We start from the raw sequence: 72089 nt of genomic DNA, 5'->3' as shown, positions 1-72089 counted from the left end.
GCTTCCAGGCCTTTGGTCTTGGACTGGGGATGCCTCCTTGGTTACTCTTGTTCTGAGGCTCCAGCTTCTTGGAGATGACCATTGTGATCAGACAGCTTCTGATCATGTAATCACCATAATAAATCCCCTTCTATAATCGTCTCCTGTTGGTTTTTTCCTCTGGAGAGCACTGACTAACCCTATGCTGCTGTTGTAGCTCTTCTTTTTACTTGGAATAGCCTTGGGCCCCATTCTCTCAAATATTACTAATCTTCCAAAATCCACTTCAGTGACATTTTTGTAGGCTCCCTTAGACTCCCCAGCTGGTTGTTTCCTGTCCTTTTTTCAGACTCATATAAGTACGTCTGCCAACCCTAGTCTCCCTCATTTCACTTTACTTTATAATAGTATGTTAAGCAGCTTTTTGTCACTGTGCCCAAAGACCTGACAAGAACAACTTTGAGGAGGAAGAGTCTACTTTGGCCTGTGGTCTCAGAGGTTCAGTCTGTGGTAGGCTGACTCTTTGCTCTGGGCCTGAGGTGAGGCAGAACATCTCGGCAGAAGGGTGTGGTGGAGGAGAGCTGCTCAATTCATGACAGCCAGGAAATAGAAAGGGCTTGAATGTAAGAAGCCAGAAATAACATAATCCCCAAGGGCATACTCCCAGTGACCTTCCTCCAGCCATGCTCTATCTGCCTAAAATTACCACCATTAATCCATTCAAATTCTTAATCCACTAAATGGATTAATTTGCTGATTAGATCACGACTCTCATAATCTGATCATTTCGCCTCTAAACTTTCCTATGTTGTCTCACACATGAGCTTTGGGGGGACACATCATATCCAAACCTTAATACACGGTGTTGTGTGCCGTTTCCTCTCATCTCTTTCTTGGCTGTGACTGCCTGGGCACAAGGGTCTTGTGTCTTCCTCAAGTCATGAAGAAGGTCCTGCCTCAAACAGGTACAATGGTCTTCAGTATCCACCAAGACCTCCTGCTAGTGTGTTTTTCTCATTTGCAGAAGCTGTACAGACAAAGCTACCTTTTCCAGACTCCCTGCTGTATTAATCAGGTCTTTTGTTTTCTGAAATTTGATGCTTTGACATTTAGAGCCTTGTTGACCCTGGAGAGATTGATGCTCCCAGGGCTAGCCAATTCCACAAGAGAGTAAACAACTCGCCCATAAGTATGCTTTTCAAATATAAATGGAACAATTCAGAGCTGATATCACAAGTCCCTCATTTAATAGGATCTTATACTTTGAGCTCCTAATCACTTGCCCTAATCACCCTGGGGAACTATCTCCTGAGAGCCTGCTGGAATTATTCAAACAAGTCAACCTTAAAATTTCCTACCACATCTTGCCCATTCCTTATAGTGGAAACCACAGTGAAGGCTCTTGTTCCCAGTCCCTACCTCTGACCATCTTTGGTGATTTCCAGAACCACCCCTACTTCATAGAATGACATACCCCATTTTCTTGGGAACCGTGATTGATAATCTATCTTTTCAATAACAATCATTTTCTTATCTGTTGGCCTTTGTATACCTCAAAATTCCTATTAACATACCATTATTTTAAAGCAACTGAGGCTGCTGTTCTGAATGAGAATGAGGATTTGCTATTAAGTGAAATCTGGAAGGTGTAGACAAGGCAAGCTCCCTCTTCCCCATGTCCTAGTTCCACATAATCCACAGCAGGAAATGGCCAATTGCATATCAGGAACATGCTGGGCTGGGGCATAGCTCAGTGGTAGAGCACACTTGCCTAGCATGTGCAAGGTTCTGGGTTTTATCCACAGCACCAAACACAGAAAAAGAAATATATATGAAGGCAACAAAGATACTTATATTTTGAACAAAAACATACAACTGAGTCCTAAAAATCAAGACCTCAAGGTATAGTCCTGGTAAATGTCTGGATCGTTCTGTGCACAGCACCTGTCTGGATGGGTCAAAAAAGAGAAAAATTAACAGAATGCATGAAGAGGGATGCTTAACACCATCCAGGGAAGAGTGGCTGCCTCTGCTGACCAGGTGCCTGGCCATCTCTCTAGTCTGTTCTACAGGGACACGCTCGTTCCAGACAGTGCTCTCTAACAGGGGCATACTCAGGTCCCATGAGTCCCAGGCCAGAAGACATTCTGATAAACACGATGGATGACTGTAAACTGCAGAAGAGTTTGCTGAGTGGACCATATGGATGTCCACATCCTGACAGCCACTCACTATCTGAACCGATGAGGTAGCTTTGTGTTCACATGATACCATCTATGGAGCTGAGCCTCTGAAAGGCTGACTGGTTTTCAGTGTTTTGACAAAATTATGGTCCCAGGACTGAGAAGTTGAGGATCAGGCCTTGGAACATGGTGTCCGACAGAAGAGGCATCTAGGCGAGGCCAGTGTACCACGACAAACATTGCTTCAAGCTGAGCTACGTGTGACAAACCCTCTCACCATCCCCGGAACCACTGTTTGCCAAGTGTATTCAAATTTGGTTGACATCCAGTTGAAAACTAACTCAAGCACTGAGCATGAAAAGATGTGTCATGTATATCCAGCTTCAAAAAGATGTTTAATAAGCATATGATTAACATCTGGTTCAGATTTACTCAAATTGTTTTATTTTTGAGGTGAAAACCTGATGCTGAGATGGAAATGAATCAAATGATTAAGAACAGAGTTTCTGTTTCACCACCATGGAATGCAACAATGCATCAGTGGGGTAGAATGTTTATCTTAAAAATTGCTTGTAAGCTCTTTGGATGTAGAATACATTAATTCAATTCAAATGAATGTTGGTGAAACAAGTTGCATGCAGGAACTAATTTAAACACTTTGCCTAGGGTGTATGGGAGTGTGTTGCGCATGTGTGTTGTCTATGCATGCATAAGTATGTGGCATGTGTAGTATGTGGTGTGTGTGTGTGTGTGTGTGTGTGGTTTGTGCTGTATGTATATATAGTGAGAGCAGTGCATTTTGTGATTTGTGAGGTGTATAGTGTTTATGTGTGTGTGGTATCCATGTAGTGTGTGTTGTACTTGTGTGTGGTGTAAGAAGTGTATGTGTGGTGTGTTCTGTGTATGTGTAGTATGTGTGTGGTGTGCGTGTATGCATGTTTGGTGTTCATAATGTGTGTGTACAGAGTGTGTGTATGTGTTGTGTGTGTGATGGGTACATTTCTGTCCTCACAGAGTTTATAAGATAGGAACAGAGTTAAATCATGTCTCCACTAAAAGGCAGAATGTGATGAATATCTTAAGAAAAATTTAAGAAGATTCTTGTGCCAGGACTACTGGTTGTTTTGACTTGGAGGAACTGGGAAACATTTTCCAAGGGAGTGACCAGATGGAGATTCTTGGGCTTTTTCCAAGGGGCTTTTTCTGCATCCTCGGCTCCCAGTCAGCTAATTCTGGCTGCGTTCCCCTCATCTAATGCTCCCAAATACTGTAACTGTGATGCCCTTTTTGCTCAATTCAGCAGGTGCTTGCCAGTCCTTATTCAACCAGACTCCTCAGCTGTGGTCAGTTTCCACTGTCCCTGTTTTCCTTGGGGGATAATCCATTTTAAGTTTTGGCTTCAATCCCATCTGGATGAGACTTTTCCTAGCCATGCAGGAGAGGAGTTCCCATGCTCAGTCAGAAGACCTGCCAATGGAGCTGGGCACTGACGTCCTTGGGATCCCTTGGCAAAGATGAGGCCAATAAAGATGGCACCTTGAAAGTACATCAATTAGATATGGCCATTCCTCAGAAGCTCCAAACAGTCCACCTGGGTTGAGGCTCATGGAGTCCACAGGGGCATTTAGACTGAACTAGCGCCATAGTAGATGAAAGGGCCCCCAGCCTTTGCTGAGGAGGAAACAGAAAGTGATCTCAGCACCCAGCTGTGTCCCCTGTGACAGCATCCTCCAGGTGGCCATGCTTTGGAAATCAAACTTGTCTTTCTTTCTTCTCCTTTTAATGATGACCTATTTTCCCACTTTGCAAAACAAAGGAGCATTCTGAGATACCGGAATTGACCAAACCCTTTCTTACCCATGGTGCATAAACCGAGGGATGACTCTGAACTAGACTGGATGAAAAGTCTCAGACCAATGGAACCTAAGATTCAGGGAAGAGCAGGGGAGCTGACCACGCTGGTATGGCAGAGGACTGAAATAGTGACTGTGAAGGACACAGCCGCATCCAATCAGGACCCAAGATGTTATCAGGCCCTTCTGCTCCCATAAGCCCTTAAAAACCCTCTCCCCTGGCTGATGGGGAGACAGATTTGAGACTGCCTTCAATCTCCTTGTCTGACCTTTAATAAAATTCTTTCTTAAAAAATAAAAATTCTTTCTTTTACAAAAACTGATACCATGGTATTGGCTTCCATGCACATCAGTGAATTGCCCAGGGCTTGTCTATGTTTGCTTGTCTATCTCATCTTTTTAAGGGAGATAGACACAACCCAAAATATTGAAATCCAGTATGAATCTGTATGTTTTAGCTTCTAGTCAGTGCGAAAAAACTTAAAATATTGAGTATTCAATTCTATAAGTTTTGTTTTCACCCAGTTTTAGCCTGAATTAAGTGTTTTCTAGGTTAAGAGAATAAGTATAATGAATGGTTATTTTATAAGTCTGAGTAAAGCTTTTTTTTTTCCTTACAAATTCTTTCTCCATGTTGAGAAAGAGAGTGACTTTGTACTAACTCATTTTAAAAATCAAGTGATATCTCCAGTTGAATTAGGACCTAAGTGAGTAGTTGATTGATAGATCCTTTAAAATAATCTTTTAATGCTCAGTAAGTATATGCTGCTTTAAGAGGCATAGAAATCTGAAGCAGTATCAAGAATTCTAGTGACAGTATATAAGACTTCCTCCTTTTCCATAAGCTTATTTATGTGGACAATAATCCATAGCACCTAGAGCTACATCAATAAAAAAAAGTAAGCATATAATTAATGCTTACCCCTGTCTCCACCCCTCAGTCTTCATACATAGACACATGAAAAAACTCAAGACAGCCTCTTCCAGCTGATGAAATGTTTTATCTTTCATTTATTTTTTTCATGGTGCTGAAGATCGAACGCAGCACCTTACACATGCTAGCCGAGGACTCACTACTGAACTATATACACCTCTAGTCCTAATGAAAAGTTTACTTGTTTATGTTTAATAAATATTAAAATTTATGAAATGTCAATATTGAAAATAACTAAATACAGAAGTAGCTAGGAAATTTTAAAAATTAATTGTGCCATCTGTCATCTGTCTTATAGAAAGATGAAAAGATTGTAATCACAAGAATATGGTCAAATAGGCCAAACTTTGTGGAGGAATAGACGGTAGATATGAATTTGAGAGGAAGAAAGAATGATACAATTTCTCTGTTAAATAATAGGGTTCATTTTTTCAAGATTCCCTTAGGGGGTGCTATGGTTGGTTGCCTCTCCAAAATTCAGTTATTGAAATTTGGTAGTATTAAGTGGTGGGGCTTCAAGAAATGATTATTTCATAAGGTCTCCTTCCTTCTGAATGAAATCAGGTGCCCTTATAAAAGGGATTGACAGGAGCTCTTTGTCACTTTTGCTCTTCTGCCTTCGGCCATGTGAGAAGGCAGTGTTTCTTTCAGGAGATGAAGCTGCAAGGTACCATCTTGAATGCTGACAGCAGCCTTCATCAGACAATGTAACCTGTTGGAACTTTCATCTTGGACTTTCTCAACTCCAGAATTGTGAGAAATGAGTTTTTTGTTCTTGATAAATTACCCAGTGTTAGGTGTTTTGTTATAGCAGCACAAATAGATGAAGACAGGGAATATGTGAGCAAAAATGTTGCAAACCACTGCTCTGTACTTCCTTCAATATGAGCATATAAATCCTTGAGTGTGGATTCTGGCTCCTCAGAATATTCTTATGTTCCTTTATTAAGACCTATGCCAAGAAAGTCATTTAGGGATTGATTTACATTCATATGCAGACTGTGTGGAAGCATAGATGTTTCCTGAATTTTAAAGCAAAGATTCTGGTTCCTAACCTTCCAAATAAAGAACATAGTTCATGAGAATTCTCTCTGCATAAGCTGTAGTTTTGTCCAGCTGTCCTGTTATACTTCTTATGAGTTCTCTCATTCCATATGTGTCCAGTATATAATATTCATTGTGATCTTGTGGGTCTTATTTCTATTTCTATTTCTTATTTCTATTTCTCTTAAGAGTGGAAGTAATAAGGTTAGATATGAGAATATTCTTAATTATGAAAAATTTTCACCCTATTCTGAACTCTCTAACTTATATAGTCTACACAGAGTTAACTCCTAACTCCATAACAATCTCAAGGAGAGATGGTACAAATTCCAGATAAATACAGTTCCAGAAAATTACCTTTCAAATAAATTATAATGAATAGAATATACAAATAATAATGTTCAATTATGCAAATAAATACAAATACTAGATAAAGTTTCAGATAAATAATTTCAGATAGCTTCACTTTAACAGAAAAAGTCGCTTGAATTTGAGGTTAATGTTGTCTTATGAAAGCAGAAGTGAATAGAAGACATGCAGAGGCTATCATTATCTTCCCAACCCCCAGCCTGAACTTGAAGGAGGTGCTGTATGGAAAGCAGCACTAATTGTTTTCCTATCTCTGGGGACCAGATGGCTGTATGCTGTGCTCAGCCTGATGTGGGACAATGGTGGTCCCCATCTCCTGCTTTTCCTCAGCATTGCAAACCACTTCCAGCACTTCTCACTGCAAGGAGGAATAGGTGTGCTCAAGGTAATAGGTGCTTAAGCAGCTCATCTCATTTTATAAATAAAATCCAAACTGAATTCTTAAAATGATTGAGATGATAAAATTTGAATATTATATCACAATTTTTAAAAACCTGTGTTAGATTTCCATTGTTCTAAAAAACTATCTGAAATAATCAATTTATAGAAGAAAAGAAATAATCAATTTATTTTGGTTCAAAGTTTTGGAGGTTTCAGTACATGATCCATTGGTCCATCACTTTTCAGTACATGATCCATTGGTCCATCCTATGGCAAGGAAGCACATAATGGATGGGAGCAAGTGGCAGTGTAAAACGGTCACCTCAAGGCTAGGGAACAAAGAAGATAAGGAAGTGTTGGGGCCCCTAATTCCCTTAACTGGCATGTCCCCAATGACCTAAAGACCTTCCACTAGGACCTACCTCTTACAGGTTGCACACCTCCCAATACCTTGAAGACAACTATTAAAACAAGGGTCTTTGGGATACATTCTAAATCTACACTAAAGCAATTTTGTTGCTAATGCTTCTTATATGATACAGTTGATTACAGATTCTCCATTTCAAGCATGCAGAACCTCAACATAGATTAGTGAAAGCTGATAACATCCAACAGGACTGGGTTCTTGGTCTATTCATGAGGTTATAATTCCTCCCTACTAAGAATAGGGCCATGGCTCTGGGTCTGAAGGCTAGTGACCGCAAGGAACCTTGCAAGTGTAGCCTGTATAGTCCATGGAGCAACAGAATTAACTGTGAAGTCAGACTGGGCTTGATCATAATGTAATTTCAGATAAGACTGGGTACATTCAGGGTCGTTTGGCCATAGAGCCATAATATAATTTTAAAAGCTCCAACTGGGCTGGCAGCCAGCATGGGCCTTTGGACATAGACTGGTTCAAGGCCAAGTTTCAGCTTGGCAACTCACAGGTTGTGTGATCCTGGGCAGGCTGTCTCACTCTACAGGATGTTGATTTTCTCTCCTGTACTTGCAGTGGGGATAGGGATAATACTTCCCTTAGAGTGTGACCCCGAGGCTTCACTGAACAACAGCTATGGTGAGAGGGCTGTTACTGTGATCTCAACAGTGGTGCCCTTGAGATTGTCAGCTGTGTTCTTTCAGCTATGTATTTGGAAATCAACCACTTTTCGGTGTGGTTTGACACCCAGATGTTAATTCTATATATGGAATAAAGATCTGAGAATAGGAAAATGATCGTAAAGAAAATATTAGATGAAATTCATTTATTTATGCATTTAAACATTTGCTGGATGTCTGCTAACTTCCAGACACTTTGATAGACAATGGAATCACAATCCAGAGATTGGACTGGATTATTAGTATTTTGGTTGTGTTGATTTCACTCTGAGTAGAGACAGGAAGGTCTGCAGCCTCCTCGAAGCACACACCAGTACAGACAGAAATAGAGGATTAAGGGCTGTTGCCAACACCTACCCATGGTATAGGGTAGGTCTCTGAATTAGTAACTAGGGTGTTATTCATGTGTCACAGTGAGGGTATGCATTGCCTCACAGTGAGGGTATGCATTGCCTCACAGTTGGCATGCATTAGACAGTTATTTTTTTTTTGAATGAAAGGTTTTTGCTGTGTTTTAATTTGACATTCCCAGCACTCATTTTTCTTTTGTACAATAAGAATCTTGGGTTGGGGTATGGACTGTTAATTGATTCATCCTTAGGAATGGGAAGAGGAAATCTGTACCAAGCTGGTCAGCCACAGGCCACAAACACAATGTGCAAAACCTTCCTTTTAATTTTTTTTTGTATTGCCTTTATTTATTTATTTGTAATTTTTTAAATGGCAAATTTTATGCTGTAGATAATTTATTTATTTATTTACTTATTTATTTATGTCTTGCAGTGTTGGGGATGGAATCCTGGTCTTCCTACATGGTAGGCAAGTGCTCTAGCACTGAGCTATACTCCTGGCCCCAAATTCTGTAATTTTATTTATTTATTTATTTTTTATTTTTTTTTACAGGAGGATTTTATTTTATTTTATTTTTTAAATTAGTTACACATGACAGTACAATGATCTTGACATATCATACATTTGAATCAAATGGGGTATAATTTCTCATTTTTCTGATTGTACAGGTTGCAGAATCACATTGGTCATACAGTCACGTATATACATACAGCAAAATAACATCTATTTTATTCTGCTCAGTTCTGTTTCGAGACCTCTGTCTATTGCTGGCAAAACTTAAATTGAGGTCAAATCAGTTCATTTAAACCTTTCTGGGTCATTCTCCTTGGGGTTACTTCTCTGGCAGTGCCATGATGTTGGCAAAAGACCTTAGTCTTCTATTTCTGTCTGTACTGGTGTCTGCCTCGAGGAGCCTGCAGACCTTCCTGTCTCTACTCAGCATCTCAGAGCCACTCTGTGTCCTCATGATAAGGCCACCTCAGCCTTGGGAGAGTCCTATTTTTGGTGTGGATTTTTTTTCCTTCATCGCTTGACACTGATTTCCCTCCCTCTACACCCTTCCAAATTATTTGTTGAATAAATAAACTGTCCCGCTTGAGGTCACAGAGGGGTAAGTAGGGAGCCTAGGTGTTTTTCTGCCATTTTTGGACTCTGAGGAACTTAGGGCACCATGGGAACGGCCCTGCAGCTCTTTCCTGCTGTTGCTGAGCAATGGAGCCTCCAGGAGTCTGGCTGCCTCCTCAGCCTCAGTTGCAATGAATGGCTCAGCTCTCCCTGCTCTCTGACTCGTTAAACCCACAGAGGGGTCTGCTTGTTTCTTCTGAGTCTCAGCTTCCTGTTTTATTCATGTGTAAGAACTGGAGTCCTTCTCCCTTAGATGGGTGTGAGGTAGGGACCCCTCTCTGGCTGTGACAGCCTCTTAGCTCTTTTCTGAATTCTTCTTTCCCAATGTGTGGAATTATTAAATCTATTATTAAATCTGTCTCTTCATCTCCACTGCCCAAATCTGTTGTTTATCTGCCACATCTATTTCAGGTAAATCGTCCCATTTAGTAAAGACATAGAATTTGTGGGATCTAAATCAGGTCTTCTCAACATTTTGTGGAGTCATAGACCCCTTTAAAGCTAGCATAAATTTCATGGATACTTTTCCCAGAAAAAAATCAAAGAGAACACACACTCATGAGTTCATTTACTATTTCTGGGGATTTGTGGCTTTTTTTTTGAAGATGAAGATTTTGTGTCCCTGATGCTAATCGCTGGTCTTGGTAATACATCACACAGAGATTATGCTACCAGAATTTCCAGAATGAAGAAGACTCTTTAGAATAGAATATCCTAAAAATATATGTATAGCATATTAGAATTGTAGATATTAGGACAAAGTAATAGGAGGGATTTCTAGATGTCTTTATTTCAAAGATAAAGAAAGCAAGGCCCAAAGAGGAGCCCAGGTCACTCAGTCAAGCTGCTGGTGAAGGACACTGTGATTGAGTACCTGTCTTATGTCAGACACACTATCTGGTCTGCATGGTACTCTTCAGGCAGGAAGAGAACTTGGTGTCACAAACTAGGCCTGACTGTCACAAACTAGATCACCTGGGCTGGTTATTTGCTTTGGGAATTTGTAATCTCCTTCTATGACAGAATTAAGGCACTTGCTTCCCCATGTGTATTTTCTCCCCTCCCCTCCCCTCCCCTCCCCTCCCCTCCCTTCCTCCCTCCCTCCCTTCCTCCCTTCCTTCCTTCCTTCCTTTCTTTCCTTCCTTCCCTACCTTTCTCTTACCACCTCTATTCTTTTCTCCTTTCAGTTGCCCATAGTCTGAGCATAATCCAGCATCATCTGGGGTATCGAAGATGATGGCTGCAAGTACATTGTTTGCAAGTAGCCACAGAAGCAGGATTTGGGGTACAAGGTACTTATTATGGATCAACAGTGGAAAAGGAAGAAGAAGGAGGTGCCACAGAGCCTGCCTGGTCCCCAGGGAGTTGGAGCAAACACTGTAAACATGGGTGGGCCTTTGCCCTTCTGCTTGGGTCAGCCTGTCCTGAGCCAGGGATGAGATAGCTCAGCCTTCTCTGCAACTGAGCCAGGACTGGAGGAAAGGAGTGCTAGAGGTTATCTGCTAACCATATCCTTGTAGCTGGGCTGCATGCAGTCCCCAAGGAGAACATGGGGCTCACCCTGAGTCTGCCACGGGCTGCCCTGTGCCAGTGAGATTTACTCTCACAAATGTGTGGGGGGAGCAGTATTCTCATGGGTCTTTCTTGCTGAGGGGGAACTAGGAAGAGGGAAGTTAGTGGGACATGTGACAGCTCTGCTACTGTAGTTGGTCTTGGAGCCTCACTTGCTACTCATCACTTCCCTCGGCCACTTCCCATCCCAGGAGCCCCTTTGTCCCAGCAACCCCCTACTGGCCCCAGTGTGTGCCTGATTATGATTCTGAGCAAGGACTTATTGCTCAGTGTGCACAGAGGCCAATACTATGGTGCTGGGGTTTTGCAAAAAGAAGAAACTTTGTTGAAGGTTGACCATCAAGGAGATGGGAAGCATACTCAACTCCGTCTTCTGTGTTGGCCAGCAGTGAATTTAAGTGTGAAATAGATGCTTGATTGGTTGTAACTGGTGGTATGGGCAAATAGTCTGCACTGGGTATTCTGGTCCAGGTGAAACTTGTGGATAATCACATCCATCCTATACTGATTGATGGCACCCTTTTTCTCTTTTAAGTCCTTCAGGCTTTGTTCTTATTCTTCAGGTTTCACTATGGGAGACTTTAAGTTCTGCCAGGCTTTCCATGTCATTTTAGGTCAGGTCCTAGTGTTTGACACCTTCATCCTGAAAAACAGCTTGAATAGTTTTTAGGAGAAGGGGAGCTGCTGTGTTATGGCTCAGTTTCAGTTATATGACCTGACCCTTCATCCCAGGGGAGCCAGGCCCTTCTCAGGTCCTGGTGCTCAACTTGCCCACTTGCAGTCAATTGTCCATCTCACAGAGACAGTTTGGGTCCTTCCAGGATGCAAGATCAGTTACAGCTCCCAGTGAACAAGAATGTATTTGCAAAATATCTGCCCTGAGGAATTATGTGAGACAATGGCTTGAAGGGTTTGGTGTGGGAATATCTGGGGCACTTGAGAACAAGATAAGCTCTGGGGAGCAGTCAGCTTCATAACCTCTCGTGTATAGTTCTGTTCTGAAGATTACAACAGTTAATGACAGTGGGTGGCTACTGGGCAGGGCCTGGCTTCTCCCAGAGTCAGAATTGTTGGGGACTTGGCCCAATTCTCATGGTGTGACCATATCATGAACTCAAAAAATCTCCCACAATTACATCAAGTAGCCTTTCTCAATTTACATTCCTCCAGTTCCCCCAAAGTACTATAGCCTTGGAATGATGCATTTGGGTTACCTCGGGAGTGCATGTAGAGCGCTTGGAAATCACTTTTTATTCCTGCCTCAGGACATGTAATAATTTGTTTCAGGCAGGTAGGAGTATTTGATATCACCTCAAGAAGGAAGCTGGAGTAGATCTTAAAAAGAGAAACCAGACTAAACTGTTTCAGTACAACTATTAGTGGGGGACCCCAAAAGGAGTGATCAAGGGTGGATGCAGGTGCTGTCGGTGTGAATAACCCACAATCCTGGAGAGGATTTAGAATTTAGAATTTGGCTTGATTAGAAACATGGCAAAAGACACAGGATGCAGAACATGCCTTAACCTTCTTGGGATGGAAGGTCAATGCCAGCCAATACAGGAAGAAGGAGAAGGCAAGAACAACACTGGGAGATGTAGATGGCTGGGTCGAAGGGTGCAGAAGGGCTAATCAGTGCCCCTGTGTCATGAGGCAATAAAACAGTAAGCTTCAAGATCTGTAGGCATCTTGACACACTCTGATTCGGTCACTGCATTTGCAGGAGACTATTTTAAGGAAATCAGAAGTGATTCTCATAGAGATTCATCATAGCTGTTGCAATCTATTGGAAAATATCTAAATGATTAATAGAGAAATTAATCTATCCGTCAGAAGACATCTATATGGTGGGGTACTCTGCCACAACTGGAAAGCCATTTTTTGAAGAATTCTTAATGATACAAAGCAAATTTACTATATTTGAAATATAAATAGAATAAAATTGGGTTATAATTTTGATTCATGGGAATTGATATATGACAGTATGTGTACATTTGTAGAAAAACGATTTCTAATTATATTTAAAGTTTGGATCTGCTATGATCACAATTCACTTAAAATTTTTAAATACAGTACTACATTGTATTTAAAGTTCGAATCTGCTATGATCACAATGTGTTTTTATTTATATAACCTGTGTTGGGAGGAATGAAACCTTACAAACGCTTTTTCATAACTCTAAGAAATGTTTAAACTGTGCTTTAGGTCAATTAGAGCAAGGTTAGTAAAATCAAAGTTGAATCAACTGCTGCATGTTTGATAAGTAACTTTAAATTTTGATAGCCCCTACCTAATAAAGAAGTAAAATTTCTCACAAATTAGAACAGGCATTGTAGTCTCAAAACCTTTTTTTTTTTTTTATAAAAAGGTTTCATGAAAGTTAACCATTATGATTAGATGATATGCTCACAGGGGTATTATATTATAAATAAGTTACTCCATTTCATGTTGAAAAATATAGATAGATTTGAAACATCATCACAACTTGGCTCAGCTAACAGTTGTTAGGGTTGTCTGAGGTTCTGGCTTCTCATGTTCTCTGAGGTTCCTTTTCCTTTTTGAAAACAGACCATGGTGGATAGATGAGCACTTTCATCTTCAACATTACAAAGCTCCAGCTTAATTGCTGGAGACCTTGTGTCCTTTGGTTTTAATGATGATTTCCACTGAGACTGAATAAGAGTACTGAAGCTCATACTTCCTCCCTCTTTCGATGCTTCTGCATTCCTCCTGATTTTACCTACACAGTGTATCTTGGATCAACAGCCTCTCCTGATGGCCATCTTCTGTTAAGGTCTGTAAACAAGTCTGGATGGCGCCTGGCATTTTGCCAGAGGGAGTGGTTAATGTTAAAGTCTGTAAACAAGTCAAGATGGCGCCTGGCAAAATGCCAGAGGGAGTGGTTTGTGAAGTAAAGCCATTGAGCCATTAAGTGTGGAGATTCCTTATTGGCTGACTGCTGTATCTAGTTTATGTTAATTAGGATAAGCTGTGTGGAATGTATAAATACCTCTGTTGTCCTACAAAAAAAACGGCTTCCACTCCTGCTGTATCAATCTACACAAGTTGCTCCTCACCCCCCGGTTATTTTGCCCAGCCAGCTGGGCTGCGGCAATCTCCCATTCCTTCCTCATGCCTGGCTCCTTCTCTGATTTCCTTGCCCACTGTGGCCCTGGTGACCTTGTGAGTCACTCCTTGATTAGCTTCTCCCACTGAATGCTCCACCAGGGTCTGTTACCAAACACAGGCCTGTTTGACCTGTCACGCAGTATGCTCATCACTGAAACCAGGAGCTTTGTGAAAAAGTAAGGGTTTATTTTCAAGGATTCTGAGGGTGACTGTGTAAGATCCAAATATCATATCTTCCTCTCCAAGGAGAGGGTATTTATAGGACAAAGAAGCAGGGCAATTTAAAATGCATAGAGAGGATATGGGGAGGGAATCAGTAATCTGTCCCTGTGTAATCATACTTCATGGCTCCTCATGGGATGCATGAGAATGACAGTGTCAATGATCTGAGGATGGTGTCTTTGGTCTTTTGATGTCAAAAGGCCACCCATCAGGCACTTCATCAGGTCCAAATGAAGAGTTGGTGGTTTCTATAAAAGTCGTCTTCCAGTCCCTGAGAAGTCACCTAGGCAACTGTCATTACCCACATATTAGAAGTGTCGTCTACAGTAAGCTAGCGAGAAACTAATAATATATTGCTCAGCTGTCTGACCTCCAAAATTAGTGATTTTTCAAAGTCAATTAAAATCAAGTAACTAAAAGCAAATGAAGCTAGAGCTGTATTCAGCTCTTATTTTTATTTTTTAAATTTTCAGGTCCAGTCCCCAAGCTGAGGGGGGACATGGCTGATCCTTGGCTTCCTTTCACCAGTGTTTCATTTGGGATCTGCAGTACTTCCTATCAAGTGTTCTCTTGGAGATAACTGCTCATCACCCTGCACTCAAGATCAGACACTCTCAAAGTCTACTTCCTCCTGGAGCTCTGTCCCCAACCCCAGACTAACTATAGCAATCTCTACTTTACCTTCAGTAACTAGATGAAAATTTAATATTTTTAAATTCTGGGCTCTCAGCTTCCCGATTTACCTTCTCAAGGCAGTGAGCTCCTTAAAATAGAAGGTGTCTAGCCTACGACCCTATATCCTACCTCTACCATAGGAGGTGGTAAACAGTAGATGCTCAATGCATGTGTGTAAAACAACACACACAAGGAATGCAATAAAGTATAGAAAAGAAACCCAAGTGAGGAATAGATAATAGTGTTCAACAACATTTATCTCTGGTAGATCAGGAATGATTTTAGTTTTTCTCTTTATATATTTATGTATCACTCAGTTTTTCTGTAATGAGAATGAATTTTGCAATCAACAGAAAACCCATCAAGGAAAGAATGTCTACCCCCTGAGGTTTCTGTGGCAAGCAGAGGGATTTCAGGCCCCACTCCTTGCAGAACATGAGAAAGCTTTGTGAGGAAGTGGGTCTTGGAAGGGGCGTGAGCTCTGACATGAGAGGAGAGAAGGGGACAGGCCATGCTGAGCTGCTTCTGCAGCCTGAAGATCATTGGGCTCTCGAGAAGAATAGACAGTGTTAAGCTGTAGCATAGCAGGGAGGCTGAGCAGCAGAAAATGAAGGGCACTTTGGGACTAAATCATCCTCATTTTTAAGAAATCAAGAGGCAGGGGATGAATTGCTTGACTCCTTCAACAATAGACATGGCAGGAGGGTCTGGGAGTCTGGGAGACAGATTGATAGGATGTCTCTTGAGAAAGGGTGGCTATGGTTCATAGGGCAGAACACTTTTTGGAAGCGCAATTTTTTTCCATCAATAGTGTTAATATTGCCGACTTGATAGCTTTGTTATGAAGATGGAATGAGATTGTGCATTTTATTATCATGTATGATGTTAGAGGGGCTTTTATAGGCCCGGATTCATTGTTGCTACTGAATTACTCCAATAACCAGGAGCAAGCCTAGTGGGATCATCTCCTTGTAAAAGAGGGGTTTCCCAAGATTGGATGGTACTACGCAAGTATGCTATCCAATTCAGGTTAGAATCAAATTTGGGAGTCATTATCACAAAGCACTCACTGGTTGATAATTGTCTATACTTTCTCATGGCCTAAATTTCCAAACTGAGTGTGGTTGTTTTCCTAGTTACCTGCCAACATCTGCTTTTTGAATGCCACTAAGCAATTATCATTGCTGTGCTAATTTAGGTGAAGAAAACACAGATGGATTCCTGTAAAATTTCCCATCAATGCAAATGGGTTTCTGGAGTTGAATATCATGGCCTTGGTCACTGATTTGTGGGTGGACATCGTGAAATGTCATTTCCAATAGCAGGTTTGTTTTTTTCTAGGACCTTGACCCACAAGCAAAGTCTCTACTCTTCCTTTCTGCAAAGGAGACAATGAAAATGATACTTTGTGCTCCTGCTTGCTTGCTTTTATGTGCACATCTGGACAAATTGAAAGCCAAATGAAAGGCAGCACTTTCTTACAATTTTCAAAGGTGCATTGAAGATAAACATCATTTGAATTGTCAAGTCTATCTTCACAGTAGAGGAAGAAAAATTGTGAGCTGCAGAGGGAGAAAACTGGGGCAAAGAGGAAAGAACACAGCTTGGCTGAGTCCTGTCCTTGCTTCCTTCAGATTCTCATGTGAAAGTGTGAAGAATGGGAGGAGTGAAGACAGAAGGTTCCAGGCTGAATCACTTGTGGCTTTAGATTCTTGGTTCATGCTCTTATAACTCCTGGGCATTAGTTTCATTAATAAGCAAGTAAACCATAAAGGCAAAGTATGCATAAGCATACATTATATTTTGGTAACAATTTCTAATGTTAGAATAAAATGGAGCCCATCACCCTTATTCCTGGAGCTTTGTGGCACAGTCATCTCACGCAACCACCTCCCTGTTGGGATCCCATGAGAGCCTCTGCGGTCAAACGCTCCACCCCAGGTGTTCTGCCTTTCCTTCCTGATGCTGAATTTTCTGTTCATGTTTCATGGGCTCTTTGAAAACCCATTTTGAAGCCTTTCTCAGGCATTTGTGATTTCTCTTGTCATTCCTCCTGCCTGACCCCCCCATTGCACACACACCACAACTTTACCTCTTCCCTTCATTATACCTTGTCCTCAACTCTGCCCCTCCCCTGGTCGGCCTGGGGTCAACTACCCAGTTGCAGAGGAAACAACCAGAAACCACCCTCACCCATCATCCCTCACACACCATTACATTTTGTGTCTTTTACTGTGGTGACCTGATAAAAGCCTGGGCTATGGAACCTGACTAATACCTTAGCACAAGTCCTGGTCCTGCCACTTGGTCACGGGTTCTGTGACATTGGGCAGGAGACAGCCTCTATGTGTCAGTGTTTGGGCTTTGGAGAACAGGAGTACCTCACTCATTGTGTTGTTATTAGGAATGCATGAGATAACAATTATATGACGTTAGAATACAGCTTGGCATGTAATACACTGTAGATGTGTTAAACAAACCCCATCATGACTGCCTGACGGCCCTACCAGTGTTTGGATTGTCTTAAGTATAACCACACACCCCACATTGTCACTAGCAGGAGACATTTCCTGCACTGAGGACAGAGGCTGGGCTGAGAGTCTGAGTTGCACTGGGTGAGGGAATTCTGTTCTTTTTGCATATGGCCCCAGAACCCAGCGCTGCATTTCCATCAGTCATTTTAATTCTGTCCCCTGTTTTCAAGTCCGCCCAACTCTAACCCATTTGAAATTGGTAATTTGTCTGGATGATCTGGAGGGAGTGATCCTCGATTCCTCCCATGATAATTTATTCTAATTGCATTGGCTTGTTTTGGAGTTTGTGCTGCTAAGCAACACTGAGATTCCCCCCCCCCTTTTGTTCTTTCTTTTCTCTATCCAGCTCAGAAGGAGCTCCCTTTGTGCCACACACACAACAGCTAACAAAGGCAAATGACAAAAGAGAAGGAAAAGCCAGCCAAAGGAGTGAAATGACCCAGCCCCATTGTCTGGGGATCCCTGAGAGGCCCAGGGTCCAGGAGCAGCCAGCTAAGTGAAGACCAGGAAGCAGTTCAGTTTCTGTTGAGAGAAGGCCCCCAGGGTCCTTGGTTCCTGATTGGGAGGAACTGTCGCCTTGGTGATGGAGGCAATTGGAACTTCCTACCTTCTCTGCACCTCTCCTTTTCCTTTATCATGCCATGGTGTGAATGGGAGAGAGGGATGACAGGTGGCTTGTCTAGGAGATTGTGGGGTAAAGGGTCATTTGATGAATTTCTGGAAAAGATTTTCCATCTGGGAACTGTCATGGCCTCAATTCAAATGAATGATACAAGGCCATCAATTTATTGCTTGTTCTGCACAAACCCTGCACCAGCCAGGATGGATGCCCCAGGCTGCGGCTGGCTCAATTTACACGCACCACACGGTGCCCTGCACCACAGGGCGAGTCGTCAGGGCTCACCTTGGTGCTGAACCTCCTTCTGAAACCTCTGTCTGAGACATCTTTCTCTGTGGAAAGAGGATCACAGTGTTTGCAGTTGTTCTAATACTTGGTTTGCTTAAAAGCATTAGAGGGGGTTCATATTGGGGAACCTCCAAAGGGTACTTGCATACAACACGCTTGGCAATCGATCGAGTGACTTAGCATCTTTTCAGGTTAGCATTGCTCTCAGCCCCTGAGCTGACCCATGTCACTTGGTCTATAAAACAAGAGACCAGAATGTCTATTGTCAAGGGAGCCAAGAAACAGGGGTGGGGGCAAGGAGAAGGCACTAGTGTTTTCTACCTTCCAAATAACTGCAAAAGTGTCAGGTGTTTCATGGAATCAACCCAGCTTCTTCCCCACTGTGGAGTCTAATGTCTCTCTGCTTTTGAAGCTAAAACATCTTTCTTTATCTAATATTGGATACCTTTAAAAAGATATTTCCCCTTCCCCCTCCTTATCTTCAAGGTAACTACTATCCTGAATTTTGTGTTTAGCATTCCTCGCTTTCCTTTATACCTCCTTCAGTATCTACAGGGGATTGGTTCTAGGAATCCCTACCCTCCCATACTAAATTCCTGGGATGCCCAAGTCTCTTATATAAAATGGCATAGTGTTTGCCATGTAATCCGAGCTCATCTTTCTCTATACTTTAAAGCATTTCTAGATTATCTATAAAACCTAATACAGTGAAAATGCTATGGAAATAGTTGTTATACTGCATTGTTTGGGGAATAATGACAAGAAAAAAGTCTGTGCAGGCTCACTACAGGCACAATCATTGCTGGTCAGACTACAATGTATACTAGTCAGCAACAATGTATCTCCCCGCTTCCCCCATATTTTCTCTATGTGTTTGGTTGAATCTGTGGATGTGGAACCTGCAGATAAGAAGGGCAAATGTATTATTAAAGATATAAATAATATTGTAATCATATTATCATCAAATGAACACCTGGATACCTTCCCCCTGTTCCCACCTGTTTGAGGTAATGCTCATTACCAGGCCAATAGAACCTTCCTGGCCTCTTTGTTCCCATTTCCTCTTCTTTATCTTCCAGGTAATCACTACCTTAAATTTTGTGGTAAGCATTGCTTGCTTTCAGCTTTGCATATTTTAAGTTTTATATAAATAGGATTACTGTAAGTATTCCTCATTTTTCAAAATATCAATGTTATTTCTCAAAATTCATCTTATATGAATAAGTATAGCTCTTTCTTTCTTTTCTTTTCTTTCTTTCCTTCCTTCCTTCCTTCCTTCCTTCCTTCCTTCCTTCCTTTCTTTCTTTCTTTCTTCCTCAGTTCTATAATCTGTGGAAGGAGTACCATAATTTACTTATCTGTTCTGTTGGTGGTTACCAGGTTTGGCTGCATTTTCTTGCTTCTATAACCAGTGTGGCTGTGGACTTACTTTGAGAAGTCTTGTGCCTACGGCCAGACCTTCTCTAGGGCAACAATTCTTCACCTTTTTGGACTTCAACCTTTAAAGCTCTTAAAAATTATCTGCAAAAGGGCTTTTATTGATATGAGTTCTATCTATTCATATTTACCATATTGCAAATTAACTTTAAGCATCTTTATTAATTATTTAAAATAATAACACACTAATTACATGTTACCATGAATAATATTTTAATGAAAATACATTTTTGAAATAAAAAAATAGTGGGAAAAGTGGCACTGTTTTATATTTTATCATCGTTTGAATGTTAGTCTGAACAGCTGGATTCTCATACAGCTTCTGTGTTTGGTCTACTGAAATTTTGTTATTTTAGTTGGAGTGTGTACAGAGACTCCAGCTTCATATAGATGTACAGATGGAAAAGGAAGAAATATCTTAACAAACTTATTAGGGAATTTTGGATATTCTTTAGTAGCACACTACATCTAGATAAGAGCTTGTTTCTTGTCTCTCCTCTGCCACCCTCTGTACTGAGGATTAAACCCAGGGGACTTTACTACTGGGCTACATCCCCAGCACTTTTTATTTTTATTTATTTATTTTATTTTATTTTATTTTTATTTATTTTTTTTTAATTTTTTATTGTTGGCTGTTCAAAACATTACATAGTTCTTGATATATCATATTTCACAATTTGATTCAAGTGGGTTATGAGCTCCCATTTTTACCCCATATACAGATTGCAGAATCACATCAGTTACACATCCACTGATTTACATATTGCCATACTAGTGTCTGTTGTATTCTGCTGCCTTTCCTATCCTCTACTATCCCCCCTCCCCACCCCTGCCCTCCCCTCCCCTCCCCTCTTCTCTCTCTGCTCCCTCTACTGACATTCGTTTGTCCCCCTTATATTATTTTTCCCCTTCCCCTCACTTCCTCTTGTATGTACTTTTGTATAACTCTGAGGGTCTCCTTCCATTTCCATGCATTTTCCCTTCTCTCTCCCTTTCCCTCCCACCTCTCATCCCTATTTAATGTTAATCTTCTTCTCATGCTCTTCGACCCTACTCTGTTCTTAGTTACTCTCCTTATATCAAAGAAGACATTTGGCATTTGTTTTTTAGGGATTGGCTAGCTTCACTTAGCATAATCTGCTCTAATGCCATCCATTTCCCTGTAAATTCTATGATTTTGTCATTTTTTAATGCAGAGTAATACTCCATTGTGTATAAATGCCACATTTTTTTTATCCATTCATCCATTGATGGGCATCTAGGTTGGTTCCACAGTCTAGCTATTGTGAATTGTGCTGCTACGAACATAGATGTAGCAGTGTCCCTGCAGCATGCTCTTTTTAGGTCTTTAGGGAATAGACCGAGAAGGGGAATAGCTGGGTCAAATGGTGGCTCCATTCCCAGCTTTCCAAGAAATCTCCATACTGCTTTCCAAATTGGCTGCACCAATTTGCAGTCCCACCAGCAATGTACAAGTGTACCCTTTTCCCCACATCCTCGCCAGCACTTGTTGTTGTTTGACTTCATAATGGCTGCCAATCTAACTGGAGTGAGATGGTATCTTAGAGTGGTTTTGATTTGCATTTCTCTGACTGCTAGAGATGGTGAGCATTTTTTCATGTACTTGTTGATTGATTGTATGTCCTCCTCTGAGAAGTGTCTGTTCAGGTCCTTGGCCCATTTGTTGATTGGGTTGTTTGTTCTCTTATTGTCTAATTTTTTGAGTTCTTTGTATACTCTGGATATTAGGGCTCTATCTGAAGTGTGAGGAGTAAAGATTTGTTCCCAGGATGTAGGCTCTCTATTTACCTCTCTTATTGTATCTTTTGCTGAGAAAAAACTTTTTAGTTTGAGTAAGTCCCATTTGTTGATTCTAGTTATTAACTTTTGTGCTATGGGTGTCCTATTGAGGAATTTGGAGCCCGACCCCACAGTATGTAGATCGTAGCCAACTTTTTCTTCTATCAGACGGCGTGTCTCTGATTTGATATCAAGCTCCTTGATCCATTTTGAATTCACTTTTGTGCATGGCGACAGAAAGGGATTCAGTTTCATTTTGTTGCATATGGATTTCCAGTTTTCCCAACACCATTTGTTGAAGATGCTATCCTTCCTCCATTGCATGCTTTTAGCCCCTTTATCAAATATAAGGTAGTTGTAGTTTTGTGGATTGGTTTCTGTGTCCTCTATTCTGTACCATTGGTCCACCCGCCTGTTTTGGTACCAGTACGATGCTGTTTTTGTTACTATTGCTCTGTAGTATAGTTTGAAGTCTGGTATCGCTATACCGCCTGATTCACACTTCCTGCTTAGCATTGTTTTTGCTATTCTGGGTCTTTTGTTTTTCCATATGAATTTCATGATTGCTTTCTCTATTTCTACAAGAAATGCCGTTGGGATTTTGATTGGCATTGCATTAAACCTATAGAGAACTTTTGGTAATATCGCCATTTTGATGATGTTAGTTCTGCCTATCCATGAACAGGGTATATTTTTCCATCTTCTAAGATCTTCTTCTATTTCTCTCTTTAGGGTTCTGTAGTTTTCATTGTATAAGTCTTTCACCTCTTTTGTTAGGTTGATTCCCAAGTATTTTATTTTTTTTGAAGATATTGTGAATGGAGTGGTTGTCCTCATTTCCATTTCAGAGGATTTGTCGCTGATATACAGGAATGCCTTTGATTTATGCGTGTTGATTTTATATCCTGCCACTTTGCTGAATTCATTTATCAGCTCTAATAGTTTCTTTGTAGACCCTTTTGGGTCTGCTAGGTATAGAATCATGTCATCTGCAAATAGTGATAATTTAAGTTCTTCTTTTCCTATTTTGATGCCTTTAATTTCTTTCGTCTGTCTAATTGCTCTGGCCAGTGTTTCGAGAACTATGTTAAACAGAAGTGGTGAGAGAGGGCATCCCTGTCTTGTTCCAGATTTTAGAGGGAATGCCTTCAATTTTTCTCCATTCAGAATGATGCTAGCCTGAGGCTTAGCATAGATTGCTTTTACAATATTGAGGAATGTTCCTGTTATCCCTAGTTTTTCTAGAGTTTTGAACATAAAGGGATGCTGTACTTTGTCGAATGCTTTTTCCGCATCTATCGAGATGATCATATGATTCTTATTTTTAAGTCTATTGATGTGGTGAATAACATTTATTGATTTCCGTATATTGAACCAGCCTTGCATCCCAGGGATGAATCCTACTTGATCATGGTGCACAATTTTTTTGATAAGTTTTTGTATCCGAGTGGCCAGAATTTTATTGAGGATTTTTGCATCTAGGTTCATTAGAGATATTGGTCTGTAGTTTTCTTTCTTTGAAGTGTCTTTGTCTGGTTTAGCTATCAGGGTGATGTTGGCCTCGTAGAATGAATTTGGAAGTTCTCCCTCTTTTTCTATTTCCCGAAGTAGCTTGAAAAGTATTGGTATTAGTTCCTCTTTAAAGGTTTTGTAAAACTCTGCTGTATACCCATCCGGTCCTGGGCTTTTCTTAGTTGGTAGTCTTTTGATGGTTTCTTCTATTTCCTCAATTGATATTGATCTGTTTAGGTTGTCTATATCCTCCTGACTCAATCTGGGCAGATCATATGACTTAAGAAATTTATCTATGCCTTCACTATCTTCTAATTTATTGGAGTATAAGGATTCAAAATAGTTTTTGATTATCTTCTGTATTTCTGAAGTGTCTGTTGTGATATTGCCTTTTTCATCCCGTATGCTAGTAATTTGAGTTCTCTCTCTTCTTCTCTTCGCTAGCATCGCTAAGGGTCTGTCGATTTTGTTTATTTTTTCAAAGAACCAACTTTTAGTTTTGTCAATTTTTTCAATTGTTTCTTTTGTTTCGATTTCATTAATTTCAGCTCTGATTTTCATTATTTCTTGCCTTCTACTTCTTTTGCTGTTGTTTTGCTCTTCTTTTTCTAGGATTTTGAGATGAAGTATGAGATCATTTATTTGTTGGCTTTTTTCTTTTTTTAAGGAATGAACTCCAAGCAATGAATTTTCCTCTTAGAACTGCTTTCAATGTGTCCCATAGATTCCGATATGTTGTGTCTGTGTTTTCATTAATCTCTAAGAATTTTTTAATTTCTTCCTTGATGTCTTCTATAACCCATTGATCATTCAGTAACCTATTGTTCATTCTCCAAGTGATGTATTCTTTTCCCTTCCTTCTTTTATCGTTGATTTTCAGTTCCATTCCATTATGATCAGATAAGATGCATGGTATTATCTCTACTCCTTTATATTGTCTAAGAGTTTCCCTGTGACATAATATATGATCTATTTTTGAGAAGGATCCATGTGCTGCTGAGAAAAAAGTGTAACTGCTTGATGTTGGGTGGTATATTCTATATATGTCAATTAAGTCTAGGTTATTAATTGTGTTATTGAGTTCTATAGTTTCCTTATTCAACTTTTGTTTGGAAGATCTGTCCAGTGGTGATAGAGGTGTGTTGAAGTCTCCCATGATTATTGTATGGTGGTCTATTAGACTCTTGAACTTGAGAAGAGTTTGTTTGATGAACATAGCTGCACCATTGTTTGGGGCATATATATTTATGATTGTTATGTCTTGTTGGTGTATGGTTCCCTTGAGCAGTATGTAGTGTCCCTCTTTATCCCTTTTGATTAACTTTGGCTTGAAATCTACTTTATTTGATATGAGTATGGATACTCCTGCTTGTTTCCGAAGTCCATATGAGTGATATGATTTTTCCCAACCTTTCACCTTCAGCCTATGTATGTCTTTTCCTATCAAATGCGTCTCCTGTAGGCAGCATATTGTTGGGTCTTGTTTTGTGATCCATTCTACTAGCCTGTGTCTCTTGATTGGTGAGTTTAAGCCATTAACATTTAGGGTTATTATTGAGATATGGGTTGTTCTTCCAGCCATATTTGTTTATTTATGTTACTAAACATGGTTTGTTTTCCTCTTTGATTATTTTCCCCCCTTTAGTGTCCTACCTCCCACTGTTGGTTTTCATTGTTATTTTCCATTTCCTCTTCCTGTAATGTTTTGCCAAGGATGTTTTGAAGAGATGGTTTTCTAGCTGCAAATTCTTTTAACTTTTGTTTATCGTGGAAGGTTTTAATTTCATCTTCCATCCTGAAGCTTAATTTCGCTGGAAACACAATTCTTGGTTGGAACCCATTTTCTTTCAGTGTTTGAAATATGTTATTCCAGGATCTTCTAGCTTTCAGAGTCTGTGTTGAAAGATCAGCTGTTATCCTGATTGGCTTACCCCTAAATGTGATCTGCTTCCTTTCTCTTGTAGCTTTTAAAATTCTCTCCTTGTTCTGTATGTTGGGCATCTTCATTATAATGTGTCTAGGTGTGGGTCTCTTATGATTTTGCACATTCGGCGTCCTGTAGGCTTCTAGGATTTGGGGTTCTGTCTCATTCTTCAAGTCTGGGAAGTTTTCTCGTATTATTTCATTGAATAGATTGCTCATTCCTTTGGTTTGAAACTCTGTCCCTTCCTGTATCCCAATGACTCTTAAATTTGGTCTCTTGATGTTATCCCATATTTCTTGGATGTTCTGCTCATGGTTTCTTAACAGTCTTGCTGAGCTGTCTATGTTCTTTTCAAGTTGAAATACTTTATCTTCATTGTCTGATGTTCTGTCTTCTAAGTGTTCTACTCTGCTGGTAGTATTCTCAATTGAGTTTTTAAGTTGGCTTATTGCTTCCTGCATTTCTAGGATTTCTGTTTGTTTGTTTTTTATAACCTCTATTTCCCTGTATAGTTGATCTTTTGCTTCTTGGATTTGTTTATGTAATTCATTGTTGAAGTGATCTTTCATTGTCTGATTTTGCTGTCTGATGTCTTCCTTGAGACTCCAGATCATCTGAAGCATGTATATCCTGAATTCTTTATCTGACATTCCATCTGCTGCAGCTATTACCTTTTCTAACGTTGAGTTGACCTGCAATGCTTGTGGTCCTTTCTTTCCTTGTCTCTTCATACTGTTCGCGTTCCTTTCTACTTGGTGAAACTGTTGTGCTATTGAATTTTCCCCCTATATATTTATATTGGTCTTGTATAGTTGCAAAGTCTCCCTCGCAGGCGCGGGCGGCGGCTCTGTCCCTCTGCGGGCCGCTAGGCTTGTTCTGATGGTGGTCACAGTTCTGTCTACTTTGCAGGCGCAGGCAGCGGCACTGCCCCTCTGCAGGCCTCTGGGGCTGTACTGCCAGTGGGTCGCAGGTCCGCCTACCTTGCAGGCGCGGGGGGGGGGCGGCTCTACCCTTCCTCAGGCCACTGGGCCTGTTCTGTCTCTCGGTTGCAGGTCTGGCCTGTTCTGATGGTGGTCACAGTTCCGTCTACCTTGCAGGCGCGGTGGGGGAGGGGGCGGCTCTGCCTCTCAGCAGGCCGCTGCTCCTCTTCTGCCGGTGGGTCGCAGGCCCGCCTACCTTGCAGGAGTGATTGGAAGCTCTGTCCCGCCGCGGGCCACTGGGCCTTTTCTGTCGGTGGTCACAGTTCCACCTACCTGGCAGGCGCGGGGGGTGTGGGGCGGCTCTGCCCCCCAGCAGGCCGCTGGGCCTGCTCTGTGCGTGGTCACAGTTCCCTCTACCTTGCCGGTGCAGGGGAGGGGGCGGCTCTGCCTCTCAGCAGGCCGCTGCTCCTCTTCTGCCGGTGGGTCGCAGGCCCGCCTACCTTGCAGGAGTGATTGGAAGCTCTGTCCTGCCGCGGGCCACTGGGCCTTTTCTGTCGGTGGTCACCGTTCCACCTACCTGGCAGGCACGGGGGGTGGGGGGGCGGCTCTGCCCCTCAGCAGGCCGCTGGGCCTGCTCTGTGGGTGGTCACAGTTCCCTCTACTTTGCCGGCGCAGGGGGAGGGGGCGGCTCAGCCTCTCAGCAGGCCGCTGCTCCTCTTCTGCCGGTGGGTCGCAGGCCCGCCTACCTTGCAGGAGTGATTGGAAGCTCTGTCCCACCGCGGGCCACTGGGCCTTTTCTGTCGGTGGTCACCTGGCAGGCGCGGGGGGTGGGGGGTGGCTCTGCCCCTCAGCAGGCCGCTGGGCCTGCTCTGTGCGTGGTCGCAGTTCCCTCTACCTTGCCGGTGCAGGGGGAGGGGGCGGCTCTGCCTCTCAGCAGGTCGCTGCTCCTCTTCTGCCGGTGGGTCACAGGCCCGCCTACCTTGCAGGAGTGATTGGAAGCTCTGTCCCGCCGCAGGCCACTGGGCCTTTTCTGTCCGTGGTCACAGTTCCCCTACCTGGCAGGCGCGGGGGGTGTGGGGCGGCTCTGCCCCTCAGCAGGCCGCTGGGCCTGCTCTGTGCGTGGTCACAGTTCCCTCTACCTTCTGTAGTTTCTCTCTTGACACACTTATTTCTTCTTTCCAGTTTGATGCCATAACATTTGTTAGTCCTTGGTATTATTTCCTGAGTTTTGCAGTCCTGTTAAGGAAGTTATTGAGACAGGACAATCCAGCCAGTTCTCTAATTTCCTTTACTTTATTTTTTCTTTTTCTTCTTTTCTTCCCTGCAGTTTCTTCAGGAAGATAAAATGGAGAAGCTTGAGGAGACTGTTGAAAAGTATCCTTGTGCCTTCCCTTGTTGGGTTGGGCCCTTTCAGGCATTTTTCTTTATCTATGACCCAGACTATGCAAAGACATTTCTGAGCAGAACAGGTAAGACAAGAGGCAAATCCTCCTAGGAGTGAGATGGACATGACCCACAAGCAGGAACTGAGGCAGAGATTAGTACTGGGTCTTTAAAAAAAAACAAAAAACGAGGGGTTTTATTCATGAGGGAAAACTGTGTGGTTAGGACACAAGCCAGCAGGTGGTCACAGCCTCATAATACTGAGTGTCCACCTGCAGGGTGGGGTAAGCACGAAGGGAATACACCCAGAAACCCCATTCCACTCCTAGAGACCCAGACACACTCCCAAGTGACTCAAATGACAGGTGGGGACAACAATTAGATGGAATAGTGGCCAGAATGAGGACCTGTGAGACCTGTGGAATGTGGCAGGTACAGAACCCCTATCCATTCAGAAATCTCTTGGACCCCATTTGTCTTCGTCTTCAAGGATGTCTTGAAGGTCATGTGCAAGTGTCTTCAAGGCGGCTTCTAGTTGCTTGCCATATACCCCGAGGCCCCAGCCATGGGGCTCCCCAGGAAAGGCTGCTGCTGGGAAACTCTCCTGGGTACTCTCTGGAAGGTTCCCACAGGCCTGGCCCTCAATGGAGAAGCTTCTGGGGCTTCTTGGGCTGGGGAAGTGGGCGTCTTTGGCAGATGGGCATGTACAAGACAAGCCAGACCAGGGGGGGCTTGCCCAGGTTGGGCTTGCCCAGGTTGAGTGTGCCCAGCATGAACACGAGGGCTGCGAGGGCCGGTAGGGGTGGAATTCAAAGTGGTGACAGCCTGGTTCCCAGTACCAGTATGAACACTGCTGCACCCTAAACCAGTTCTTCATGTGTTGCTCCTCTAGGCCGAGGTGGGAGGCCAGGGGCACCAGGGCACCCAGGGATGGAAAGGGGTCCTTCAGGAAGTGTGCTTCTAGCTCCTCCTTCTGCTGCTTGCTGGGGATCAAAATAGGCCAATCCAGGGCCTATGGGCCCAGTATACTGTGAAGGCTTTGCATATTAGCCATGGCAGTGGAGGCTCCATTCAGAGGAGCCTTTATGATACCCTGGAGCAAGTGTGGAGAGGGGACAGGACTCTGACCCCTCTGACTCTGTGGTTAGGACACAAGCCAGCAGGTGGTCACAGCCTCATAATACTGAGTGTCCACCTGCAGGGACTCTGACCAAGTGAACTCCTTATGTCCTTCTCAGTCCCTAGTCTAGTTCCCAACTCCAGAGTCCTTTAAAGCTGAGCTGTCATTAGCAGACTGGCCTTTGCCCCTCTCATTTTTGTGACTTCCCTTTCATCAATACTCCCGACTCCCATCTGTCCAGAACATAAGCCTCCAGGGGAAATCAGAAGTATCCCCGCCCCTGTAGGCTCAATACATAATTCTGGATGTATATCTTTCCAATACCAGCCCAACCTCTTGATTATGATCCAGTTTTTTTTTTAACCTTTATGTATGTTACTCAACTATGTTCTTTTGGGGGCCATGAATCAGTTGCCTCCTCTGCCCACCCCTTTTCAAGGCCTCCACCGTGAATTATGCATAGCACAGAACTAACATGGCCAGTGTTTGCTCTGTCAACTTTGCAAAACAAGTGTCTCATATTCTAACTGTTCTTCATATTCCTCATCCTTAGTAAAACCTTATAAAAGAAAAGAGCCTTTCCCTGAAAGTCTCCAGGTTTCCCATCCCCCTCCTCTGATTTGTCTCAAGTTCAACTCTTAAGAAACTCCATGTCAGAGTCACAAGAGCAACAGGAGGCGTTCGTATCTCACTCTATGGTGACTGCTGGTGTGTCTCATATTTAATATACCTTTCACAAAGGATATATGTTGTGCTACTCCTGTTCTGGAAATGTGGCAATCCTCTGGCAACCACTGTTTCTGTTGGTGGAAGAGAAAATGAGGGAAGAATCTGGGTTTGGGTATCTGTGTGTCTCCCCGGACTTGCTGTTCTCTGGTACTGAACCAAGACCTGTGTTTCCCCCACCTCCCAGGGCTCCCATTTGCTCCCTGTTTGTGGTGAACACGAGCAAATGATTAAAAAAAAAAAAAACCTTCACTGACTAGTAATGAGTGCTCCCTCTAATGCTGTCTTTTGTTTGTTTCCTCTGCTTGACTCTGCAGACCCCAAGTCCCAGTACCCATACAGGTTCATGACTCCGTGTCTTGGTATGTATGCGCCAACTTGTAACCTGCTTTCCCACTAAGTCCCCTTTGCATGGTAGAGCATTTCAGAGACTCAAATCTGACCTCAAAAGTATCAAGAGTGAGGTTGATATATACTGGGAGTTATCTAGGGGAAGGTCACAGGGGAGCTTGAAGGTCAACTCAGAACTTCCTGGAAAGCCTTCTCATCCATTTCTCTCCTCAAAGTCCCATTTTCAAGGCATCATAGGGATGAAACTGTCTCCTCAATTTCTTTTTTGTTTTAATAGAGACATCACATTTTTATTGTTTGTTTTAGCCAACATTCATTGACTATGTGCATTCCAAGAACTGTTTTAAGCACTTTATATTAATAAAGCTTTTTTTTTTAATCCATGGCATTGCCAATATGAATGAAGCAACTGAAAATGATATAATATATTCCAAACAAGATATAAATTTAAACTAAATCAGAATATCTATATTTTGTTTTTGTGTCTCTAACCTACATTACCTTCTCTTTCCTTAAAATTGTAGCTTCACCATTCCTACTCTGAGAGACTCCTTTGGTCTCTCTTGTTTCCTTGGATTTTTTTTTTCTTTTTTTTTTTTTTTTGTAGTTCTCTTATTTTCATATGCAAATCAATGAATTTTATTCTGAAGTACAGTTTGGCAATATTCTATGAGCAGATAAATTAAGCTCTTTAGTCATATAATCAATGTGTGTGCTAGACCAGGAAAGAATTAAATGAAAGAATCTAGGCTTTGGATCCAGATCCCCTTAGATTTGAATCCTGCCCCCCATACCAGTAGACTAATTGAATGTGATTTTAAGGAAGTAATTTAATCTCTCTATGCCTTAGTTTCCTCATCTTTGAAAATGAGGATAAGAATCACTGTTATAGCTGTTATGAGACAAATTAATGTGTATTTCTAGCACTTTATGTAATGCCCAACATTGTACCAGAGCCAGACTATGCATCATGAGTCTGGCATACTTTAAGCACTCAATGAATAGTGTCATTCAGACTTTCAGGTCCTTTTAAAAATAAATCCTTAATGAACACTCTGGCAATAGATTATGGTGAGGTATTAGCCTTGATAAGTGTTTACATGTGTGTCATTCATAGACCAGGGCTCAAGAGGGTGGTATCTGGAAATACAGTTCCTAGTGAATTTGTATTTCACTCATTTATGAATTGGTTTACAGTGGAGAGGAGATGGATATTTGTTGTGTTTCTACTGTGAGCTAGGGCAGGACTAGGTTTTGTATCTTATTATACATCTCCATAGAATCTGCATGACACAGTAAGATTGGTATTTATTATCAAAATTTATTATTGAAAAAAAAATAAGCCTCAGAAAGTTTAATCAACTTCCTCAATTACTACATAGTGATTTTAGTATTACCACTCTCATTTCATCAGACTTTGAAACTTATCAGACTTTGAAACTCAGGATGTTAAATTCATCCATCCCAGATATAAGCAACAAAACTCGCTACCATCTTAACCTATGAGCCCTTCTTTGATATTATACTATTTCACTCCATGCTATTCTTTATCTTTCCTTTTTCTCTGATCTAATAAGTGGCATGGATTTATGTCTTTTATTTCTCAAGGAAAAGGACTCTTGAATCTAGATGGGCCCAAGTGGTTCCAGCATCGTCGACTACTGACTCCTGGATTCCATTGTGATATCCTGAAAACATATGTCGATATGATGGCCCATTCTGTGAATACGATGTTGGTAAGTAGGGTGAGGAAGTGAAGCTCTGTTGCATTGCAAGGGGCTTCTAACTGGAATTGTATTAGGCATACATTTCATGGACAGTGAAAATCAAAAGTCAATTTCTGAAATTAATCCATGTATAAGTACCCACTGAAAAATAGATGTTTGTGTAAGCTTTTGCTGTTTTCTTTGGGTGATTAAAATAATAATGAAAAGATCTAGTCTTCTGACTTAGATATATTCTGAGATTCTATAGCAATACACCAAGTACCAAGTAGTGATATTCATGCAGTAAGTGCTGTAGGTGACAAGTAAGAAAGCCAAGACCAGCTATGGCAGCTTCTGATTCCAGAGAGACTAAAATTTACCATGAAATATAAATTAGATGTGTGTATATGTAGATAATATGATTGAGAGAGTTCTAGATGGAGCTGGTCAGCATGAACAAAGGTTTGTAGGTTGGAATGGATTTGTATGAGGGCCATAAAGAACTAAGCAGAGGATTAAATGTCTTCATTGAAATCCGGATATGAAGTTCCCCTTGTAGATAGTGAAGGATCACTATGAGGTGATCTACACCCCAAAGGAGAAGGAGGTCTTTGCAGAGGAGCATTCCTGGGATCGTTTCTGATTTATAGTTAGCTGTGCCCAAGCTCTACTTTTAAAAAGCTTTTAATTTTTAAATTGTATTTCTTTTAATTGGATGAATAATTCATTAATACAGTTTCATCGTAAATACTTCAAATACCAAAAAGCCAAATTCCCTTCACCATCATCTCCAAAATCATTTCTGTTCCCAAGGAATCACTGTTTCCAGTTCCTCTACTGGCTTCTCAGCCAAGTTCACAGAATCCCATTTAACCCCTGCCTGGATGGTGGTGAAGTCATTGGTGAGGCCTTGAGGCAAAGACCCAAAGACTACCAGGTACAGAGTTAGAGAGGGAAGAGGGCACCCTCTTCCAATTCTGGTGCTGCTCAGCGACCAACACAATTTCAACCTCCATTTCTAGGAGCTATTTCTGCCTTTCCTGTTTCTCAGTCCATTTCCATGAGTTCCTCTCATACTTCCTCCCTCTGCAGAACAGTTCCAGAGTGCACTGAACTTCAAAGACTGCTCTTGCTCTCATCTCTTCTAAATGTAACATTTGTGCTCATTGTGTACACTGTATACATGTGTTGAAATATCACATTGAGCCCCATTAATAGATTCAACTAATGGAAATTAATTAAAATATTTTTTAAAGTAGCTAATTCAGATTCAAGCTACCTGACTAAACAATTGACACTTTTGTATAAGGTTTTCAAACTCTACCTTTTATTCAGACTCCTAGTCCTTGGGAACTAGCTTAGCACTTGTAGATGCTCAACAAATGCAGGTTGACTTGAGCTTAAACATTTCCATTTATTTGCATTTTTACACAAAGAATATTTATATTGACAATTACATTTACAACTGGGGACTCTGTGCCAGTTTGGGAAAGTCAGGCAAAGCATTTCAAGCCGTGTGAACAGGTCTCTTTGTGGGGGGAATTCAGGTGGGCACGGGTTGCACCTGGCTGGGAGCCAGCTCCCTGCAACTATTCCACTGCCCAGCTTCTCTCTAGCCCAGTTTCTGAATATAAAATGTTTTTGAAAATGTTGCAAGTATCTTTTAAGTACCGTTACTGTGGCTGAGAGTAGTGGCAGGGTGTCTAGGAAGTTGGGGACTGAAAGTGAAGGAAGGAAACCCTTTGTACTTATGGGGCCTGCACTAGCAATGCCTATTCTACAGAACTCTGATCTATGTGGAAATAGTAACACTTGAAGGACCATTTACCAGATATGCAATTTATTACATGTTTTTTATCACTCAGCTAGATGCATATTTTTCTTCTTCAAGCCCAAAATTGCCACAGTCCGGCTGCAGCAAAATAACCGGGGGGTGACGAACAACTTGTGCACGTTAATACAGCAGAAGAGGGAGCCGTTTATTACAGGACAGGAGCAGTATTTATACATTCCACACAGCTTATCTAATTAGCATAAACTAGATACATCAGTCAACCAATCAGGAATCTCCACACTTAATGGCTCTCTTTTCTTACTTCTCAAACCACTCCCTCTGGCATTTTGCCAGGCACCATCCAGACTTGTTTACGAACTCTAACATTCCCCTGGAAAAATGCCAGGTGTTATTTTGACTTGTTTACAGACTCTAACACAAAATAAGCACATGGCTCATTTGCTTTCTTAACTTTGGTTCCTGAGGGGTCAAAATTGTGTCTCTTATGTTATAAGGGCAAGGTCAGGGAGGAGACTGCAAATGAAGGCATTTTGATGATAGTGATGATGTTGATCTTGACCTCCTCTGCCAGGATAAGTGGGAGAAGATTTGCAGCACTCAGGACACAGCCATGGAGGTTTTTGAACACATCAACTTGATGGCCCTGGACATAATCATGAAATGTGCTTTCAGCCGGGAGACCAACTGCCAGACAAATGGGTCAGTGACAGGAGAGCAAAACAGATATTTGTTCATCATTATCTAAGTCAATTATTGACACAGTGTCCCAACTTTATTTTCTAGCTCCCTTGATCCTTATGTAAAAGCAACGGTTGAACTCCGCAAAATTATATTTTATCGCATGTACAATTTCTGGCACCACCATGACATAATTTTCAAGTTCAGCCCTAATGGCCACCTCTTCCAAGAGTTAAGCAAAGTGCTACATCAACACACAGGTAAATACATGGGTATTTCTTGGATTTGATTTGCCCAAGTCCATATATCATCATTAATTGTATTGTGGCTATCAAGAGGGATAAGCCTCAGTGTGAACAGAAAAAAATTATTGTTCTTAATGGAGCTTTTATAAGGACACTGCTCAAATGAAATAGAGTTTGAGTCCTTTAGAAGAGTTTGCTACATCCATTGTAGTAATTAGTCTTCTCAGGACTTCTCCTTTTATTATGTGCAGTTATTAATACAAACACAATAAGTGGACACTTAAGATTTAAAAACATATATAACATATAGCTTTTGTGCAGTTATTACAGTAATAATTATAAGTTAAAAGTACTCATGCAATGTAGGAATGGATGGGAGAAAGAGTAGACATGGAAATGCACACAAAAGAAGCTTAATTCAAAAATATGTTTATGTTAGCAAAGTGTAAACTCAAAAATTAGAATAAATTTTTTAAGCAATTCAACATTACTTTTCATAAGTATCATAATAGAGAATACTCACCCAGAGGTCTATCCCTCATGGACTCCATCATTAACTAGCAGCCTGACTTTGGACAGTTACTGCTTTGTTTCAAAGTCATCTGAAAAATGGTGATTTAAAAATAAACCTATCTCATAGGTTTCTGGTGATGATGAGTGTGCTAATAAATGTAAAAGACTTGGGATGGTACCTGGCACTGGATAAATATTAAATATAAAGTATAGTTACTATATCAAATATCTTTGCCCCCAGGAAACTTTCAAGACTCACCAATACATGCATATTCACACTTACATATACACATAGATACTATAAGGAGAACATTCAGTGAAGCAGGTTAGAAACAATTTAAGATACAGGTGGGCATTACATCTTTATAGCAATAGTCCTCAAATGTTTTTGCATCATGGATCACAGAAAATATTAACTTTTATATGGTTATTGGAGTAAATAGGAGTGGATTTGAGGGCAGCTACATATGACTTAGATGATTCTTTACATTTTCATTATGTATAATTATGATGAAAGAACAAAATCAAAAGTATTAGAGAAAATATTAAGTGTCCAGGTTGTTGAAAACTTTAAAAACAAAACATTTTCAGTTGTGTATGGTGATGCATGCCATAGTCCCAGTAACTTGGGGTGCTGACGCAAGAGGATTGCAAGTTCAAGGCAGTCTCAGCAATTTATCGAGGTGCTGAGCACTCTGTGAGACCCTGTCTCTAAATAAATACAAAATAGGGCTGGGGGTGTGACTTAGTGGTTGAGTGCCCCTGAGTTCAATCCCTGGTACCCCCCAAAAAATTTTTTTTAAATAACCTGCTGGGGATTTTCATTGTGAGTGTGTTGAATCTAAAAAATCAAGTAGGGAAGAAGAAGTGACATCTTGACAATATTGAATCTTCCTATCTATATACATACACGGAATATTTTTTCATTTATCTAGATAAATTTTATTTTTTTCTTCAGGTTTTTAAAGCATTCCGCATAATAGATTTGCACATCCTTTGTTACATTTATATTAAGTATTATGTTTTTCAGAACTAATGTACATAATATTCTATTTTTAATTCAAATGTCAATTGTTTGTTGATAGTATATAAAAAATCACTTCTATTTATTAACTTCATATCCTACAACCTTGTCATAATTACTTACTAGTTTCAGGTGTTTTTTGTTGAATCTTTGAGATTTTTCTACTATCATATCATCTGTGGATAAACATAGTTCTGTTTATTCTTTCCTAATCTGTATACTTTATATTATTTTGTCTTATTGTATCAGCAAGGATTTCCAGTAAGATGTTGAATAGGAGTGGTGAGAGGAGACATCATTGTTTTATTCCTAACTTCATTGAAAATATCAAGTTTCTCATCATTATCTATGATATACACTTAGGGGTTTTGTAGATATTCTTTGTCAAGGTGAGGAAGTTTTCCTTCTGTTCCCAATTTGCTGGGATTTCTTTTAAACATGAATAAGTGTTAGATTTTGACAAATGGCTTTTCTGTATTTACTGATTAATCATACTCTTTCTTCTTTACGCTGTTAATTAATAAGTTACATTGATTGATTTTCAAATATTGAACCAGCCTTGCCCACCTGGAGTAAATACCACTTTTGTTGAATTTTTGCATCTATGTTCATGAGAGATATCAGTCTGTGGTTTTCTTGTAATATCTCTATCTTATTTAGGTATGAAGGTAATGCTGGCTTCATAAAATGAGTTAAAGTATTCTACTTCTATTTTATGGAAGACACTGTATAGAATTCATTTGATTTCTTCCTTAAATGTATGGTAGAGTTCACTAGTGAGATTATCTGGGCCTGTTTTTTTTTTTCCTGTTCTGGAAGGTTCTTAATGATTGATTTAGTTTCTTTAGTGGATACAGACCTATTTTAATCTGTCTCTCATGTGAGTTTTTTGAAGATTTTATCTTTCAAGGATTTGGTCCATTTCATCTGGGTTTTTTCTTTATTGGGTGAAGTATTCCACATATGTCAATTAGATTCAGTTGATAGATGATGTTGTTGGTTTTAACTGTGTGCTTCCTGATTTTTCTACACTGGATTTATAATAGAGAGACAGTGAAGTATCCAAATATTCTATCAGTTTTTGCCTCTCGTATTTGGATGCTTGTTGTTATGCATACACATTAAGGATTTTTGATGTGCTCTTAGAGAATTAACCTCGTTATCATTATAAAATACCTTCTTTATCGGGTACCTTTCCTTGCTCTGAAGTTTATTCTGCCTGGAATGAATATAAATACTCCAGCCTTCGTTTGCTTATTTATTATGGTTTACCTTTCTTCTTTCCTTTACTTTTAATCTGTATGTATCTTTATATTTAAGGTAAGTTTCTTATAGGCAACATATAGCTGTGTCTCATTTTTTATGTACTCTGACAATCCGTCTTTCAATTGGTACATTTAGATCACTGGTGCTTAAAAAAGATAAATGATATATATAGTTGAATTAGTAGCTACCAGATTTATTACTGCTTTCTACTCTTTGTTTTTGTTCTTTGTTCTTTGGTCTTCCATTCTTTTCCTACCTTCTGTGGGTTTTTAATAAAGTTCTTTTTTTTACATTTATTTATTTTTTTAATGTGGTGCTGAGGATCAAACCCACTGCCTCACACATGCCAAGTAAGCTCTCTACCACTGAGCCACAACCCCAGCCCTCCTTCTGTAGTTTTTAATTCAGTGTTTTCTATGACTCAATTTTTTTCTACTCTGTCAGCTTATCAATCATACATCTTGCTTTTGTCAGTGGCCATACATATCCACAGTTAATCCAAGTCTACTTTCCAGTAACACTACACTACTTCACTGGTAGTGCAAGCACCTTCTGGCAGAGTATTCCCGATTTCTCCCTCCTGTCCCCTATAGCATTACTTGCCATTTATTCCACTTATCTGGAAACTATAATCATTAAATATATTGTTGCTGAAATTACTTGAGACAAACTGTAATCTGTTAGCTCAGTTAAAGATAGGAAAATCAAAAGACCTATATTTTACCTTCACTTATCCCCTAACGCTCCTTTCTTTGGGCAGATCTGAACTTCTGTTCTGTATCATTTTCCTTGTTGCTAAAGAACTTCTTCTTAACATTTCTTACAAAATATTTTTTTAATATTTTTTTAGAGAGAGAGAATCTTAACATTTACCCATTTTTTTCAGTTTTTTGGGGACACAACATCTTTGTTTGTATGTGGTGCTGAGGATCGAACCCGGGCCGCACGCATGCCAGGCGAGCGCGCTACTGCTTGAGCCACATCCCCAGCCCTTACAAAATATTTCTACTGTAACAAATTTACTCAATTTTATATGCCTTAGAAAGTTCTCTTTAATTTTTAAAGATGATTTCTCTGGGTACAAAATTTTAGAAAATGGGATTTTTTTTTTCTTTCAACACTTCAAACATTTCACTACACTTTCTTTTTGCTTGCATGGCTTCTAACAAGAAGTCCAATGTGATTCTCATGCTTGGTCCTCTATAAATAAGGTGTTTTTCCTGTGTTTTCTTTAATGATTTCCTGTTTGTTTTGTGCAGTTTGAATATGCTGTGCATATATGTATTTTTTTATATCATCCTATATGGCATTCTCTGAGCTCCTTGGATCTGTGGATTGGTGTTATTAATTTTGGAAAGTTCTCAGTCATTTATTGCTTCAAATATTTCTGTTTCTTTCCTCCTTCTCCATGTGTGTGTGTGTGTGTGTGTGTGTGTGTGTGTGTGTAGAGGTAGGTAGCACCTTCATATTTTTATCCATTTCTTCTATGACAGTAAATTGTTTTTCTGTTTCTATTTCAGTCGATTTTGTTACATTTAATTTCCATTTTATTTAAGTTTTAAAATATATGTGAGTAGCAGGAAATAGTCAATTGTAACTCAAAAATATTTCTGCACATCAAAGTTATTTTCCTATTACGCTGGAGGCCTTTGACTTAAACATATGCAGGCAGATTTACTTTTGTGCTGCCTGATGGGAGTTGTAATTATAGATTATTTAGGTAATAAAAGAGTTGGTTCTGATGGGCATGAGACAAAATGGCCTAGTAGAAGAACCCTTTGAGGAATTTGGCAAGTCACAAGAGTCAAGGCCACAAAGGGGAAACTATTCCAAGGAGAGAAAGAAGAGAAACTCCAGGAATCAATAAATGAGTTACAGAAAGCCTAAAATGCATAGAAACAGAGGAAAGGCAACTCTGAGTAAAGTACAAAGCATTTTACAACCTCAGCCCTCACTCCCCGGCTGAGGGAGGTGAACCCAACCCTGCAAGCCCAAGGTAAAATGGTCTGTTACTTGAAGTATATATCTTCTTAGCGATTGTCTTGTGATATCATGACTTTTAGTACTAAAAACTGAATCTTGTTCAATAAGTTTTGTTCAAATTCTACTTTGTCCAATATCAAGATTACAACCCTGTTTCCTTGTCATGTATGATTGTCTGATATAATCTCACCTATCCTTTTATGTTTAGCCATTCAGAATTACTTTGTTTTAGGTATGTTTCTTCTATGCAGCACATAGTTGGATTTAATTTTATGAGCCAGTTTTAAAATCTTTTTATTTCAATAAGCATATTATTCTCATTCTCATTCATTGAAATGACTGTTATACATGGTCACAATGCTGTCATATAACTACGTTATCATTACTGTGTGTATTATGGTATAATTACTGTATTTATTTATTAAAGTTGTCATAACAAGTGATCACAAACTAGAACCGATGTTTAGAACAGACTTCTTCTCTATCACAGTTCTGGAGGCTAGAACTACAAAGTATTGGCAGGGCCATGTTTCCTTGGGAAGGCTCTAGAGAAGGCTCTTGCCTTCTCTTTCTGCCTCCTAGTGTCTGCTAATGATCCTTGGCATTCCTCAGCTTGCAAATGCGTCACTATTATTTCTGCCTGTCTTCAAATCGTTGATTTCTCTCTGCTTCCAAATTCCTCTCTTCTTTTAAGAATACAAGTCAGTGAGGTAGGTCCTACTCTAATCCAATACAACTTTATCATAACTTGATTGCTTCCACAAAGACTATATTTTTGAAATAAGGCCTCCTTCACAGCTCTTAGTAGATATGAATTTTGGGGAGACATTATTGAATCCACTATATAGTTTCTTTATACAGCATGTAATCTTTGGTCTTTTTAAATATACTGCCTTTGATATTTAAGTTGTTTATATTTTTTAATTTTTTTATTTGTTCTTTTTAGATACCCATGACAGAAGAGTGTATTTTGACATATTATACATACATGGAGTATAAAGATGTTTATGTTTTTGTTCTGAGGCTACCATAGTATTTATTTCCTTTGTAGAATCCTTAGTCTCCTACTTTTCTTTATTTAACCTTTTACTGTTCTAAGAGGTCTAGCTTGCCAGTTTTTGTATTGTGGTAAAATGTATATAATTTAGCATTTGCCATCTTAACCTTTTGCAAGTGTACACTTCAGTGACTTCAAGTATATAGACATAGTTGAGCAACCAACTGCACTTTTAATGAAGTAGTCATCTCTGCAGATTCCTCAGAATGGGTTCATGAGCACAACATTCTCTGAGTTCTTCCATGTTTAAAACAAGTTTTTTTCTATAGCCTTGATACTGGAAGGACAGTTTGTCTACATATAAAATATTTATCTCATACTTCATTTCCTTGAGTTTCTTGGAAATGTTCTACTATTGTCTTGATTTCTTTACTGTTTGTCTCAAGTTTGAGCTAGCCCAATTTTCTCTTCCCTAAAACTCATTTAATCTTTTTGTCAGAAGTCTCTGAGGATTTTTTTTCCTCTGTCTTTAATGTCAAATATTTTTACTAGGTATAGATCACAATTGGTCATTCTGTTCCAATTTTTCCAGGCAGAGACTAGGTCCTTTAATATATAGATTTCAATTTTTTATTTCTAGAAATTTTTCTTGGATTATGGTTTTTAACTATAGCTCTGTTCCATATGTTTTTGGGGTTTTCCTTTTGGTCCCTTCAAACAAGCATGTGTTGGAGGTGGGGGGTTATTTGTTTATTCTTGGTCATTTTTCCATTGTTTTGCCTATCTTCTATTTCACCTGATAATTTTCATGAAGATGATATTTCAGAGGAAAAAAAGAATGATTGATCATTTGAATCTAAATTTGAAATTATCTTAATTATATTGCTTGCCTACTTATATAAACTATATCTTTGGTTTGTTGTATTTTATTTTGGAACTTTGATCAAAAGTTGTCCATTTGATGGAAAAATAAGTCATCTGTGAATTAAATCAACTTAAATGTAATGTACCCAGTCTGGTCTCTGAAAAGCCAGCAAAATCTGAAGTTATTCATGGGCCCTGACTTACTTTATAATTTACTTGACTTTGATTGACTTTGCTGCCACTTTGGTAATGGAGAGATATTATTCTACCCAGAAAAGGTAATCCAGGACAGAAAAAAACCCCTCAAGGCTGGAATGAAGCAGGATAACACTCAAAAGAAAAAGTACCAGGATTTCCTGGATATTATCCTTTCTGCCCAGGTAAATCTTCCAAATATCTTAGCCTAGTTAATCATCCAGTTAACTATGTGTGTAGGTGGATAAAAGGGGATGCGGTGGAGAAAAAAGCAAAGCTGATCCAATAAATTTAACAGTACTTTGAATTGAGAGGTTGGCTCCATGAAGGTTGGGGTAAGGATAGAATCCTGCACCTGTCACTAGACATAGTCATTGAAGACTAAATTATGTATTTGACAGGATTGGGGATTATACAGATACATAGAATTTAGGGAATCAAAGGAAAATGGGTCACATGAGTAAGCATGTAAAAAGAGAAGGAGTTGGCACTGGAAAATCTGGATAGATCTGGGAGTCTGAAGAGAATTCCTTGGGCCTGATGAGTGGAAAGCACTTTGCAGTCTGCTTTTCCTGTCTAATGTTGGTTCTCCTTTATGCTCTGAGTGAGGTGTCACTCATAGAATATATTTGTTGAACTGAATAAAAATTGAAACTTTTTTTTAAATCTCTAAGTCTTCCCCTGGAGCCATTAATTTTAATTGGGTCTCCAAAGATCTGTAAACTCACATTTCATTAAAACATCTCTACTGTACATTCTAGGCTGAAAATGAAGACAGCTTCTCCAATGCTGACCTGCGGTCCGAGGTGAACACGTTCATGTTGGCTGGGCATGACACCTCGGCTGTGAGCCTCTCCTGGCTCCTCTACTGCCTGGCTCTGAACCCTGAGCATCAGGAGAGATGCCGGGAAGAGATCAGGAGCATCCTAGGGGACGGATCTTCCATCACCTGGTAAGATCTACCTCCCTAATCGTTTCATTCTAAGTCTCCCCCTGGGATTCTGCTGTATTTTTTGCCCTGGTTCCTTAATAATGACAGTGACTCGTGATATGTGTATGTGGAAGCAGAAGAGGTAGGCTATTTCTCTATTCTTTCTCAAGAAAGCCCCAAATTAATGCCTTGTCTTTTGCAAAAATTCATTCATCCAGAAATTGTCATTGCTTTTCTACTCAGTGGTGTATAAAATGACCCATTTCTTTCTTTCACCCAATCTCTGGCACATTGGAAATGAGGACCTGACCAGAGGCTAGCATTTAGAGTTTGAATGGTTGGGCCCAAGTGGACTCCTGAGAGAACTGAATGAACAGCTGCATCATTTAAGGCTCATTGTGGACACTCTAAACCATCCCCTTGTCATCAATTTCATTCCTCGAGGTGACTTTGGACTTTGAACATGGTATTCAGTAGGAAGATTTAATGTGGGTTCTGCCCTCAGTGAGCTCACAGTCTAATGCGGACACAGAGCTCCATAGAACAAATTGAAATATAGCGTGATAAGGACAATGATAGAGATATGTGCTAGCCACCAGAGAGACTTAGAAGACAGGCACCTAGCCTGGCATGGGGGCTCAAAGTGATTTCCTTAGAATTAGTAGAAGTTAACCACATGGAAAACTTCAACTCTACTTTGCTAGGTTTAAGCATATCTTGTTATTAATAAAATCCAGTTTATGGATTTGCTCCTCAAATATGCTGTTTGGAAAGAAACAACATGTTTCTGACATAAATCACACCCTTCATCCTGCCTGGTAAAAAGGAGCAGAAAGATAGAAATTCTAAGGGTCACTGAGCCACATGACTAGGAAAACAAACATCGTATTTCATATGAGAGGATTAGCTCAATTGAAATATTCGTAAAGCAAAATTTGAAGTTATAAAGGTATAGTAGAGCTATCATTTTATAAGGAATTATAATGATTTCTTAACACAAATTAAAGGCTTAATTTATATAGCATAAAATACAAAATTGGACAGTCATTTTTATTTTTTGCCAGGGGTGGGGTGGGGTGGGGTGGGGGGTGGTACTAGGGATTGAACTCATGGGTACTCAACCTCTGAGCACATCCCCAGCCTTATTGTTTGTGTCTTATTAAGAGACAGGGTCTCGGGCTGGGGATGTGGCTCAAGCGGTAGCGCGCTCGCCTGGCATGCGTGCCACCCAGGTTCGATCCTCAGCACTACATACAAAACAAAAAACAAAAAACAACGATGTTGTGTCCTCTGGGAAAAAAAAGAGAGAGAGAGAGACAAGGTCTCACTGAGTTGCCTAGTGCCTCACTTTTGCTGAAGCTGGCTTTGAACTCACCATCCTCCTGGCTCATCCTCCCAAGCTACCGGGATTACAGACATGCACTACCTCATCCAGCTCATTTTTATTTTTAACTGACAAATATGCAAGTGATGTTTTGATACTTGTATAACTTGTGGGATAACTAAATCAATCAGTGGGCATATCTATTAACTTACATACTTATTTTTGGTGATGAGACATTTCAAACCTGTTAGCAGTTTTCAAGTATACCACAAATTGTATGTTGTACTTGCAATGCTACCATAGAATTGCATGATGTGCAATGTATCTCCTGAATTTATTTCTCCTATCTAACCAAAGTTTTGTATCCTTTGACTAGTATCTCCTTGTCCTTAGACCCCTGAAGCACCATTCTACTCTCTGCTTCTAGGAATTCAACTTCTTCAGATTCCTCACGTGATTGAGATCATATGGTCTTTGTCTTTCTGTGCCTGTTTTATTTCACTTAGCATAATGTCCTCCAAGTTTTTCCATGTTTTTGCAAATGATAAGATTTCCTTCTTTTTTTAATATACTTTTAGTTGTAGATGACACAATACCTTTACTTAATTTTCATGTGGTGCTAAGGATTGAACCCAGTGCCTTCCACATGCAAGGCAAGCACTCTACCACTGAGCTACAACCCCAGCCCAAGATTTCTTTCTTTTTAAGAGTTAGATGGTTTCCTATTGTGTATGTTTGCCACATATTCTTTATCCATTCATCTGATGATGGACACTTAGGTTGATTCCATATCTGGGTTATTGTGAATAATGCTGCAATGAAGATGGGAATGCAAATGTCTCTTTGACATACTGATTTTGCTTCCTTTTGATATATATCTGGAAATGATATTTTTGGATAATATGGTCATTCTATTTGCAATCTTTAATGGAACTTTCGTACTTCTTCCTATAGGACTGCATTAATTTTCATTGCCACTGATAGTGTACAAATGTTCCCTTTTCTCCACATCCCCACCAATGTTTATCTTTCTTTTTTATTTTATGATAGCCATTCTAACATGGTTAGGTGATATCTCATTGTAGTTTTAATTTGCATTTCTCTGATGATTAGTGATGTTGAACATGTTTTTTGTATGCCTGTGGCCATTTGTATGTCTTTGAGAAATAGTGTATTCAGGTTCTTTGCCCATTTTTTAATTGGATTATTTGTTTTCTTGATGCTGAATTGTGTCAGTTATTATACATTTTGGATATTATTCCTTTATCATATATATGGTTTGTAAATCTTGTCTCCCATTTTTTAGGCTGTCTCTTCACCTTGTTGATTGTTATGCATAAGCTTTTTGGTTGATGCAAACTCATTTGTCTGATTTTGCTTTTGTTGTCTGTGTTTAGAAAACCATATGTAAAAAAAAATGTTGTCAAGACATGTCAAGAAGCTTCTCCCTTTTGTTTTTTAGTAGTCTTATAGTTTCAGGTTTTAAATTTAAGTCTTTAATCCATTTTGAGTTGATTTTTTTATATGGGGTGAGATAAAGTTCTAATTTTATTCTTCTGCGTACGCACATCTGGTTTTCTCAATCCATTTCTGCCATTTCTCCACCGTGTGTTCCTGGCATCTTTGCTGAAGAATAGTTGTCCATAAATATGTGGATATATTTCTGGGCTCTTTAACCTGTTCTGTTGGTTTTTGATAATGTGCCATGCTGTTTTGATTAGTAAACTTTATGGTGGTCATCAGATAAGGTAGTGCTTTTCACAAAGCACTTTTGCCTGTGAATGGCTGTGGGAACTTCCTATTCTCTTATCCTGCTGAGTGATCATTCTTTATTTATTCATTGATGTGATAACAGTGAATATCACTTTCCAACATGCCTTAGATATTTTAACCTTCACTAGGGTAAATACCTATACAACTAAAATATCACCCTTTCTCATTCTTGTTTGGCCTAAATGGGAAAAGAGTAAGTAACTCTCTGCTGGCTGAGAAAACAAAGTCTAGATGATCTGTTAATTGTCATTTATTTTAATGAGACAAAGGGCAAAAATATTACAAAGAACAAAATGTCTTTTTTTACTGTCACATGTATTTATAGTAATGACATTGGGATGTGGTATTCTGAGAATTTACAATTCCTCTAGACAGGTGCTGCAATCATTCTGCAAAAAGCAATTTATGGGAAACCTGGATAGTTGTCCAAGTTTTTCCATTTGGCTCCTTGTCAGACCATTTCTATGTTGGATTAAAATTCTTTCCTAGTTTTTTTTTTTTGCACCATGATTGAGGTGGGCAAATTTTTTATTCTTAATTATACAAAATGCCAGTGTAAGAATTATTTTTTTTATCTTTAGCTTAAGGAAAGAGTTCAAAACTAAAATTTCATATTACCAAATGGACAAATTCTGCATTCACAGTAAGTAATAAGAAAAGAAAATATGGGCTGGGGTTGTAGCTCAGTAGCAGAGTGCTTGCTTAGCATGTGTGAGGCACGGGGTTTGATTTTAAGCACCGTATATATAAATAAATAAAATAAAGATCCATTGACAACTAAAAATATACTTAAAAAAAGAAAAGAAAATACAAATACAAAAAAGTGACTAGACTAAATATACGCAGTTATTACTTTTGAACCAAACTGATTAACTAGAATGCAAATTAAAAATACAACTTTATTCTTCTGCTGACACTTCAAACTTGCTCTATGGAGCAAGTTCTTTCATCTCCAGAACAGAATCCTGAGATCGCATAGAGGTCTCATTCATTTAAATCACAAGAATAGTCTCATGTCCATAATTAAACTGTCCAGCCCTGTATGTCTCATCCATTTAAATCACAAGAATAGTCTCATGTCCATGATTAAACTGTCCAGCCCCGTATGTCTCATCCATTTAAATCACAAGAGTAGTCTCACGTCCATGATTAAACTGTCCAGCCCCGTATAATAGTGAGACCTTCAAATACTCATCCCCTTGGAGCATCTCCCTCCATCCCAGTTTGGCACTTCTTTGGGCCTGGAAGCCAATAGAGAGTGAGGACTTTTTTGCTGTCTTGTCCTTACTGATCAGCTCCTCCCCTACCTGGAAGCTGCTCTTTCTGACTCTTCCAGGAATGATTGGGGCTGGGGAGAAAAGAAGGGGAAAAGGATTTACAGGGAAATGGATGGCATTAGAGCAGATTATGCTAAGTGAAGCTAGCCAATCCCTAAAAAACAAATGCCAAATGTCTTCTTTGATATAAGGAGAGTAACTAAGAACAGAGTAGGGTCGAAGAGCATGAGAAGAAGATTAACATTAAACAGGGATGAGAGGTGGGAGGGAAAGGGAGAGAGAAGGGAAAATGCATGGAAATGGAAGGAGACCCTCAGCGTTATACAAAAGTACATACAAGAGGAAGTGAGGGGAAGGGGAAAAATAATACAAGGGGGACAAATGAATGTCAGTAGAGGGGCAGAGAGAGAAGAGGGGAGGGGAGGGGAGGGGAGGGGAGGGGGGATAGTAGAGGATAGGAAAGGCAGCAGAACACAACAGACACTAGTATGGCAATATGTAAATCAATGGATGTGTAACTGATGTGATTCTGCAATCTGTATATGGGGTAAAAATGGGAGCTCATAACCCACTTGAATCAAATTGTGAAATATGATATATCAAGAACTATGTAATGTTTTGAACAGCCAACAATAAAAAATTTAAAAAAAAATAAAATAAAAAAAATAAAATGCAAATAATTCAAATTAAAAAAAAAAAAAGAAGGGGAAAAGGTCTGTAACTACCGTGATCCTGTTCAGGGGGGTTGGTGGATATTTAATGCTTCCCTTTCTCTCGCATCTGTGGGTCTCTTGGAAACTCCATGATTCCCAGGGAATTCTGGTCCTGGGCAGAGCCTTTCTCCAGCTGAATCTGGAGCTCTCCCTCCCTCCCTCTGGTCGGTTTGTTGGTCATAGGACACATTGGCACATTTCTACTGTGCAGCTGCTCTCCCCTGCCTCTCTGTCCATTCTGAGCCTCTCGTATCAGTCCTGTGCTCCCCAAACTCCAGGGAGCACTCATCAGACCATCTGAGTTGCCCTAGTGAAGCTTCCCTTTGTGTGTTGGAGGTGGGCCAGCACCCCCTTCCATTCTCCATGGCACTCCAGTATTCCAACAAATCTCTTTAAAGGATGTTTTTTTCTCTCTTAAACTTCTCTAGTCTTTTCTCCTCAATCCTTAATTATTCCTTATACAGTCTTGCCAGGGTAAGAAGAATTACTCTTTTTTTTTTTTTATCCTAAGCATAAGGAAAATGTTCAAAACTAAAACTAGAATTTCACATTACCAAATGGCCAATATGATGAGCTAAGGGTTGCAAAATTGGTTTTCAAAAATCTCCTTGGCAAGCCTTTTGCTGTTAGATGAACGCCTCATTATATAATGAGGGTATGTGGCCCCTCTTTTTTTTTCCTCTACCTCTGGGACCTCACCTGATCCTGGGGTGGAAAGTCCCATTTTAACGATCTTATACATAAACCCATGACAAAATAGCTTTAACCTGAGAGTAGTGTTTATTAGGAACAAACAAAAGGTAGGAAACTATACAACCAGATATGAAGTCTGAGACCCTTCCCTCCCTCCCTCGTCCTCACAGGGACCAGCTGGGTGAGATGTCATACACCACAATGTGCATCAAGGAGACGTTCCGATTGATTCCTCCAGTCACGTCCATTTCCAGAGAACTCAGCAAGCCCCTTACCTTCTCAGATGGACGCTCCTTGCCTGCAGGTCTTTGTATTCTTTTCCTAAGCAGTTCCTAGAGACCATGGGATCTTGGGGACCACAGTGACAATGATTGGTGGGTTTCTACCCTCAGGGCCTCTGGCTTATGGTTAGGCATCTATCAATAGCTCAGAGGATAATTCCTTGATCAGATTTCAGTTTCAGTGACTTTCCCAAGGCACGTAGCCAGTTACTGCAAAGCTAAGCTCATAACCTACATTTCTAGAATCCAGCCCAGGCTTTCTCCCATTGTAAGGTATTTTTCTAAGATAATATTTGTTAGGCTGATTTTGAGACCCAGATGAGACTTCATGGGAGATGAGCATCATTATCTTATTCTGAGAGGCCCAGAGGGATTTATTTTTTTGCCTCATCATCATAATATCACCCTAAGTTTGAAACATTTAATATACATAGGGCCTTCAAACATTTTCTCATTTTCACCCCTTGGAATTTGACTTCTACAGTGTTTTACAGTTTAAAAAAATTTTTTAAATACTTTTGATGTCACCAATAACCTGGGAGAACCCCAATGTACAGATGAGGTTAATTGATATAAGCAAAGCTAAAATTCATGCAGACGCCCCATACTCCAAGCTTAGGTTTCTGGGCTGGGCATGTAAGATGCAGTGGGATTACACAAGACACTCTCACTGTCTGCAGGTATATCCTGAATTCTTTATCTGACATTCCATCTGCTGCAGCTATTACCTCTTCTAACGTTGAGTTGACCTGCATTGCTTGTGGTCCTTTCTTTCCTTGTCTCTTCATACTGTTCGCGTTCCTTTCTACTTGGTGAAACTGTTGTGCTATTGAATTTTCCCCCTATATATTTATATTGGTCTTGTATAGTTGCAAAGTCTCCCTCGCAGGCGCGGGTGGCGGCTCTGTCCCTCTGCGGGCCGCTAGGCTTGTTCTGTCGGTGGTCACAGTTCTGTCTACTTTGCAGGCGCAGGCAGCGGCACTGCCCCTCTGCAGGCCTCTGGGGCTGTACTACCAGTGGGTCGCAGGTCCGCCTACCTTGCAGGCGCGGGGGGGGGGGGGGGGGCGGCTCTACCCTTCCTCAGGCCACTGGGCCTGTTCTGTCTCTCGGTTGCGGGTCTGGCCTGTTCTGATGGTGGTCACAGTTCCGTCTACCTTGCAGGCGCGGGGGGGAGGGGGCGGCTCTGCCTCTCAGCAGGCTGCTGCTCCTCTTCTGCTGGTGGGTCGCAGGCCCGCCTACCTTGCAGGAGTGATTGGAAGCTCTGTTCCGCCGCGGGCCACTGGGCCTTTTCTGTCGGTGGTCACAGTTCCACCTACCTGGCAGGCGCGGGGGTGTGGGGCGGCTCTGCCCCTCAGCAGGCCGCTGGGCCTGCTCTGTGGGTGGTCACAGTTCCCTCTACTTTGCCGGCGCAGGGGGAGGGGGCGGCTCAGCCTCTCAGCAGGTCGCTGCTCCTCTTCTGCCGGTGGGTCGCAGGCCCGCCTACCTTGCAGGAGTGATTGGAAGCTCTGTCCCACCGCGGGCCACTGGGCCTTTTCTGTCGGTGGTCACCTGGCAGGCGCAGGGGGTGCGGGGTGGCTCTGCCCCTCAGCAGGCCGCTGGGCCTGCTCTGTGCGTGGTCACAGTTCCCTCTACCTTGCCGGTGCAGGGGGAGGGGGCGGCTCTGCCTCTCAGCAGGCCGCTGCTCCTCTTCTGCTGGTGGGTCGCAGGCCCGCCTACTTTGCAGGAGTGATTGGAAGCTCTGTCCCGCGGCAGGCCACTGGGCCTTTTCTGTCCGTGGTCACAGTTCCCCTACCTGGCAGGCGCGGGGGGTGGGGGGCGGCTCTGCCCCCCAGCAGGCCGCTGGGCCTGCTCTGTGCGTGGTCACAGTTCCCTCTACCTTGCCGGTGCAGGGGGAGGGGGCGGCTCCGACTCTCAGCAGGCCGCTGCCCCTCTTCTGCCGGTGGTCGCAGGCCCGCCTACCTTGCAGGAGTGATTGGAAGCTCTGTCCCGCCGCGGGCCACTGGGCCTTTTCTGTCCGTGGTCACAGTTCCACCTACCTGGCAGGCGCCTATTTATTTATTTTTTTAACAGGGTCTTGCTAAATTGCTGAGGCTGGCCTTCAGTTTGAGATCCTCCTGCCTCAGTCTCCTGAGTCACTGGAATTACAGGTGTGCACTAATACACCCATCTAGATAAGAACTTTTTTTGTTGTTAGAATGAGGCATCTGAAACATTTCAAAGTATTTTTGTATTGTTTTGTGTGGGGAATCACTTTAGTTCACTATCAGCGAGGCTGGCCTAGAGGCCACAGAACAGAAGAAGGGCCCACAGACCAGAGAAATTATACTAATCAGCCCAGTGTGGTGGCCCACGTCTGTAATCCCAGATGCTCAGGAGGCCGAGGCAGGAGGATCGCAAGTTCAAAGCCAGTCTCAACAAAAACAAGGTGCTAAGCAACTCAGTGAGACCCTGTCTCTAAAGAAAATACAAAATAGGGCTGGAGATATGACTCATGGTTGAGTGCCCCTGAGTTCAGTGCCCGGTACTCCTCAAAAACCAACCAAACAAACAAACAAATAAAACCCACTAATCACATGGCTTATTCCATCAATTGAAATCACAATGAGAAGCAAGGAAAAGAGAAGAGCAAGTTAACAGGTGGGGTAAACTAGATGGAAGGACCATCTGTGAGTTTTATGGAATATCACCTGTGACTGGAATGCTGTAACAAGTGGGCAGCCAAATGAAGGCCTCATGAATATCCAGCACTCTTGCATATTTAGTAAATTCTGTATATCTAGTATCTTTTGTATATTTATTATATTATGAATATTTAGTACACAAGTGCCTCATGTATATTAAATATATTTAGAAGGTGCTTCCTTCATTGTTCAGCAGTCTACTTACTGACTGCTTACGCTTAACAAGTCTTGTGAATTGTGTTTATGTTTGACAAACTTATTGTTTACTAGTTCTTATTTATTAAAATGTCTTAAAGGGTTTTTCCTATGCTTGATAAACTATATATTTATTCATCTGATGGAACTAAATATTCTATATGCAAATAGATGTTATAGTTTGGAAAATGACAATTTCAGGAATCATTATTTCTGTCTTCTTAAACTAAAAACAACTTATTTGTATAATTAAGGCCATTATCAGTTATGGCTAAGAATTGAATGTTTAGAGAGTCTATGTCATTATACTATATATCTTTTTAAAAAAATTTTATTATATATGACAACAGAAGGCATTACAATTCATATTACACATATAGAGCACAATTTTTCATATCTTTGGTTGTACACAAACTAGAGTCACACCATTTGTGTCTTCTTCATACATGTACTTAGGCAATGATGTCCATCTCATTCCACCATCTTTCCTATACCCATGCCCCCTCCCTTCCTCTACCTCCCACTTGCCCTATCTAGAGTTCATCTAATCCATGCCCCTCTCAACTACATTATGAATCAGCATCCTTAAATCAGAGAAAACATTTGAATTTGGTTTATAGGATTGGCTAACTTTACTTAGCATTATCTTCTCCAACTCCATCCATTTACCTGCAAATGCCATGATTGTATTCTCTTTTAATGCTGAATAGTATTTCATTGTGTATATATACCACATTTTCTTTATCCATTCATCTACTGAAGGGCATCTAGGTTGGTTCCACAGTTCAGCTATTGTGAATTTTGCTGCTATAAACATTGATGTGGCTGTGTCCCTATAGTATGCTGTTTTTAAGTCCTTTGGATATAGACTGAGGAGTGGGATAGCTGGGTCAAATGGTGGTTCCATTCCCAGTTTTCCAAGGATTCTCCTTACTGCTTTCCATATTGCATGCACCAATTTGCAGTCCCAGAAGCAATGATCATACTTATATACCTTAATCATCTAGTACTATGCTAATAGATAGTCTCTGATCACATGTGGTTATTGAATACTAAACCACAGCTGGTCCAAACTGAGATGTGCTATAAATCTAAAATATGTGCCAATTTCAAAGATTTAATATGAAAAAGAGAAAGCAAAATGTCTTTTATTAATAAGCTGTGTATTGATTACATCCTGAGATAATATTTTGATTATATAGGATTAATTACAATATATTACTGAAATAATTTCTTTTTACTTTATAAAATGTGACTACTAAGGAATTTAGAATTACACATGTGGTTTGCATTGTATTTCTATTGGAAAGTGGTTATCTAGAAAATAGTACCATTTAATTGATTATTAGGTTTTTAAATGCTCCCATTAAAATGGATAAAATCCTCTGAGTTTATTTTCCCAGTCTTTCTTAGCTTATTGAGACATTTAAATTAAGTTTGCTCAAAGATGGCCATTCTTGAGTAAGAGATCAGTTGTACATTCTCAGTTTCTACACTAGTGAGGCATCTTTTTAAAATTAAAGGCTCTGTGCTCAATTATTCCATATTTATCTAATTTTTATTTTTTGCCTTCTCTCTAACTTTGTCATTGTGAACTTGCTTAATATAGATAAAATGTAAATACTTTCTTTAGTGGTGTTAGTCATATATGTGATTTAATCAATCTTAATTTATCTCCCTCATGTTCTCAAGAAAATGAGAAAAAGAGTTGTGGCTTCAATTCCAGCTTAAAAAATAAAAATAAAGTTAATTATGCTGTATATGTGTTTATATTTGGGCATCCAGTTAGACTAATCCATGCTTCTTTTCAATTATATTCAAATGCCTTTTTTCTTTGCAGGAATTATCTTGAAAAAGGCAAAAACAGAAAAAAACCCCAAGTGATGAATAAATTTGGGAAGCATATAACAGATGGGTCTGTTTCTAAAAGTTATGCCAATATAATTTGGTATTAGTATTTTGTTTTTTGTTGGCCAGTAAGAAGATACAACCAGTATTGCCAGTTAAATCTATGAGGCTGTTTCAAACTTGATCAGGAAAGCATAGGGTGGATGAGATAGGCATTTAAAATTTGGAACTCTTTGCCCTTTTACCTTATTATGCAAGTAGTTGTCTTATAACCTGCAACTGTAGAGGCTAACTAAGAAGAGGATGAGAACTGGTATTCCAAGGGTGGTGGGATGCAGGGAGACAGGACCTGGAGGTGGTAGACCAGGTGTTTGGGTCTTTTAGTTTTCAGGACATAGTTCTAACACCATTTAGTAAGTCCTAATCCAGGGAGGTGAGAAGAAACACACATAAAACATTTGTATTTTTTATTCTCATCAAGAGAATCATAGGTTTAGAAATCTCAAAGCACACTCACAAGGATGAGCTTGAAGGAGATATTCAGTTCTATGTTTGTTACATCTTTCATGCAAAAGCTATGTGAAACTCTTCATTACAAAAAGTCTGTGTTAATGATTTGGATATGAGATGTCTCTCCAAAGCTCCTATGAAATGTGAGAGGGAAATGATTAGGTTTAATGCAAGCTGTAATGTCACCAGTGGATTAATCCATCTGGTGGATTAACAATTTGAATGGATTGCTGAGTGGTAACTGTGGACAAGTGGGGTGTAGCTGAAGGAGTATGTCCCTGGGGCATGCCTTGGGGATTATATATTTTGTCCTTGGCCCCTTGTAATCTCTTGCTTCCTGTCTGTTGTAAGCAGAGCAACCTTTCTCTGCTACACCCTTCTGCCATAATGTTCTGCCTTACCCTAAAAAGGTTAAAGGTGGGCTGTTCAGTTCCCAACGGGTTGCACCCATCTCTGGAGCTACTATGAGGGATCTTCCTAGCAAAGCGGACATAAAGGTCACATGCATTGGGCAATCTATTGCCCCTGGAGAGCCAAGGGTAGTTGCAATGCCAAACCTAAATCTCTCTGGCTACTGTACAGAGAGAAGACCCTCATGTAATTCACAGATGGCTTCCTGCACTATTGTTAGCTTATAGCTGGTGCAGATGGTTCTACTGAAAGTTCTCAGCAAGTCATTAGGAACCAAAATTAAATCATTATCTATCTACATTTGTGCACCATTAGGGCAGATGTCTGTACTAGGGCAGGTCAGGAGGTGGCTCATGGAAGCCATCTAGACCCTCTGAGCTATGCTGGTCTGGTGGCTCCTCTTGCTCCTGTCTCCAGTCTTGTGTACACAGTGAGGAAGTGGGGCACTAGGGATACTGACATGGAGAAAGGGGACTTGGTGATCTGAAGGGGTCAAATTGGAGGGCTATTTTTAGCAAGGCCTTGGACAAAGGGCTACTGATGTGTTTGCCTTAAACACAGCAGGGGTCAAGCCAGAGGACCCGGGAGGCTCCGGAGCCTCAAAGGCAATATATAGTAGGCTTCAGTGGCAAATGGAAAAAACTGTGTAGTATCTTTCATTTGAAATCTGTGATCACTGCCCCTCCAATACCTTTTCACGTCCTTATTTCAAAGGCCTTTTCAAATGAAGATTTATTCCATTTCTAAAAGCAACATGGGGCTTTACAAACGACCACACAGGAACAATGAGGTGGACATTAGTCTATTTATTCAGGCATTCATGTTGCCCTCTGAAAATGCAGTTTCTTTTAATTGGGTCTCTTTTTCTCTTCTTTTTTTTTCTTTTGTGCTTTAAAACCACTGAGCCTCTCACTTTAAAAGGGCATTGAACTACCCATTATTTAAGTCATCTTCTCCAAGTTCAAGGCTCCATGCCTTGGGTGATTCTGAGTTGAGAGAAGATGAGACAAAAAAGTCAGTCAATTTCTTATTTGCACATGGTGTCTGGACATCTTAATAAAACACTTGAGAATGACTAACAGTCTTTTCAAGTTATGGAATATATATCTCATAACTTTAGTCATTAATGCTAAATGAAAATGATGGTTAAAAAAAGGATTTCAGCCACAATCCCATTGTAGAATTCCTCAGGGATATACATTATACTTTAATAAAGCAGTAACTTAGGGGAATTTTGTTACTGCAATGAATTTTGGCATAGTATTATTGCTTCAGGAAAAAATTCAGTTCTAAAAATCTCATTTGCCTCTCACACATCTGAAGATATGTTTAGACTCATTGCTTTTATCCTCAGGGAATGGTTATCGACTTTTAATTATTACTGTTATTAGCTTTCTTTCTGAAAACTCTTCTTTTATCTTTTTTTTTTTTTTTGGTGTCTCTGTCCTTGAACTCTCTAGCCCTCAGGAGTCACCTTCAACAAAGATGAGCACTTACCTCACAGGGGCAGCAAGCTAGTCCCCTCCCCAGATCCAGATCCTGGTTTGCTCTGATGCCACTGTCTCTGCTTGTTCCTCTGAATTCCTTTCACCTTAAAACAGAGTGAATGAACTGGGAGCTGGTATGCTAGCCGGGAGATGACAGAGCAGATCATCACTCAGAACAGGAAACAGTTCTCACCTCTGTGTTCTCATAGCCATTGCCTTTACCTGCAGAATCCTCCACGTCGCCTCACCTCGCCAGCCTCCTCTTAGGTTGCGGGCTGTGGGGGAGGTGTGGTTAGGTGGGGGGCCCCTAACTCATGTCTTCCCTCCCCACAGAACTTCAGGATCCTGAATTTCCATATTACAAGTCTGGTGGTGGGAACCTTAAATTCCTTACCTTATAATCATCCTTATCTAGGCATATTCCATCCACTCTAGAGGTCACTTTACTATATTTAACTATAATAGAATAGAATAGAGCCAGATGCCTTTGGATAACCTCACCAAAGTTCAAGAAAAGTGTAGACCCCTATGAGCAAGACTGAGCATCAAAATGGTCCCTTCCAGGACAAAGATAAAGTATCTTCAAGGATAAATTTCAGCTTCTAGCCTGGAATTATAATAAGTAGAGTTTTGAAAATAGCATGTGTTGAGGGTTTACCTGCTTACCTACCTATCCATGCAGTAGAGGTGCATACGCACGTATGTATGTGTGTGTCCACTAAAATAGTAGAGATCTTTGATTGCGGAGTGTCAATGTGCACTAGAAATTACAAAGTGTATTTGCACATACTGAGCAGTATGGCATAAAACACAGATGACTTGGAGTCAAAACTTAAAATATTTGACATCAAAGTTAATGTGGAAATTATGCTCAATTAAAGAAAGAAACAAACAACCCAGAAATGATCCAGAAAGCTGGCTGTGGTTTACAGCCTTTGGAGATCTTTTCAGATGTGTTAAAAGAAGTCATATGGCATGGTGGCCTGAATGTTTAAATCCAGGCTGTTCCATTGATTTGCTTTCTAATCTTGGGACAGTGACTTAATTTCTCGAGGCTTCCTGTGCCTCAACAAAAATGATGTTCTTGATCATAACGACAACATCTCTCTTGTGTTGGTTGGAAGGCCTATGTGAGATAATCCCAGTAAAGCTCATAGCACTGTGCTTGGTATGTGGCTCTCGTGAGCTCATAGTGACAACAGTTCCCTCCTTCAGAAGCATCTGGGCAAGCCTTTGGCTGAGGAGCTGGTGATCCAAAGAAGTGGTACTGCAGGGACTTCTTTGCAGGTGTGGATGGTCATATGGGCACTATCCACTCCCAAGTGCAGCCAGTATGAAGGGTGTGGTTCCTAGTGATGCATCCAAAGCCTGCTGTCGGGGATGGCAGCTGGGTAGGCAGTGGCAGTGGCGAGGTCTCCCTGAGGCCAACTCGTAATTTTGAATTTTTTGCTTGGCTGCTGGTTTTTCAGGCCCGGAGAGATACTTTGAATATCTCAAACTCCTCTCCTAAATTTTTCCTGAATTAGCCAAAGTTTATTTCTGTAATTTACAACTGATTCAGGAGGTCATATGAAAATGGTTGTGAAAATCATTTCTGAGATATTTAGCTTTCTTCCATGGGTGTCTCATGTATTGGCCAAGACAGGCATGTCAGCAGTGGGGGACAAGAATTTGTGTCTACAGAGACAGAACCATGAGCTGTTGGAAAGGTAGCTGGGTGAGCCATGCTACAGTATCTGAGGTCATGGGGCAGACAGACCATGTCCCTGAGAGTGGTTTATGATGGAAATGTAAAGACAGGAGTCTGGTTTCTGATTACTAATCCATGTGAAAGCTACACACTCTCTTGGCTTCTCCTTGATTCTGGAAAGATAGCCTCCTACACTGAGAGCAAATTTTGCATCCCTTTCATCAAAAGTGGAAAGGAAATTCCAGACTGTAGAATCTGCATGCTATATTGGCTTCTGCACAAAGTAGATGTGATTTCTGACTGAAAAATCAAGAGAACTCTTTTTAAATATTTTAGTTGGCTTCATCCAATGCTTTTGAAGTACACAAGATAACTCTCACTCCTTGCAGATATATTTTTTCTTTTGATTGCTCTTGTTACCGTAAGTTTTTAGCTACTTATCTACAAACATTTGTGTGGCCCTGATACACTAACTATGAACTTTTTTCATCTTTCATAAATTTATCAGAGTTTTTAAGGTTAAACTTTTCTTCAGATGCTATCAAGAAGAACACAGGGACAATAGCAGCAGAATAATAATCATATTCTGGGTGCCTTGGCAAATTATATTTGCATTTAATTTTGCAAAACATTATACTTGCTCTTCCTCCCAATTTCTGTAACCAACTTTATTTTTCCATTGTAGAGTCACCCGGAGAAAGTGCTGGCTGTCCAAGCTTACAGTCAGACCTAGTAATGTGTTAAGATGCCACATTATGGTCAGTTCTGAGCTTTGAAGGATGGATCTTTATTTTTTGAATAGAACTCATAATTGGTTCAAGGAATATTTAGCTTGTTTCTGTTAGACTAATAATTTCAAGAAAAAATAGAGATAACCAGACAAGTAAGATTGAAAATGAGAAAAAAAAAAAAAAAACAGGACAATGTACCAGCAAAGACTCTGTCCATGAATAACTGCATCAGAAGAGAGTTTGAACCAGTTACTATGAAAAAAAAAGGACGCATAAGAGACCTCCGAGGCAGTGTTTAGGGTCCAGGTGATCTGAGGGCCGAGGCTGCAGGAGATTATGTTTTCACTGAGCAGAGGTGGTGAGGAAAGGAGAAGGAAAGGAGGGAGAGGGCAGAGTTACAGAAGAAGGAAATAAGGACACGGGTGGACAGAGAAGGAGGAGGAGCTGGCAGAAAGTGATAGACTGCATTAAGCTTAGAGGTCAGGGATCTGGAGGTTGTAATGAGATAAAAAAGATGGTGTAATGGAAATCATGGAGTGAGCAGAGTCTACAAGGTCAGGGCGATGTGTTTCAGGTTACAGTTTCATAGGAAGATACTAACTCATGTCTCCGAGACATGAGGGTGGCAAAGGAGGAAGAACAGAAGACAAGGGAAAGCCAGAGCCTTGAGAAGCCAGCTGGTGGGGTGGGTCAGGGTGGATCAGGATTGCTGCATGCAAATTTTGGGGGTGGAAAGAGGAAGGTGGTATAGCTGAATAGCAGGAACCCAAAAGAAACAAGACTTTTCTTTGAGGGTAGAGGAGTCTCAAACTGTAAGAAAAATGAGAACAAAAAAGGGGTCAGGCACACCCCTGCCCTGAGCTTTACTGGACACTGGAACACAATCAGGAATAGCTCAGGAAGGATGAGTTTCAGTGTGAAATAAGGGGAGGGTACAAGGGATCTATTGAAATAAAAAACCCAGAGAGAGGGGAGCAGAGGAGCATTGTGTTAGGAGGATAAAATTCAGGACATTTTTTTTTTTGATACTAGGACTTGAACTCATGGTTACTGAACTACATCCTCAGCTCCCTTCCCTTCTTATTTTATAAAAATTTGAGACAGGGTCTTGCTAAGTTGCCTAGGCCGGTCTTGAACTTGTGATTCTAATGGCTTAGCCTCCCCAGTAGCTGGGATTACCAGTGTATGCTACTGTGCCCAGAAAAGTTCAGAACTTCTGAGACTGATAGCAAACTTATGTCCAGTAAATCCTATAGAAGAAATCTTAATAATTGTTTACCCCATACTGTGCTGTGATGGCTAATTTTGTTAAATCAGCTAGGCCATGGTACCCAGCTTTTGGTCAAAAACATCAGTCCAGATGTTGCTATGAATGTGTTTTTTAAAATGCCATTAACATTTAAATCAGTAGAAGAGAAAACTTGGCTGCTGGAGTTTTAAGAGCAAGGAGTAGCTGCACGCCCTGAACTTTCCCCATAGTTTCGGTGACCAGAACAGTGTTTGGAGACCTGCCCTTGGGAGGAGGGACAGTGGAGAAGTTCCAGCTACAATCAGACCTGTTGAAAGTGGACATCATTTCCTGGGGCTGCAACATCACAGCTCTGGAGGTCAAAGGCAGGGGAAAGCTTCCGATGTGGTTCTCAGCTTCTCTGAGTTGGAAGGGTACCTCCAAAATAGGCCTACTTTGGAGCAGTGGTTGGAAGGGTGGCCAACCGAATTGCCAAAGGAACATTCACATTGGATGAGAAGGAGTATCACCTGGCCATTAACAATGGGCCCAACAGTCTGCATGGAGGACTCAAAGGGTTTGACAAGGTCCTCTGGATCCCTCAGGTGCTCTCAAATGGCATCCAGTTCTCCCGCATCAGTCCAGATGGTGAGGAAGGCTACTCTGGAGAGTTAAAAGTCTGAGTGATAGACATCCTGGATGGCGGGGAGCTCGTGGTCAACTATAGAGCACAAGCCAGTCAGACCACACCAGTCAATCTGACCAACCATTCTTACTTCAACCTGGCAGGCCAGGGATCCCCAAATATATATGTCCAAGAAATCACCATAGAAGCTGATGCTTTCTTGCCTGTGGATGAAACCCTGATTCCTACAGGAGATGTTGCTCCAGTGCAAGGAACTGCATTCGACCTAAGAAAGCCAGTGGAGTTTGGAAAACACCTGCAGAAGTTCCGCATCGATGGTTTTGACCATAATTTCTGTCTGAATGGATCCAAAGAAAAGTATTTCTGTGCAAGGGTGTATCATGCTGGAAGCTGGAGGGTACTAGAAGTATACATTGGTGTCCTGGTGTCCAGTTTTACACGGGCAACTTCCTGAATGGCACACTGAAGGGCAAGAGTGGAGCCATCTATCCTCAGCACTCTGGCTTCTACCTTGAGACCCAGAATTGGCCTGATGCAATCAACCAGCCCCCCTTCCCTCCTGTGCTACTGAGTCCTGGGGAGGAGTACAATCATACCACCTGGTTCAAGTTTTCTGTGGCTTGAGGAAGTGTGAAGATACATCCTAGTCCATGAGCAGGCCTGGGCCCCCTCAGCAGCCTGTCTCCTATCCAGAGACAAGGTGAAGATTTAGAGGATTTAAAAGTGATCATGTGCTAAATCATACAAATGGTAGCTGTCACAATAATTGGTCTGAATATTGATTTCCTTTTCCAGTGACTGGCTCTGGAACATGTCTAATGACAAGCTTTATTCTCTGTGCAGTTCAGAGGGCAAGTGAACCCAACCACCAATGTCATCATCTAAGGCCTGACCTTAGCCCAGAAGGGGTGTCCAGGGACTCTTATACACTGCTGTAGGTTCCATCTCTCATCTTTGTTTCTGTGATGCTGCTCTCATTGCTTTTCTGTCTCCTCCTCCTCCTTTACATCAAATCGCTTTACTCTTGGGTAGCACTCTGCAGTTTTCCAAGAAGGTCATATGAGCTGGTTCACCATGCCGGCAGATGGAGCCTCTGTGAGGTAGCAGGTGATTGACAAGTGAGGGAGCTGAGGTGCAGAGGTTGAGTGACCCACTGCAAGCTAGTAAAAAGTTTAAATAGGACTTGAGTTTAGGTCATGCAAATTAAAGTCCCCTTCTTTACCTATCCCAGTCTGCCAGAGCATTCCAGGAGTCACTGAAGGGTTAAAAAGGGATCTGGTCCCTGATCTGTTAGGAGCCAGCCTTTCTTCTCAGATTCCCTTTTGTAAGAAACGGTTCAAATACCCATAAAGAATCCATCATTTAGACTCCCTGCCTTTGGGGTTAACATTTATACTGGAAGCAGTGTTGTGTTTATGTAGATGAGGCTGGAGATTCTTTTCCTGAATAATCAAATCATTAATGATGGGTGTGGGCTGGTGCTTTTTAAAGAAATTATTTTATACTATTGTTTACTACAATCAGTTGAAATAAAGTGCATCCCCAGAAGAAAAAAAAAATAAATCGGTAGAAGAATGAAAAATGTTACCCTCTACCACATGGGTTGGCTTCATTTAATCTGTTGAAGGTCTTATGAGAAAAGTGGAATGGCTCTCCCCGCCCCCCTAGGGAGGGGGAGCCATTTTCGGCCTGCCCTGCAAATTCAGATTTTTATTTTTTTGTACTGTGGGTTGAACCAACGAGCACTTAACTACTGAGCCACAATCCCCAGCCCTTTTATTTTTTTATTTTGAGACAGGGTCCCAGTATATGGCTTAGGGCCATTGCTGAATTGCTGACTCTGGCCTTGAACTTGCAGTCTTCCTGCATCAGCCTCTGGAGCTGCTGGGATTCCAGGTGTGTGCCACCATGCTCAGTTTTTGCCTTGCAAATTCAGATTAGCAGCCCCCTCAATCACATGAGCCAATTTCTTGAAATGTTTCCTTCTGGGTATATATATATACTATTTTAGTTCTGGTTTTGGGGGGAGGCCTGATGAATACACATGCTTACTATTTTCTAGTCATTTTTCTAAGTGCTTTGCAATTATTATTTTATCTTACCTTTGCAAGGGTCTGAGACCTTCTGGGATGGATGATGAGTTGGAGGATACAAGGCTCTTTGGAAGCAGTAGAAACAGCCTGGATACATTCCTGGCTTTGGGTTTAGGCACTCAGACTAATTAGAAGTATCCAAGCCCCTTGGCAGGAATTAGCTTATGCATTCAATTACATACATCTCTAGGGTGATAATCATTTCTAGGACGATATTGAATTCTTGCCTTTGGAAACGTGTCTCCTATCATTAAAAGGAACTTAATAACATAAAATGGAATTTGAAAGTACAGACAACAATTGTGTTAGAAATCACTAATTCTATTAATAAGCAGTTAAGCCAGGTTATTTAGTTAGAGCATATGTGTTGATCTAAGCTCTGAAGGTTGACATATGCCTCTATAACCATAACAAAGTGTTCTTTGCTTATGGCAAGCAAAGAGCCTCATTTGTTCTTCTAGGAAAAAACTCTTAATTCATTAATACATATTATTTGGAAATATGTAGGAGACATGAATTCATGTCAACCACAGTGGGTTGGGTTGTCCTCAGGTTGGCTAGGTTTTTAACTCTTTTGTCAACTTGAATCAGTTGGTAAGGGGTGCCTGGAGTATTGTGCAATTTTTGAGATTAGGACTGTTCATTCAGCCATAAAAAATATGCATTGACCACCTACTGTGTGCAAGCAGGAGGTTAGATATTGAGGGTAGGATGGCAGGTGAGACCTTTCCCCTTCCTGCTTTCAGAGAATTGAGAGCATATCAAGGAAGACAATTAGTGTAGTACTTTCAAAAGAGGTGGCAACACTTTGTAAGGATAGATAAGGTTACAGATAAAGCATCCCACTCGGCCTTGGACAGCTTCCCTTAGAAAACCTTGTGGGGGTGGGGAGGAAACAGTCCTGTATCTGCGCTGGCATGGGAAGGGCAGTGGAATGTTGGGTTCTGTTATCTATTTTAGCTCCTTTAGAGACAGACTTCTAACGCTTAAGCAAGTGTTTAAGAGGGGGAATGTGGTTTTTGGGGTGTCTTGTAGTTACCTCTGTAGTCAGTACAAATGGGATCTAGGTTAGTGGAAACTCAAGTAGGAGAATTAGGATCACTCACATTCAGAAAATAGTTTGGGACATTTTCAGCAAATGACACAGGCAATGGTGGTCTGAACTAGGCATTTGTCCAGAAAATGAAAACATGTACACACAAAGGTGTGCACAGGAGTGTACACTGCACTCTATTGGTAAGTGCCCAAATAGCAATCCAGATGTCATTCAACAGGTGAATGGATAAACCAACCATCTGTGGCCCAGCTGTGCTGTACAATGCTACTTAGTACTGAAAAGGCACAAACTATATACAATAGTCCTCTCTTATCCACAGGGGATATGTTCCAAGACCCTCAGGGGATGCCTGAAACTTTAATGGTATCGAATATATATATATATATATATATATATATATATATATATATATATATACTATATTCTTTCCTATACATGTATACAATTGCCAAAGTTTAATTTATAAATTAGGCATAGTAAGAGATAAACAACAATAACTGATAATACAATAGAACAATTATAATAGCAGACCGTAATAAAAGTTATTTAAAACTTACGAATTATTTCTGGAAATCTCATTTGATATTTTCCTAGTATAGTTGACCACAGGAAAATGAATCTACAGGAAGTAAAATCATGGAAAAGGGGGAGATTTTATATATATATATATATATATATATATATATATATATATATATATATATATATATATATATATATGATTTTTTTCCCTGCAGTACTGGTAATTGAATCCAGGGGTGCTTTACCACTGAACTACATCTCCAGATCTTTTTAGTTTTTGTTTTGAGACAGTGTCTTGCTAAGTTATCCAGGATGGCCTTGAACTTGGCATTCTCTTGTCTCAGCCTTCCAAGTCACTGGGATTGCAAGTCTGCATCACTGTGTCTGGTGGGGTGGCCCTATTGATACTTGAAATAACCTGGATGAATCTCTAGGGAATTTTACTCATGAATAGAATCAATCACAAAAGGTTACATATGGAATGAGTCCATGATATATTGTTTTAGATATGGAGATCAGATTTATGGTTGCTGGGGAGGGGAACTGGTGTGGTTATAAAGGGACAAATTGCAGGATCCTTGTATAGTTGGAACAGTTTGGAATCTTGGGTGTGGTTGTAGATACAGGCACCTATACTGGTGACAACCCTGTTTAGAAGTTAATACATACACAGAAAGCAAATAAAACTGGGAAAATCTGAATAAGATAGTGGAGTCTACCAGTATCAAGATACTGGCTATGACATTGTGTTATAGTTTTGTAAAATGTTACTACCAGGAGGAGCTGGGTAAAAGTGCAGGGCATGGGGCTGTGTTCTTTCTTATAACTGCATGTGAATTTATATTTATTTGAAAAAAAATAAAGAATCAAAAATTTTTTCCATAAATTGATAACATTTTACAAAGTTCAAAGATAGGCATCGATGGAGATATGTGAGCAATAAGCTATCTTTCAATGAAAATTGTTCCCTGTTCCATGAGGGAGGGGCCCAGGAGGTATTTCCTTGTGTTACTGAGTTAAGAATCAAAAATACAGCTTCAGAAAGCTGGGGAACAGCATAATCACAAAATAGTCTTCATGGATGAAGCCCATCAGAAGTATAATTTTTATTCAACCTGTCAGAAATTTAGTGGTGGTTAATGTTGCTTAAAAAAATCAGTTCTTTAGAACCAAAGGCCCTACAAATGCATTTGGCTTTAGTATTCATTGGATGGAGAGATAGGCTGTGTTGGAGGTGGCTAAGATCATCTCCAGGATTGATGATTCACTAGGAGAACTCACAGAATATGCAATGGTCCTTATGGCTGTGATTTATTACAGTAATAGGATGCAAAGCACAATCAGCACAGTGAAAATATGTGTGGGGCAAAGTCTAGAGAAAAACCAGGCACAAACCTTCAAGAATCCTCTCCCAGGGGAGTCACACAGGATGTACTGAATTCCCGTAGCAACAAGTTATGACAACTTGTGCAAAGGGTTGTCTGCCAGGGAGGCTCATTAGCAACTCGGTACCTAGGGATTTACTGGTGGCTGCCTGACACATGCCAAAATCTCAGACTCCCAGGGGGAAAGCTGGTATTCAGCAAAAACCACATTGTTTGCACAGCGCTCCATGGTGATCCACTCTTATTAGTCAGGGTGGTGGGAACCCTTCCAAAGTCCCCATTCTCAGAATCCAGCAAAGGGCCCTCATAAGAAGATCTGTCAAAGGACAGCATCCTGCCTGCTGTGTTAATTCTTCTGCACATAGGGCTGTGTCTCAGATGCTTGCGTGTCTCAGATGCGGTAACATCTGGGGCCTTACTGATCATGGGAGTGTTCCCCTCCCAGGGCTAGCCGATTCCTACAGATAGTAAAGGATTCACCTGCAAGCTCTCCTTTCATATGTAAGCCAACCAATCTGGAGCCATACCCCATCTGCATCATTTACTGAGTTTTTACATTCTGGGCCACTATTCCCCTATCCTAATAACTCCAGAGTCACCTGGGTACCAATCAGCTAGGACAGCCCCTCAGTCCCAAAGCCTACTGAGATGATTCAAATCAGCTTACCCTGTCTTGTTTATTCCTTCCTCTAGAAACCACCAAAAAGGCTCTTGTCCAATTTCTCCTTCTGCTGCCTGCTGATCAACCCTGACACTTCCTCATATGTCCCCCACGGTGGCATTTCCCTTCCGGTGAGTAATAAGCTATCTTTCAATGAAAATTGTTCCCTGATCTATTGGCCTTAACTTACACGAATAATAATAAAACCCACATTGAAAATGAGGCCAAACAAACCTTTCTATTTAGTTGCAGAAAAAAAAGCACATAGCAGAATAATAGTTTGAAGAATAAAATGTTTCTTTAAGTTACAATTGTTGTATATTATGTAGTATAAAAACTGTTAAAAACTGTTATCTGTTACTAGGTCTGGTGGTACCTGCCTATAGTTCTGGCCACTGGGGAGGCTAAGGCAGGAGGAGCACAAGTTCTAGGCCAACCTCAGCAACTTAGCAATATCCTATTTCAAAATTAAAACAATAAATAAATAAGGACTGGGGATGTTGCTCAGTGGCAGAGTGCCCCTGGATTCAATCTTGGTACCACAGAAACCCAAAACAAAATAAACTGTAATCTATAAATATCCAGTTTAAAGAATAATTATAAAGCAGAAATGTTGGGTTGCACAAATATGTCACCTATTACACAACTCAATATTTGTTCCTAATGAATACGGTGTGCTTCTTCTCAGCTTTTCATAATTTCACAACATTTAACAACACATACGCGTGTACATGCACAGGATAGAATATTGAAATACAATTCAAAGCCAGCCTGTCCTTCAAGTCTTCATTTGAAAAAGACACTGAGAGTGGGAAGCAGGCAGAGGGGTGGATCTAGATGCCCTGGAGAGTGGTGAGAATCCTTGGCTCCTCTCCTTTGAGCTCCTGTCCTTTGGTGGTAGAGTGGCGAAGGATTAGGGATATTGGGAGCTGAAAACCTAACTCAGGCACTGAGTAGCTATAAGACCTGGCAAACCATATACTAAACTGGAGCCTCAGTGGTTTCATCTATAAATGCAGATAATCACTTCCTCACGTTACTGTTGCAAAATCAAATGAAATCAAATTGCATGTACACAGAAGTTTTGGAGGGACATCTCATATCCAAACCATAAATAGCTAACTAGCAGACCACATTCATTATAAATAAAACATTAAATTGTGTAATATGTAATGAGTATGTATAACCTGACATTTTTGCTTTTTATTTATTCTTTAAGCTGAACACAGATTATGGTTCATGTACCACATAGTATTTATAGCATAAGGAAATATTTTATTCTTTAAATTATTATTTTCTTGTGTGCTTTTTCACATATATATTTAGTAACAAAAATAACAAGAAATAAGAGGAAAAGTGTCTTACATTGGGGGCTTATAATTAATAGTCATTATTTTCCTGTCCTGATCTTTCCTTCTTCTAGTTAGAAGCCATGGCATATGGAATTTCAATATTTTCTGATTTTTTTAAACCCTCCTGGCAAGCAGAGGGAAAGTAGGAGAGGTACCTGTGGTAATTACTCCACATTAGATATGTTAGCATTCTCATCAAGTTCTGGAGTAATTTGGATGCCAATTGAGTGAGCGTTAAATCCAGTTATCTGCGAGCAGGATGTGGCTTTCCCACAGGACTGATTGTTAGAGTAGGTGTCACTCCTCATCTCTGAACCCAACTGTTAATGCTGATGGAGCAAAGGATCCAGGGCCACATGGCCTGGTGTCATGCTGGGGTGGGATGAAGTCAGTCACATAGGACAGAATAGGAAAAGAAAAAGAAAAGTCTCAGGTCCTCTCGTCCCCTCTTCCCACACTTAGTCTGGGTCTCTGAGAGTGTTTCAGACTGGGTTTGTGTTTCAGTGGAGGGAGTTTGCCCCACTACCCCTTTTTTCTTTGGTGTGGGGACTGAACCTGGCTCCTTGTGTGTGTGGTAGGCAAGCATTCTACCACTGAGTTAGTCCCCCTTTTAATGCTGCCTTTTTATAGGGAAAGCCAGAGGTTTATGTATTTCCCTGTTTAATCAGGCCAAGGCACCAGCTAGGGGAAGGGCAGTCTGAATTTCTGGATATCTAGAACCTGGGGTTCTTGGGGTCCTTGGGGATAAGCTGTCCCTCCTGCTGGCAGGCCACTGATTCTGTGGTGCCTTAGTCCTGGCCTCTATACAGAACACCACGGATGGAGTGATACTCTGACATTTATTTCTGACAGTTCTGGAGGCTGAAAGTCAGAGATCAGGGTGGCAGTAGGGTTGGGTTCTGGTGAGGGCCCTGTTCCTGGTTCTCAGCCAGACAACTCCTCATCATTCTCTCACGCTGCAGAAAGAGAGCCAGCCAACCTGTTATAAGGGAACTAATTCCCTTTTTTAGGGAACCACCCACATGACCTAATCACCTCTAATGGTTCCACCTTTGGGTACCAGGATTTCAACATATGAATACTGAGGGAACACTAGCATCCAGATGAAGCTCAGCAGAGCCTGCAGCTCAGCCTGTTAAGAGGAGAGATCTCAGGCCCCAATAGATTGTGGTCAAGAGTGGGTTCTGAGTTGCCCCAGACAATCCTGCTCCATGTGCTATAACGGTCTTTTACCCATAATATCCAACACATTTATTTTTATTTCTCTGCCTCCAAATACACTTTCACTTATATTTTATACTATGCATGGAAAGGAGATGGGGTATAAATATATACGTAGAGTAGGTAATAAAAATCTATTTGAGTGGCTGGGGTTGTGGCTCAATGGTAAGCCCATGTAAGCACGGGTCAAGCACGTGTAAGGCACTGGGTTTGATCCTCAGCACCACATAAAAATAAACAAATAAAATAAAGGCATTGTGTCCATTTATTTTAAAAAAAATCTATTTGAGCGTTTAATGTCATGGTGGATTTAAAGATTCTACTGGTTGTCTTACAGATGTTAAGATTCCACATGATAGCAGAAGGCCTATTCATGCGTGGCCTTCTTTGATAGTTATCATAACTTTTTACTGATGCTGGCTGAACATGCGATGTGAGACAGGCCCATGAATATGAGGTCGTTGGGGCAAGTGAGGGAGTTGAATAAGTACGCATCACTTAGAAGGTCTCCAGTTATTTCTGACCCAGTGATCTTCAGTGTGTGTTTCTATCTTCTTTCCTTCCTTTAAAAAATTGTGCTGACAGCTGGGTGTGGTGGTGCATGCCTATAATCCCAGCTGCTCTGGAGGCCGAGGCAGAAGGATCGTGAGTTCAAAGCCAGCCTCAGCAACTTAGAGAGGCTCTAAGCAACTTAGCAAGATCCTGTCTCAAAATAAAAAAATAAAAATAGGTTGGGGATGTGACTTAGTGGTTAAGCACCCCTGGGTTCCATCCCTGGGACACTACCCACCACCCCCCCCCCGCAAAAAAATTTGTGGTAACATACGTATAACATGTGTTTAACCATGTAACCCTTTTCAAGTATACAGTTTGGTGGCATTGAGTATATTCACACTGTTATACAGTCATCAGGATCATTCATTTTCAGAACCCTTTATTCTTCCCAAATCAAAAGTGTTTCCTTTAAACACTGACTTTCTTCTCTCCCATCCCTGTCATTTTACCTACTGTCTCTATGAATTTGACTACCCTACATCTCTCATATAAGTGGAATATTTGTATTTTTCTGTGTGGGTTTTATTTTTCCCATTTAATATCTTCTTGGTTTAACCATGTTGCAGCATGTGTTAGAATTTCCTTCTTTTTAAAGGAAATTTCCTTTGTGTAGGTATCACATTTTATTACCCATTTATCTGTTGATTGACATTTGAGTTATTTCCACTTTTTTGGTTATTGTGAATAATGCTGCTATGAACTCTTAAATATGTTCAAATCCCTGCTGAAAATTCTTTTGGGTACCTGCCCAGAAGTGGAAATTCTGGGTCACATGGTAATTTTATGTTAATATTTTGGAGGAAACTTCATACTGTTTTCCACAATGGCTGTAGCACTTCACATTTCCACCAACGATGTACAGGTGTTCCAATTTCTCCCTAAGCTCAGTGCATCTCTTTTTCTTTATTTCTTCTTTTTTTTTTAGATTTATTGCTTTTTGAACTCAGAGGATTTTGTTGTAAAGAATTTGTGAAATGACTTACAAATGCTGGTAATAATCTAGAACGTACACCTGCAACTCATTCAGTTTTTTAAAAAATGTTATTGGTACTTTGTAATTACACACAATACTGGTATTTATTATGCATACTCATTCATACGTGTAATTTGATCGATCTTATTTTCCAGTACTTTCCCTTTCCCTGCCCTTCTACTTGTGCTGATCCACTTTTTTAGATGGCTTTTTGATAGGGGCATCTAGGATTGGTACAGGTGAATTCTTCCAGAAACTTCCAGAAGCAACTACAAGTCACAGAGCAATCTCCCTTGTCTGGGTTCTTACAGTCCTTTTTGTCATAGTACTTAATCTTACAATATGTTATATTTGCCTTTATAGAAACTTTAATTCTTATTTTAGTGAATCCAGTTGAAACATTCTTGTCTGTTGAACTATTTATTTGAAGGTTTCTAATTTTGATTCCCAGAATTTCTAATTTGATATTTCCCATCCCCATCTGTTCTTGATCAGAACTTCCTATTTTAATTATATTTTTTGTTCCTGTTAATATTTTTATCTTGAGAATATTAGGTATCCTTATTTAAAGGATTGTTCTACTTGCATTTTGTTAGCAATAATAAGTTTATATTCTAATTCTATTTGTAGATTTTCTTTCCCATCAAACCTTTTCTTATTTATTTTGGAGTTTTGATTTGCAGACTTATCCTGAGCAGGAAATTTGGTTCTTTTACTGTGTTGCTGTAAGAACTCGTTGTGTGGTTGCTTCCTTTCAGCCCCTGGACACTTGGTTTAGCACAAGCCCTTGTGTTGGCAGTTTTGGGGTACGTGTGGGGTTGATGTGGGAGAGCACACTGACTGGGAAGTGATTCAGTCTGTTTTCTGGTGGCCTGGCTCTTTGTTGCCCGGAAACTACTGTATTCCAGCACAGTCCCAAGCAGCAATTACTGCAGATATTTTGGTGTCCTTTCCTATGGGTGGATTCTTATATCAGCTCCTGGTTTCTTGGTGATGGGGGGAAAGTTTCTGGTCCCCTGTCATACAGGAAACTTGGTTCTAGGTGACCCTGTAGAGATCAAATATCTAACCACAGCTATCTGACTCCAATTCTGGAGTTGAGCAAACCTGTAGTTTCTGGGGCTAGTGGATCCTCTCTCTATTCCTGCTGTGTGTCCCCTCTCACCAGTCTCACCAGATTGCAGTATCAACCAAGAGGACAAATGGGATTATGGTGCTTTGAACATGGTTCTATCTTTAATGTAACTTAAAAACAAACTTGGGCTGGACACAATGGTGCACGACTGTAATCCCAGCAACTTGGGAGGCTGATGCAGGAGGACCATCAGTTCAAGGGCAGCCTCAGCAGTTTTAGCACGGCCCTAAGGAACTTAGTAAGACCCTGTCTCAAAATTTAAAAAAAGAACAACAACTTGGAAGGGATTGGATATTACATCATGAGTCTCAAGTGTTTCCTTATAATCTCTGGCCACACATTGTATTTTAATTTCATTTTTCTGAAATATATTACAAGTTATTCCTATGATGGTATATTGTATTTTAATTTTAGTTTCCAAATGATTCCTATCTCTCCAAATTGTATTCCTTCAGATACTTATGCCAAACATAAAATACCCATTGATTTCATTTATTTGATTAATAAATATTTGTTAATTGTTTACTATGCTTCCTAGGGAGAAAAAATGGATTAGTACTTTTGCTGAGCACTATGGAATGAATATGTCTGTCTTCCAAAATTCATGTGTTGCAAATTCAAATCCCCAAGTAGTATTTGGAAATGGGACTTTTGGGAGGTAATTAGGATAAGTCCATGAGGTTGGCATCTCCATGATGGCATGAATGTATTTCTAAGAAGACTGGAACTAGCACACCTGCTCTGCCACAGCAAATGATACCCTCTCCCATGTTTTAATGCAGCAAGAAGGTCCTCACCAGATGCCAAGCAGATGCTGGTGCCATGTCCTTAGAATTCTCAGACTCTGGAATTGTGAAGTCAATATCTTTCTATTCTTTTAAATTTCCTAGTATTGGCCAGGTGTGGTGGCACATGACTGTAATCCCAGCAGTCTGGGAGGCTGAGGTAGGATGATCTCAGTGACTCAGCAAGACCCTAAGCAACTTAGTGAGACCCCCTGTCTCTAAATAAAATTTAAAAAAGGGCTGAGAATGTGGCTCAGTGGTTAAATGCCCCTGGGTTCAATCCTCAGTACCAAAATAAATAAATAAATAAATAAATAAATAAATAAATAAATAAATAAATAAATATTCTATTCTCATATGTTTTGTTATAGCAACAGAAAACAGACCAAGGCAGTTAGTAAATATTATTTATACACAGGGCAGGACACAAGAGGATGAAACTCATGTTTGGTCAGAGAACTTTGGATCACACATTCCCTGGAAGCTAAGTTTGGTTCTGTCACTGAATTTGAGTGGATGGATGTCAGTTCTGTTTCTTTACCTGGAACACTATAATTAATGGTTTATTAATTAATGACAATTTTCATTCTACTGGTTTGGGGTATTTTACTGATGGCTGATTTTTTCATAGGAATGGAGTAACATGAAGTCACATCATCTAACAGACACATTCGATTTGTGCCTCTTCTCAGAGATGCCCAGAGACCCCTCCTTCGTGTAGGTACCTCTTGACAGGTCTAACAAGCATCAGCAAACAGGTGTTGAGTACCATATGTTCCAATCTCTGTTTCAACACTTTGCACAAATTATTGAACACTTCTAATGATCAGACCTATGACCCCCACTTTGTAGGTGTAGAACCGAGAGAGTTGGGGCACTTTCTCAATGTCTATAGCTACCAAGTGGCAAAGGTCCGAAGCCTGGTTCTTTGGGTTTCCTGGGCCAGACCTGGGGCCATGGCAATTTGCCTTGTCTCCAGGTTAAGCAGCCTGATGGCTTCTTTCTGTGACTTTGGGACTGTCTCTTGCTCCTTTCAAGTTCATATGGACCCAGGGACATCCTCCCTGATCCAAAGGGCCCCTTTCATGTTCCAGCTGATGTGGGTGATGGCCTTGGCATCATTGGACTTAGTTCAGTGT

General features: G+C 40.5%; 1 protein-coding gene and 1 pseudogene across 1 annotated transcript; both read left to right on the top strand.

The window, feature by feature from the left end:
• Positions 1 to 27272: 27272 nt before the first annotated feature.
• LOC124082143 (cytochrome P450 4X1) lies at positions 27273 to 48412 on the top strand. Its single transcript, XM_046428598.2, has 8 exons — positions 27273 to 27415; positions 29493 to 29537; positions 31135 to 31262; positions 33599 to 33726; positions 33811 to 33965; positions 40871 to 40977; positions 41554 to 41744; positions 47674 to 48412. Exons 1-8 carry the CDS (start codon positions 27292 to 27294, stop codon positions 47837 to 47839), a joined length of 1044 nt encoding a protein of 347 aa, XP_046284554.1. The 5' UTR covers positions 27273 to 27291; the 3' UTR covers positions 47840 to 48412.
• A 9541-nt stretch (positions 48413 to 57953) lies between these two features.
• Positions 57954 to 60246, top strand: LOC124082092 (galactose mutarotase-like; annotated as a pseudogene).
• Positions 60247 to 72089: the final 11843 nt, after the last annotated feature.

Source organism: Marmota monax, unplaced genomic scaffold (genome assembly GCF_021218885.2).
Source record: "Marmota monax isolate L192 unplaced genomic scaffold, Marmota_monax_Labrador192_F-V1.1 WCK01_AAM20220418_F8-fsc00044, whole genome shotgun sequence".
In the NCBI taxonomy this organism is placed as follows: Eukaryota; Metazoa; Chordata; class Mammalia; order Rodentia; family Sciuridae; genus Marmota; species Marmota monax.
This window is presented reverse-complemented; position numbering and strand designations above follow the sequence as displayed.

Excerpts from the sequence above, each read along its gene's own strand:
- LOC124082143 (XM_046428598.2), top strand. The coding sequence starts at position 27,292 with ATGGAGAAGCTTGAGGAGACTGTTGAAAAGTATCCTTGTGCCTTCCCT. Across the intron at positions 29,538-31,134 it reads GTTCATGACTCCGTGTCTTG|GAAAAGGACTCTTGAATCTA; the intron begins GTATGTATGCGC and ends TTATTTCTCAAG. Across the intron at positions 33,727-33,810 it reads ACCAACTGCCAGACAAATGG|CTCCCTTGATCCTTATGTAA; the intron begins GTCAGTGACAGG and ends TTTATTTTCTAG.